The following is a 60,840-nucleotide window of genomic DNA, read 5'->3' on the forward strand; positions in this document are numbered from 1 at the left end:
TTGGACTACCAAAATTAAAGCTCTAAAACGTATCCATAAAAATATTTATAATTTATTATTCTTAATTATAACCCATGTAATAGTTCATATTTATTGTGATTTTTGAACATTAGAGTATCAATGAGTTATTGATTTAGAAAAAAAAAGAAAAAATAGAAAGGGGAGATTTCACATGATTTGCCACATATAATTAAATTATTTTGTTAGTTAATATTAATTTTATTATAGAAATGACCACGTTATATTTTCTTTTATAAATAATTAAATTTAAAAATGTGGATTTATTAATTATTAAGTTATATCAGTATCATTCACGTGGTAAGAACTAAGAATCAAGGCCGTCCAAAGACATGTAGGCTCCACAACAAGATTGGTCAAGAGTCAAAACCTTTATTTTCCTTTTTATTATTTTTTTAATTTTTAATTTTTTGTTTCTTTTTGGGATGAGAATGTGATATATCTTAAGCAATTTGATTGATTCTTTAATTTCATTCGTATTGACCAAAAAAAATAAAAAGATAAAATTCAACCAAAAGAGGAATATGATCAATTGTCCACACAACTTCTTGAATCATTTTCTCTCTAATTCTAATTCTCCATATATATATATATTATATAATATAATTTATAATAATATATATGTATAATATTAATACATATGTACATGGTCCTCCTCATCCAACACATTTTATTCTCTATAATCAATCAAGGGATATATATAAAGTTATTCTTTAATTATTTATCCATTCAAAAACTAATTAACAAGATTATAATATTTCATTTCTTCTACATTTAAAGACTAAGATTTATATCTTGAAACATACCTACATATATTTATTTCTTAAATTAAACTCTAATTTTGAAACTTTTGTTTTGTGGATTTGAATGTGCTTAGTTTGTGTGATTATTTTGAAATAAATTAAAAAATGGTTTATTGCCACATAATTAAAGATGAGGGAATTTGAGAGAATGAGAAGAGAATGATGTGTCTACTGAAAAATGATAAAGGTTGAGAAGAGAGAAGAGAGAAAAAATTTGTTATTTTTTCAACGAATTAGATAAGACTCAATCCCTCTCTTAAATTCTCTTTCTCAATCCTTTCTCTATAATTAAAATACTATTAATATTTTAATATGCATTTTAAAATATTATAAAAAATAAGTAAGGATATTTTAGTTATTTATTTATAACACAATAATTTTTAATAAATTAAATATATATAAACTTGAGAAGACAAGAAGTTATATGTTATTACTAAATAATTGAGCTTATTCTAAAATGTTTATATATAAATATGATAGGGCAAAAATGTCTAAGGATCACATGATGTTGCATTTGGAGGAAAATTTATTTTACGTGAAGAAGTTTCGTAGTAATTTACTTTGATTAGTTTTTGAGACGACGTATTGTCAAAAGTCTAATTACGACGTATCTTGAGTTTACGCTATACGTAGAAATGTCATAGTTAATGACATGTTTGATCTTCAATCTAGTGATTTCTCTAACCAAATTAGATATAAGAAGATTAACATTTTAGAGAGTTCGTCTCACAATAAAATTTTACTTTTGGTAGAACGCAAACAAGTGTCCCCGTCTGAACAAAAAGTTATGCGTTGACAAGACATGTATAATTTGCCTGTGAGGCATTGCTATAAGTTGTTCGATAAGATGAGTTTATATAATTTTTATTGAGAAAAATTTTAGGAGTTAAGGATTTCATCAAATATCTCGTTCTTTGGATAAAGCGCTATTCACGGTAGAATTCTTACAGATGATATATGCATGAAAAAATGTCGTATTATGGTTAGTCATTGTCGTATGTGTCACAAATAGGTTGAATCGGTAATTCACTTATTTTTGCATTGTCGGTGGGTGACAAGTATCTGGAATTTTTTGTGGAGTATCACTGAGATTTATTAATGATGCCCGAGTCTTTAGATAATTGTTTGAGAAATTTGAATTAATGTGATTAATATTACAAACTTTCATAATTGAGTTACCATCCCAATTATTTTTTGATGGACTATCTGATTTGAGAGAAATCGTTTAACCTTCACTGATAATAGTCGTCTAATATTGCGTATCATTCATAATGTTATTATTATGATACTTTCTGAGTTACAATATGTGTCATTTTAAAATCCGGTACAGTATGTCGAAGAGTTAATCGTTCTTTTCAAAAATTTACGAGCTCGATAACCTATTGAATTATGTTTTTTATTTTTATTTATTTTCTCTTCATGTAATGTTTTTATCGTTGTTGTGTTCAAATGATTTTTTATATATATATATATATATGAACCTTTTAAAAATAATATAATAAATATATAAATATGAATATGAATTCACTAATTTGACATAGAAAAAATGATATTAGAAGTATAAATAACATTAATCGTCGTATAAATTTCGAATAAAAATCTTTAATTTTTATGATTTTAAAGTAAGTTAATAGTCAAATTTAAGTAATTCTTAATCTAGTTAGAGGATATGACATCATTTGCCACATTTGCATATGATGTTAAAATAGACATTGGCTTCAACTTTTACTTTTTACTTGTGCATCTGAACTGTCAAATTAATTCATCTAATCATATTTAATATGAAATTATCAAATTATATCTAAATAATTACTGTATATATGATTTGGGATATGGTTGATAATTCCTAAGGGACTTTTTTACTGTATTTCTTTTTTCCATTTTGTTTATTTAAAAATATCTTGGTTAAAAACTTTTAAAATAAAAGACATAATTATTTTCTTTTTAAAAATGATTCATGAAATATTAAAAAATTGAAAGAAGATAAAGAAAGGAAATAATTATATGAGTCCAACCTAACTTAGAACCTAATTAGACTTATTAAGAATAAATTAAACCAATAGAAACATGACACGTACGTACACTTAAACATTAATTATATATGTAGTTTCAACAGTAAAAATAAATAAATTAATATTTTGTTTAACAAAAGGGAAATTTCTTTGAACTTAAAATATTATTATACAAGTTATTGAAATTATATTTGTTTATAGATATAATAAGAGTCTAGAGAGTTGTCTTTTATAAGAAAGTAATTATCATAAACATTCTCATCACATGGTTTCTTTGATAATAGATTGATTATTGAATGATATTTCATTTTAGATGTAACGTTTTAGAATAGACTCAATAAATGCTATACATTATTTCATTTTTGTTCTCATGTACCTATGAGATAATTTTGTCTATCTATTAATTTTAATCATTCTCGTGTATTTATAAAACGTGACACCTATATATATATATGCATATGTTTCCATCGAGATAACGAATCCAATGCATTGCATTTTTTTTATATATCTTCTCTATTAATTGATCATACGTGTCAAATACAATAATCGATAAGATACATCATACATAATTATTAAATATTTAATTAAAAAATAATTAGAATATTTGTCAAGGACATACAAATATAATAAGATGCAAATAGTTTATTAATCACCACTTTCATCGTATGTTTAAAATGATTTATTTCGATAATTATTGATACAAACATAGTACATTATTTTCTTTTCTAGTTTTTCCAATCTTTTCCTATACGCGTTTTGATTCGTTTGTCACGACTTATTTGTGTAGCATTTAACATGATAATTACATTTTAAGAAAATAAATTCGAGGTGGCCCATTCGTTACGACTTTTCATAACGTCGAATAAGACAGTAATATTGCGCTTAATTAGTCACTCAACTATTGGAATCCGAAGAATTTGTTGTACTTTGAGGAAAATATTTGCACATAGAAATATACACTTACATTTACATTGAGACCAATTATAGCAATCTGGTTGCCAATATAATATATATAATACTTTTTTTTCCATTTTTGTATGAGATATTTCATCAATATCTGTTTTTTTAACTTTTGGAAAGCGAATGATATCTGATGTGGATTTTCTTTTATGGGAAAATTTAACATGAAATATTTGTTTAGGCCCACAAGGAAGATAGTGGGTCCAATTATTGTGTTATATAAATATATGCATTTATTTATTTATTAATTATCTATTTAATTAATTAAGGATCTTACTTAATCATGAATATTCATAGTAATATTTATGTTAATTAATATGATGTATATTATTATTTATAATGTTATTAAAGTTTTTAATACATTCATATTCATTTGAGAGATCGGTCGAGGTCGAGAATATTAGAGAGTTAATCTATTTTTTAGTTAATTTACGAACTCGATAACTTGTTATATTTAACGATTGTTAATATTTTTTCTTATTTTTATTTTTTTATAATTTTCTCTCTTATCATATTTGTATAGTTTTGTGTTTAAAGAATTTTATAAAAAAATATTATATTTATGATTTAAAACCTAATGACTTATTAGAAAATTGTCACAATATGAGGTCTTTTATATATAGAAAAATATTGTTCAACTTTTTGACAGTAATACAATTACTACAAACCATTTCAATCCATTCACATGACTACTATATATAATCCATTTGGATGTTTATTTATTTTTAATTTTCTTTTATGTCGGTCTATTAAAAACAAAATATTGAAGATTACATAAATTCATTCAAAAATACATTAAAGTACAAAAATAAAGTAAAGTCCAAAAAATATTATGAAAGGTAAGATCACCCAAATAAACAATAGTTTGAATCCTTTATCTCCCGTTGCTATCAGAAAATAAAGTTATCATAATATAATTTTTAGGAAGATTGAAGGACAATTTTTTTGCATTCATGTAGTTGATGATTGAGCAAACAGAAAACGAAAAAAAGGAGATAATTCAAGAATGACCATTTTGAGGATAAGATGATTTTTGTTTTCGGGTTTTTAGTATTTTTATTGATGTAATTATCGTTTTTATTTAATTTATGACAACTAAGGTCTTGTTCGGTATAAGTTTTTAAAAAAATTCATACAAAATCAAACATCATTTCACTCCCATTTTATCCATCACATCACTTAAATCATTAACCAAAATATTAAAATATCCTCTATTTTTAAATTATTATTTTTTATTTTATTTATATATATCAATATCTTTTAAGTCTTTTTTACCAAAAATAATCATCACCTCCTCAAAATCATCACCAATAATTATTTTTTTCTCCCTCTAAGTTTTTATAAAACCGCAATCCGAACCAACTCTAAGAATAGAATTTGTAAAAAAAAAAATTCCTAGATTTTTCACTTATCTTATATGACCTCCACTAAAATAAAATATAGATGAATAAAGAATGAAAGGACAAAAATGACCTACTAGTTCATGTATTAATGCTTTCTTTAATGACAATTAAATTCGCAATTTTTAATCATTTTGGCAAGATTTTTTTTCACTTGAAGTGAATTAATACATTATTCATTAATATATAAATGTTAAATACAAAATCACATTCATCCTAAAATCATAATAGTACATACAAGATGATGTAAATCATTTGTCATATAAAAGTTATCAAAATAAATAAAATAAAACAATCTCAAAGAATACTGCACCATATCAAATTCTCAAATGAAATTTAGTGAGCTCAATTGACTAATTCCATACTATATGACAATGGAGCTTGGACATGTAATATATAAATGCATGTCAAATGTATGTATTTGTTTTTCTTATGCTAATTAGGTCTTCAAATCAATCAATTCATGATTATTTGTAAATGTGTTTTGATCTTCTTATTTGATTGGTCATGTTTATTTGATTAATTTCCTTATTGTCAATCCATAGTATTTATAATTTACAGAGTAATAATCTATAAATAAATAAATAAAAAGTTTCAATTTTATCAAATAAAGCATTACTTAAAAAAAATTGATTCATTTGAAAAACACCAAAGTCATTTTTGATTTTTTTTTATATATAATCCATGCCATATGAAAAAGTACAACCAAACTAAGTATGACATCAACAAAATAAAAATGCTAAGAAACCAATTATTTTTAAAAAGTTGAAAGTATATATATATATAGTTTTAAAATGAATATAATATACATATATATTGTTAACTACGTCCCGAAAAAAAAAAGTTGAATATGTGTACCAAAATGGTTACGATTATGGATGACAATGAGGCAAATCGGGGCAGGAATGCGTAAATCATTCTCGCCCATTTTACTTCGGAGATGTTTTTTATCACTTCGTTCTGTTTCAGAGAATCTAGAGGGGACTTTATCTCTAAAAAAGAAAATGATAAAATTATTTAAATAATTATTTAAATATTATATATATTTTAACATATTAAAATTTTATATTCCTATAAAAAAAAGTAAACTTAATTAGTGTAAATAAATAGATAAGTAAAATTATATATTTAATTGTGTTTATTAGTGATCACAGATATATCGGGACATATGTCACAAATATCATCAACGTCCATACTCGGTCAACTAACGATCAAACCGAGAAAAAAATTGTCCTAATTGAAAATCCAAATCGAAAACCGCAGGACAATCTTACAACAATTACATTTGATATCACGATTATATGCTTAATGAAAAGTTATTAAGTTAATAAAATCTTATATTTTGATTCCACTAAAAACAATTAAAATTGAAGGAACTTTCTAGACTAAAAAAACTCTTATTTGAAAATTAATAAAATAATAATAATAATGTAGAATTATTGAAATTTATACAATCATACATAGAAATCGTATTGTACGCTCTACTATACCCTAAAAGTAAATACATTTTTATTTTATTATTAATAATAAGGTGTGTATGTGGTGGTGGTGGTCCATCAATTACAGTACTGCTCATTTGCCTTGCATATCAAGCAACCATAAAACTCTCTCTCTTTCTTTCTCTCTCTTCAAATGAAATGAAATGAAGTGATTCATGGCAGCAGCAGCAGCAGCAATGGCATCATGATCATAGCACTCCATCTCTAAACCCATGTGAGTTTCTAAATCCTGTCATCTTCTTTTTACCCCCTCTTTCATTTCTTAATTCTCTTTCTCTCTCCTCTCTCTCTCCCCCTCCCTATTTTCAACATCAAGATCATTATCTTCGACCCGACCCGACCCGTTTCTCTTCATGGCCTGCCTCCTCCTGTCATCTTCTTTTTACCTCCTCTTTCATTTCTTAATTCTCTTTCTCATTACTCTCTCTTCTCTCTCTATTGTCAACACCAAGATCATTATCTTCAACCCGACCCGACCCGACCCGGACCGTTGCTTACTTACGTATTTCATACTCAAAGAACATATTATTATATACTAGTGTAACGCCCGGCCAATTATTTTTTTATAACTTTAACAGAATATGGTAAATTAATACATTATATAATTACTTTTTTTTATATATATATTTTATAAATATGGGCCGGGTTTGGCTTTGGTAACAGCTGTGATGGTGAAGGCCTCTTGTTGTTGTTAGCTTTTACTTTACTAGTCAAGAGGGTCTCAAAAACAAGGGCGGTCATATTAAGCCTTTAGAAAGACAAAGAAAATAAAAGATAAAATTATAATTTATCTCTTTCTCTCTCCTCTCTCTTTGTTGGCCTATCTATCTAATCTATCTATAAACTATGATTCTCTCTCCTCCTCTATGGATCTTTCTCTTTCTCTCACTCTAAGAACTTCTCTAGACTTAGGTACATACATGGGATAGTTAAAGGAACAAGGAAGCTGTATAGAGAGAGAGAGGAGAGAGAGTATGAATGAATTGCTTTTTCCTTTATCTCTCTCACTGCCTTGAGTTAAAGTAGAACAATAAGGTATTCTCTTCTGCTGTTTTTCATGGTTAAATTAAAGCAATAGGTTTTATTATATCTTCTTTTATTTTCCCTCTCTTCTTCTCTTCTCTTCTCCTCTTTCTGGGTTTTGGGTTTTTTTCTTTGAAACAAGATCGATCCAAGCTGATTGTGAAAACCCAGAATTTAAATTTTCTTTCTTTTTTAAGTTGATCTTGGTTTAATTAAAAGGGGGATCGATATTTTAAAAATTATAGAATTGATTTGAATTAGAAGTTATTTACATTATATTTTGATCAGAAATAAATGGCGGCGATGAATAAAAGCAGCTCTGATCTCATAGATGCAAAGCTTGAAGAGCATCAACTTTGTGGATCCAAACACTGCCCAAGTTGTGGACACAAACTTGAAGGAAAGCCGGTACGATTTTATCCAATAATAACAACAAATATAATAATAATAATATTCGATTATTGGTTTCATTTGTTTTGATCATGAATGGAATTTACTGCAGGATTGGGTAGGTTTACCAGCTGGAGTGAAATTTGATCCAACTGATCAAGAATTGATAGAACATCTTGAAGCAAAAGTACAAGAGGGTAAAGACTCAAAATCTCACCCATTAATTGATGAGTTTATACCCACCATTGAAGGAGAAGATGGAATTTGTTATACCCATCCCGAGAAACTTCCAGGTTATATATAATCATCATTTTTATTTTATTTTGTCTTAAAACAATAATACAATGTGACAAATAAACCATATAATAAGTAGGCAACCAATTTCTTTAATTTTCTTCAATATGGGTGAGATTTATTACTACAATTCCAACCTAACTTTGATTTTGTAATATAGGAGTCACGAGAGATGGATTAAGCAGACATTTCTTCCATAGACCATCAAAGGCATACACAACCGGTACAAGAAAGAGAAGAAAAATTCAAACGGAAAGTGACCTACAAGGAGGAGAAACGCGGTGGCATAAGACCGGCAAGACTAGACCGGTGATGGTTAACGGTAAACAAAAAGGGTGCAAGAAAATCTTGGTTTTGTATACAAATTTCGGCAAGAATCGAAAACCGGAAAAAACAAACTGGGTAATGCATCAATATCATCTTGGATTACATGAAGAAGAGAAAGAAGGTGAACTTGTTGTTTCCAAGATTTTCTATCAAACACAACCTAGACAATGCAATTACACAGATAGGACTAGCGGCGGCGGTGGCGGCGGCAGCGGTAGTATTGTCGGTGAAGGAAATATCAGTATCAGTAGTAGTGATGTTAACATTAGTTGTACATCGAAAGAAGTACTGAACCAGAATCAAAGGGATGATTTGTCGGCGATTGGGATTGGGGCGGCGGTCTCCGGTTATAGTCCCGTTGATATTCAGCAACTAAAAACCGATCAGTTTGGATTCAACCCATTCAGAAAACCCTTTGATGAGGTATTTATTATATATCCTATTTGATTTTATGTTTTGGGTAGTTCATAAAAATTTGATCTTTCAAACTTATAATCTCGATCCTCGTATTCTAGCTAGTACCCTTTAAAAAAACAATGACATTGTATATGATAATAAAGAGAATGATATATATATATATATATATATATATACACACAATAAAGTTAAAGGTTTGCTTTTCTTGTACTTCTTGTTTCTTACTATGAAAACTCTCTGCAACTCACCTGATAATAACTGTCATCTAACCCTCTAGTCAAAAATAAATAAATAGTACCCATCTAGAATGGTAAATATGAAAATGGACTAGCCAGCTACAAAATTATTAATGTGAAAAACCCTAAAATCACAATTTGAATGCAGATTGGTGTGGGAGAGACTTCGGTGGTAAGAGAAGCACCACAAGCATCAGGCACGTGCGAAGAGCATGACATGCACGGGCATCACGTGACCCATGAACACCATCACCACCAGCAACAGCAGCAGCAGTTGCACCATCACCACCATCAGATGGCCACGACAGCCTTCCACGTCAGCAGACCTTCACATCCAATATCCACCATTGTATCTCCTCCAACCTTCCATCACACCTCCATTAATATTCTTGATGATGACTCATTCAATGTCCAAAGGATCATGCTCCCAAATGATAACTTTCAGGTATATACATTATTTTGATTTGATGTTGGAGATTATTTGAAAACTATACAATTTTTTGTTTTTCTTAAAAAGAAATTAACAAAATAAGTTAGACAATAGTAGTGTTACAAGACCATGCTAAAGTTTCATTATGGGCATCATCATGCATGCAAAAAGATTAATGATGTCAATACTAATAAGTGTGAGAGGTTATTAGGAAACAAGTAATTATAAGACAACTTTTCATTTTTTTCAGTCTTAAAGACACTAGTGAGTGCATAATGATTATGTCTTGAAATGGTCCAAGATTAACTTAACTTTTTTTTACCTTTGATTCAGCAACAACAACAACAACATCAACAGCAGCAGCAACAACAACAACATCAACATCATCATAAGCTTGTTGGAAGGTCTGCTTCTGGACTGGAAGAACTCATCATGGGCTGCACTTCATCTGATATTAAAGAGGTAATCTTTATTCACTCAAACTTATTTGTTTATTTATTTCTCTAAAGTAATATTGGGGAGAGAGATAATACAATACAGCTAGCTATATTAGGAGAAACAAAGAAATCTATTTCTTGATTAATATAATTTCAAAGTAAAGATGGGAACTGAAACCACCTTTCTTTTTTCTCTTTATCTTTCTCTTAATTTGCTTTTTTCTCCTTTTTCATCTCCATGGCTACCATATTCTTATTTCCCTCAATCTATTCTCAGACCCATAAAATCAGTGTTTTTTCTTGTTTGATCAGCAAACTGCTCAGAATGTATTTTTCAAAATCATGTCGGCTCCACGTCTTTATTAATAAAGAGATAAAAAGTACGGATGTTACATCTCTTGTCTCAAATGTCTAATGTTCGATTTTCACTCAAAGTCATTGTTAAAACTCTATAATCGTGTAAATTTACACACAATAATTGTTTCATCCTTACTTTGATATTGATGAATTGTCCTACAAATTAAGACATTGTTTGAAATTAATCTATGGGTAATAAATTAGGTATGGTTTGTAAAGAAATAAAGCCTCTTTTAGGTTTCACTGAAGAACCAAAAGTAGAATACTCTTAAGTCTCTTTCTCATTGGAAATTGTTGAAACTAAGAATAGGATCCCAAGCTGGAAAAGACTTTTATTTACTTTTTGACTGATAACATGTGATAACATTTCAAATAACTTCTTCTAATTAAGCATTTATTTCGAGGAAGAAAATTAAAGGCAGATAGATTGTGACTCAATAACTTTTTCAAATATCATCATTATTAATTTAGTCCTTTAATTGATCTCTTTAGTGAACAATTCCATAAGCTTGAATAATTTGATTAGTCATGAGTGTTAGTGATTTAATTACTACGTACATTCACTAGTGTAATTAGGTTTCCTTTTATATGCACTGATGACTTATAATTTGAGTTTGCTGATTTTCAATATAGTACATCATATTTTTTCAACAAAATTACATGGCTCACTTTTTTATACAAATAATTCTGAAATAATTTGATTTTTAACAAAACAAAGAGTTTAAAGTTTATGGTTTGATTTTTCCAAAAATATGAATTAGGGTTTGGCATGCCAAATAAGTAACTCTTGCCTTGTTCCTTTTGGTTAACTTACCTTCAATCAAAATATATTTTTTTTATTCAATTAACTCACTTTTTAATAGCTCAAATTTGAAGAAGGTGAAACACTAATTACTTATCCAAATGAATGAAGCTTAGAGTTCATCTTCTTCCTAGTTAGACAGAAACCCTAACCCTAATTTTTTCTTGATTGGGTTTCTATTTCAGGAGTCATCCATCAGCAACCCCCAAGAATCAGATTGGTTGAAGTATTCTAACTTCTGGCCAGACCCTGACAACCCGGATCATCATGGGTAGGACCCAAATCAGAAAAAGGAGAGAAAGAGCAAGAAAGAGAGAAATAAGTAAAAATAGAATAAAAAAGAATGCAGTTATAGACAAGCATCATTATCATCATCATTAGTACTTGAAGAAGCCTTCTGGAGTTCTTTTTCAACAACAAGATGCCATGGAAACTATCAACAATCCTTCTCTTTTTAAGGCTCAAACCGAACTAACTGTTCAAACATCCCATGTTGGAAAGGGTGAGAAAGAAAAGAAAGAAGAGAGGAGAAAAGATGGAGGAATAAAGAAAGGAAAGGAAAAAGAAAAGAAGAAAAAGGCTGCAACTACCTCCTGACAAGTAGAAGGGGAACCAATGAAGGAAAGCAGTATCCTTCCTTCTTAAGCAAATATATATATATATATATATAGAAATCATCACCATTATGATATTACAGTTTATATATACTATATATACATATATGATATATTTTATTTCTTTATTTTTGGTTTGTTTGTATATCTTCTTGTATTGTTTATACAAGGCAGACATGGTAGATTGAGTCTGTTCAGATTACATATTACAGATTTCATGTATGTGTAATTTTATAAATTCAACATAGGACATGGCCGGTACGTACTCTATCGAGTAAATATGTTGAGATTGCGATGGAATACGAATGAATGAATTCCCATTATAGAAGCAAATATGTATACAATGACTTTCTCATGCATATGTTATCATATTAATCTTCAATGGTTTCTTTGGACACAAATTGTTTGCTAGATATATATGTGTGATTCAATCTATTTGCACTTAATATAATATGTCATGCAGTTAGATTCATCATCTAGCTAGACATGAAATATTGTCTTTAGAAATCAAAGATTATAGATGTATGAGCATACATAAGAAATAAGGTATGATATAAATATGTCAATTATCAATTTTAAGTTTTCAAGTTGACTCGAGATGCATTAGTTGTTGTTTGATAGCGCTTCGCTCTAGTCAACTGAAGTGAGGGCTTGACACTAGAGGACGAGGGAATTCACAAAAGATACTTTTAGAAAACTTTGATTCAATTCTCATTGGTATATCTTTTTCGAGAGATCTTATGTCCAATTCACAAAATGACTAGGGTGTAAGTGTGAAATTAATTGATAGAAAGTTGTTACAACAATTCATGCATTATTTTGTTCATTATCTGGCTCTTAAATCGTTAAGGAGTCGCAAATTAAGACCAAATAAGAACACGAACAAAGCCTTGATAACTCCAAAGTCAACTAAGAGTTCCTCACCCGCTTATCAGGACTTCAGACTGATTGGTTTGTAGGGTGAGGAAGGCCACAACCATGTTAGGGAAGTATACAACCCAAACATTGTGTGGGGAGGAACAATTTGATCGACTTTGTGTTGTTGAAAATGAAATACAAGAATGTTGCCTACGTACTCATACTTTCAGATTTTTTTATGTCTCCTACCACATTGACGAGGAGGATTCGACCTAGCTAATTAATGACAGTGATGTTGAGATCTCGGGATTTAGGGTTTAGGGATACAAGAATGGTTCATATCATCCATCCTCTTTCCAATAATTGAGACTTATGCTCCAAATTAAGTTGGAGAAGAGGGTGATAGCTGAGTGATGGTGAATTTTCTTAACAATGGATCTAGGGAAAAAATTACTAACTAGATCAAAGACCCTCAAATACAAAGCTAGAGAAGTGAAGATTTCACAAGACTTTAATATATAATAAAAGAACAAAATAAACAAAGATTCAACATGAGCATGTCACAATATTCATGAACAATTAATTTCATATTCTCCAAGTTAACATTAGATATTTCAGAACTTTTAGTTAAAAAAAAATAGTTACCATTTTCATTTTGATATTTATCACTTTCCTCATGATGTTAACCTATGTTGTGACTTCTAATTATGCATTTTTTTTTTTGATAAATTACTTCAAAATAATTGTTAATTTACTATATATTTCTACAAAACTTCTATGTCTGAATATTGGTTAGAACAACATAATTATAGTTTTGTTTACTATTAGCTAAATATATTCTTTGGTATATAATCTGTTTGAGTTATTAAAAAATATCCTAATTAGAAATTAAAGAGCAAGTGATTAATTATCCATGATTGAAAGAAAAATGAACTTTTACAACTATTAAAATAACTATATTAACAATAATTTATATATAACATCAAATGGGAAAGTGGGAGTATCAGGTTCTTTAATTACGTACATTAATAATTAAGCAGATTAATTATATATCAAGTTAGGATATATAATTGATCAAATTATTTAATTAAATTTATTAAGCATCGATCATGCCGCCATGGAATTGATTCAACCTAATAATTCCCATATCATGTTAATTTGCTGTACTAACAACATTAAACATGTGTCTTTTTTTTTTCTTTCTTTTTTCTGTACACATTTATAATAAAAGAAAGTATATGCTTCACTCTTCATCATGGATATTATTATGTAACAGTTCCTAATTAATTAATTAATTAATTATGATACGGAATTTTGATACAATTAATATCCTGCAATGCTTTTGTCCCTCTCATCTATTATTAAAGAAACAAAAATGCTGGTACCCGTATAATTATCTGATCAGAAATGGCCCTAATTATTTTTTGTCAATTATATTACAGTATTTAATTTGTATTTAGCATTAATTATATATAATAATCAGGTCGACTATATAGGCTGCGCCCCTCTATCTTGAAAAGGATTCGGATTTAATTATTATTTATAAATTGGAAAGAGAATAACGATCATAATAGTTATAATTTTGGGGATTTGTTGGAAAAAAAAATCTTGTTAAAAATTAATTAATGTAATATATCATAATAAAATAAAATAAAATTTTAAAATAAAAATATTTTATATTTTTATTAATGAATTGAGTGATGTTAACTTGAAATTAGGGTTGATAACAGAAATGATTGAAGTCATTCCCAACTCCATTATATTTTGGAGAGTTTTTTTACTCACCCTTTTTGTTTGATTTCAGAGAATATCATATACTTTAAAATATATAAATAAAATTAGTTGATAAATAAATTTTTTAATATTATATATATTATAATATATTGAAAATTGATACTATAATAAAAAAATAACTTAAAATTCTTATAAAGCATGATGAATAAACAAATATTTATGTGATGTTTATTAGTGTAATAGTGTTCGTGTTCAAAACAAAATTAGGGTGAAATCAGGACTGAGACACAAATATCATATATGTCCTATTCTGGTCAACTACCGAACAAACTAAAAAAAAATCTTCCCATAACGAAATAATTTGGATAGAAAATTACGGAACGGATTATAATTGTCACTCTTAAATGAGATAATGTTGGATTAATTTAGGTAATATAAATCAAGGAAGATGACTGTAATCGTTTTGTGTTGAAACGGAGAGTCATTAGATTAGTGTGAATGTAACGTTAATTTTTCTTAATTAAAAAATAAAATATAAAATAAGAGAGAAGGGCACGTTTGATATATATTAACATTAATATATAATTTGTTTTTGAAGTGCATCCACCACCCTGCTTTAATGCTTTGATGCTTTATTCTATTCCAAACAAGCCCTTTGCTGCTGTACAGTCAGTCAGGTAGATATAAATGTAAATATGGATCTTTATTAAGGTACGATGCATGCATGAGAGAGAAGAGAAGAGAAGGCAATTTCATCGTAGCTTCTCAAGGAAAGGAAAGAATAAAGAGACACCATGACAAAGATTTTTAGTAGACAAGAATAAGCTTTAAAAAAAATTAAATACCTTGAAAAGACCACACAATATTTTTATTTTTATTTTCTTGCCTTTACCCAATATTCCACTTTACCATTTTCAATTTAATTATTATCTAGAATAACATATATATATACATATATTCTTTCAAATTCAAATTCGATCTACCCAAAGGCGGATCCATGTATTAAGTTATATGGGCAGTAGCGGGTGTGACCCAACTTCTTCAAATAGTTTCAAATAAAAAATTAACCCGAATAGATTTTAAATTTTAGCTCAATCTTTAAAGGTACGAAATTATAAATTACAAATTTACCTGCAAAGAGAGGAGGTTGAATTATAAATTAATTAAGAAATACAATAATGGAATCTTTTCTTATTCTATATATATATATATGTCCCTTTCCACATGCAATTCAACAAAAGAGATATGTCTTGTAATTCACCTTCTAAAGGTAATACTCATATTTCTTTCACTTTTTTCATGGATTCGGTCTAGTGTCTGGTCCCATAAAGAAGTTGCAAGAATATATACATACATATATGTTAGTGCATCTAGGAATATATTATAATTTATTGAATATCATCTGTCCCTACCTTTAATAGGGGATTATTTCATCTGCTAAAGATTAATTAAACAAAAAAAATATTAATTAACCTTAAACATCATAACATAATATATATATATAATAGTATATACAAACACAAACACACACTCGCAAAACTCGATCTCGATCGTACTTACAGTTGAGCTAAAGTCAACTAAGACTTTTAATCGAGTCAGGCGATCGTTTCGTTGATTACACAAATATGATATTCTCATTGTTTATTATAAGTGGAAATTAACATGAAAAAAAAAAAACTAATATACTTCCCACTTTGGCAAATTCAGCAGGCCCGAGCTTCTGTTGTCAGTTGCTGCCTAGCAACCGACGAACCGTATCCTCCAGAAACTTTCAACGAAGCAAACAGACAAGTCAGCATTGCTATCATCGGCTGCCTATGAATCACCACCACAGAATTCTTCTTCTTCTCCATCTCGGTATCGTCACAAGTGCTGCTGTTATAACCTTCAAGATCTTCTTTAGTAATCAAAACAGCATCCCCTCCTGAAGGTGGTGTACATGATGCTAACCGTCTCTGCTTAAATTCTTGCACTGCCTGTGTTTGTTCAAGTGAAATGATCTTAATACATTACAGAAACATGGTCTGGTTTCATACCATTTTGAAACAATGTTACTATATATATACCTCCCATTGCGAAGGAGCTAAAAGCACTCTAGGTCTTCTACATCGAACATAATCAAGGGCTGCAGATGGAGTCATGTTCTTATATTCCACCTGCATAATTCAAATCAAACCATTGTTCTTTACTTACAAGGGATAGATAGATAAATTAAATGACCATTGTTAATTCAGGTCATCAATAATCAAAAATACCAGATAGCAAAGCACAACAGTCGTGCTCCTCCCTCTTCCTGCTTTACAATGAACATATGTAGTTTTGTTGCAAGATGCATTTTCTATTATTCATAAAGAACAGAATTAGAACAACATGCTAAAATCTCGAGGGTAATAATCATGATCGATTTTTACTCACTGTGAATGAAATCAACAGCCCGACTGATATCCACAAATGAAGGAGCAAATAGGTAGTCTCTTGTTGGAATAACCAGATGATCTATCTCATGGGTCTGATAATAAAACAAAAATTGAACAATATCATAGCTTGTCTGTGAATGAAATCGTAATTTTTATTTGTATTTTTTGACATTCTCAACAAAACCACTGACATGGTATAGCGATGATGGAACCAATGTTTCATAAGGTTCATTGAGAGTGATGACACCACCAACACCTAGCTGTTTCAGGCGTGGAACATCCTTAGGGAATGGAACTGCGCCTAAAAGAATATACTGACAGGGAAAAGAAGAAAAAAAGACAGAGTTAGAATGAAATTAATATATATAACCAATCATCAAAAGTTTCAATTACATGAATTTTTATTTTATTTTGAACTAAAGAGATCTAGCATGACTGACACCCCGCAACCATGGTCTCGCGCTTAAACTCATAGCGCTTCCAAATGGAATCCAACCCGTGACCTTTTGGTTTTTAAGTCGACTGCCTTAGTGGGTTTCAATTACATGATTATCAATCACCCAATTATCAATTGATCAAACTGTCAAGCAGACCTGTTTTTTCTTTCACAAGTAAGAACTTTCATTCATCTCTAACTTCATTAAACACAACATAAGTCTATACACTAGCACAAACAAATACAAGCATTCGACAAGAACCCTTAATAGAAAAGCAGGAAATAAATGAACATTCCTAAAGCGAACAAAAGATGATCAATTTGAAAAGATTCATGGCAAAAGAGGACTATAAATGAGCAATCATTGAAAAAACAAAACCTGGTCAACTTCATCCCACCACCGAAATTCAGTCTGAATCTTGTTCCTAAAAACATTATAGAGAAGAGTCGGATAAAACAGGATCCGAGCACCGGCTCCGACCAAAGCCCTCTTAGCATCATTCTTAACGATCTGTCTTCCACCAACGTCACCACCGAGATCTTCAGTGTAAGTCCCTCGACAATCAGACTCAGAACAATCGTCAATCTCCTCAATCTTCATGTCACAGATCGAAGCCAAATTTCAAATAGAACCAAAACCCTGATGCCAATTATGACAGAAACCACCGAACAACTCAATCAAACGCTTTTGGAATCGGATTTGATGAAGAATATATAACCCTTAATGTGTTGGAATGCAAATTGATGTGAAATTAAAGGATCTTTGCATCGATTGAAGAATAGAAAGAGTTTGGATTTGAGTTTAATGAAATGGAGAAGTCATGATTTAGGAAGAGGATGATGATCTCTGTCTACTGTTCTTTCAATCTATCTAATCTATCTTTCTATGATCAGAGAAACGAAAAGAGTGCTTGAAGGGTAGTTGGTCAAACGCGCGGAACACTTGTCTGTTTTGCCCATTAAAGAAACCTTTAATTACGATAAGACCTCTCGAGTTATCGAAGCGTGCGGCCGTAAATGGGTTGGGCCTGGGGCGTGCTTGGGACTGTTCAAATCTTCATTATTGATTAACTTTAAAATAATAATAGTCCGATTCTTATTACTAATCATTTTATTATATAATAAACGAATTTTGAATTGGGTTATATATTATCGAACTATTAAAATTTTAGACATTTTAGACTTATTTCAAATAGACAAAATCGTCAATCATATTATTTTAACAATTATATTATTTTAACGTATTATTTTTATTTTTTAATAAATTTGTCACGTTTATAAATAAAATAATATTTAAAAAAAATTTAGACTTTTTTCCTTTAAAATATAGTATTATTTTTGGGTTTGCACATTTTAATTTGTCGAAATTGATTTTAGTGTCTAACAAAATTTGAATAAAGATATATTTTTTATTTATTTTATAAAAAAATTTATACAGTATAATTTTGTGTATGATTTACAAATTTGAACGTATTTATATTTTAAATTGAATATTTTTCGAGAAATACGTGTTCAAAATTGTAATTAACGATTTGAATACTTTAAAAATGTGCATGTAGAATTGGTTAGAAAAATCAAAATAAATATAAAATTGTTATTTTGTTTTTACAAATGTGGTAAATTAATTTTAAAAATAAAATAAAATGTTAAAGTAAGTAGACAAGACATTCATTCTTTGAAAAAAATCTTAAATGATTAAAATGGTTATAGTTGAAGTTTATAAGGTAAAATTCAAAATTCGATAAGATCAAAGTTCAAATATTCAAATAAAAAATAAAAAAATAATAATAAACATAGTCAATACAATTATAAGAATTTCAATTTTATTTTAGTTTATTACATAAAACATCTAAATTTATATAAAAAAATATATAACAAAAGGGTTGCATTATTTTATTTAGTATCAAGTCAACAATCATATTTATTGTGGCTGTGATTTGTTGTTTTATTAAAATTTAATATTTATAATAATATATATCACTTTGACAATAATAATATTTTTAATTATATATATATATATATATATATATATATCACTTTGACAATAATAATATTTAATGACTAAATAAATGTCATTTAATCATATTGTTCTGAATAGTCACTTTCTCGAAGTTGGATTCCAACTACCTCAAGTCGAGTCTAATCAAATCTAGTGTCGATATCTATTGGACTTTATAAAGAGAGAAATAAAAAAAATATATATATTGGGCCTTTAACAGGTATTGGCCCAAACTACTATGGCTTGGTTAGTTGGGTGGCATTTCTGTAGTTTCCTGGAAAAAAAGTACGTATAAAAACTGAAACGTTCTAATGGCGGCAGTTACATCAATTCAATCAAGCGAAACGAGCGGCAACCGGCAAGAGAACGGCACCAATTCTCCTCTCGCACACACTACTTCTTGACGCCGGAGAGAACGGCACCGGTGGAGTAGCTTGTACTACTACTACCAGTGCAGATAACTAAAGCAAAACTCGGATCCGTGAATCAGATAAAGGAGATCGGGAGAGGAAGAATGTAGTGTGTAGACTAGCATTTGATGTGCGATATCGAAGACCAGAAGCTATCATTGTCCATGGTGGTAGCGTCTGTGCACAGATTTCTTCATTTCCTCAGGTATCTCTATCAACTCTATAATTGTCGACTTATTATCATGTCGCAATTGTTATCGCGTTGACGTATATTGAATTATGTGTTCTTTTACCTGAGTTTTCCGTATGCATGCTTGACAACTTCGGTGATCCTGTGCTCAAACCTGCAATTATTGTGTTGCTCGATTCAATGGAGTATTCGATTTGACAATACAATTTAAAGCGCCTATTCTAGAATGCGAAATCGCTCTAATTAAGAAGACTAGCGAGATTGATAATTGTTTATCTGTATATGCGTCTCCTTTTACGTTTTTTCATCTTTTGCTAATAAAGGAACCTGTCATTCATTAATCAATAATAATAGTAGCAGACAAGTTCGTACCAAAACGTAGCACTGGCCAAACATTAGAAGAAGGATATGCATCTACTAAAACAATACCAGTGACATTAGCTAGTCTTTTCTCATTAGGTGTAAACGAGCGCTAAATGGTTGAGGTCCAAAGGCATTCTGAATATTCTTCCACTGAGGCATGTGTATTCAATCATATTCTGTCAGCTTCTTCATTGATTCTGTTTGTTACGATTTCATAACGTTATCATTAGTTTATGATCCGTTATGAGATAGGCAAGTCATGATAATAAATGAAAGAGATGATTGAACCGTAACCAAAAATAGTGATGATGAGAAATCCATCAAAATGTATATGTAGTTACTATTTCTCTTTAAATTTATACATGATCTATAACAACTGTAAGGTCTTAACTCCATTTTTATATTATCATGATGTCCTATTCTTAGAAGAGGGATAGATGCAAATTGTGACTTGTTGCCACAGTTTGGACTTGTCGCCACAGTTTGACTTTTCATACTGTTTCAGCATCAAAGCTACACTGAATTATAAGTTATTAGCTACTAATCTACTATTAAAATGTATGGCTATGATGCTGCCCTATGTTTGGTTACTTCATACCTATCCAAGTAGAAGCAATTGGATTATAATTTATAATTTCCTAATCTAAAATCTTTGACAGGTCATAATTTATAATTTCCTAATCTAAAATCCTTGACATGTGGCTGGCTGACCAACTATCCAATTTAGATACTTAAGGAAATTATATTCAAGGGGCAGTTCCTGAAATGCATCATTTTTCTTCACTAAATTATATTCAAGGGGCAGCAGCCGATAATTTTTCTTCACTACATTATTTTTTGGCTGCTTCCACCAATCGGGATAACCGATTATCTTGAAGCAACCATCCTTCAAGTGGTCTTTACCTTCACAATGAGTGCAACTTGTTCTTGTTGGAATTAAAGTACTTGTTATTATCTTCTTTTATAGGCAATGTCTTTTCTGTTTGACTTTTTTCTTGCAATAGGATCTTGTACTTAACATATTCATACTTGTTATCAAGCCTTATCAAGAACTAAATTAATTTAAATTATTCATCTTCTTAAAGCATTTTGCTTTAGAGAATATACATCACAGTTAAGCCGAACTACTTTTGCATCTACACCTTTGTAGAGGTCCCATTATTTCATTCCACAGAAACTGATGTCCGGTTGAATCTCCTTGGACCATTGTTTCCTTTTTACTTAGACTTGATTTCAAGTTATACGCCACAGCTTGTCTCTTTTGATTGAAACCTTCTTCCATTGTATTCATGATCCACGCCCTAACAAGTGTATTCTAAGTTTCCCATTTGTTTGCATCTTCTCTATCCTTCGATTCTGGATATGATCAATCCAATCTTTATCTTCGCTTAAAGTTCATTCACAGGTGTTGAGGCTTCATAGGTTTTCTTCCAGTGAGAATAACGGTTGTGATGTTGAAGCTTGAATGTGATCCGCTATTTATTCATTCAGGCATCTACATTACAACATTTATTCTCACTGGAAGAGAAATATACTTCGGAGTCTCACATCCTTCTTGCACTTCAAACGAAGATAAAGATTGGATTCATTGATGGATCATATTTAAAACCGAAGGATAGAGAATATGCATTGGGGAATTATGAATGCACTTGTTATGACGTGGATCATGAACACGAGTGAAGTTAGAATTGAAAAAATGTTCCAATCAGATAAGACAAGTCGTGACTAATGGCTTGAAATCAAGTCTAGGAAAGAAGGAAACAATGGTTCAAGGAGATACTACAACCATAAAAAAGACATTAATTTATTTGGAATGAAATGATGGGACTCAAACTTTGAAGGAGGATGGGCAGATGCAAAGGAGTTCGGTTTAATTGGGATGTTTGTTTTCTTAAAGCATTAATGTTTTAAGATTATGAAGAATTAAAGTTACTTCAGTTCTTTATGGGACATTATTACAAGTATAAATATGTGAAGGATCAAATCCTCTATTACAAGTCTTTCACAATGCTCAAATAGAAAAGATTTTGTCATTAATATGCAATGTCCGGAGATAATAGAGTCTTTTAATTACAACAAAAATGCAATTTTCACTCATTGTAGAGGTAAAGACCACTTAAATCATGGCAGCTTTAAGATAATCTGTTATCCTGATTGGTGGAAACAACAAAGAAAAATGTAGCTAAGAAGAAATCATCGGCTACATATGCTCATGTTGTTGCACATGAAAGAGTATAAAATGTACAAGCAGTTCTTGAAGAATATGCGTGATATCAAGAAGACATTCATCTTCTACATATAAGTATTCTGACTATGCTTTAAATTAACTTGAATGTGATTTTAGCATGAATGAAAAACTAGGTGCATATAGGTGGCTTATTGATTTAAGAGCATCTTGTCTCATTTGTAATAACAAAAAATCCTTTTCTACAATTAAATTAACCTAGCACTATGTTTTTAGCTGATGGATCAAGCAATAACATAACTTAAATAGGAACTGTTAAAATGATTGGTGGTTTTAAAGCTTAAGAATGTTTTGTATGCACCTTTAAATACTGTCTAAAAGTTTCAAAAGTTAGAAGTAAAAACAAAACGAATTGCATCTTTTTAGAGTTAGAATGTTGTTTGCAAGACCTTGAGATAAGGGTTCAAGATAACTCTAGAAAAAAGAATCAGAAACTTGATATTTCAATGAAGGAAGTCTCATTCTAAATGAGTTGCAAAAACCTGCAGGTCATTGTTTTAAAAATGTTGCTTTTGATTAATTTCTTTTACATAAACGATTAGGTTACCCAGATACTGTCTAAAGACTGGATTTCTTGGAATAATCAATAAAAAAATTACATTGTTCATCTTGTCCTATTGCCCTTATTTATTTTGATATAACTAATCAATAAAAAATGCAAACTTTTGTTCAAAATGTTTTTAAAACTATAAAAAAAATTGCGCTTATTGATTTTGATATTTTAGGTTCATTTCGAGAAGAATCAATTCTAAACACACTTTATATGTTTACTTACTATTGTTGATGATTATTTTAGGTATGCTTGTATTTTTTTTATATCAAGCAAAGTTATTGTATTTGAGAAACTCCAAAATTTCTTTATGTTGGTTAAAAATCAATATAATATCACGGTTAAAACAATTAGATTAGACAATTAGACATATTTTTTAAATGAATGATGTTCTGAAATATTTAATCTTTTAGGCATCATTCATTAAACAATTTTGCTTACTCTCTTCAACTGGTGTTGTTAAGAGAAAACATGAACATTTAATTCAAGTTACAAGGATTCCAATTTAGATTCTAAAATGACTTTATTCATTACTATGACTGCAACTCCCCATCTAATCAAACAACTATTCTCGGCGGTTGACAAACAAACTTAGCCATGAGTATCTTTTTGGTCGAAAAACATGCCATGGCTATCTTTTTGGGTCGAAAAACATGCAATGGCTAACATTATCGGTCGACCGAGAAAGTTAGCTATGGCTAAGTTTGCTTGTCAATCAAACGAGAAAGTTAGTCATGACATGTTTTTCGACCCAAAAAGATAACCATGACATGTTTTTCGACCCAAAAATATAGCCATGGCTAAGTTTGCCAAAAAATGTGCCATGAGGCCCATGACTATCTTGTTGGGTAAAAAAACTTGTGATGGATAACTTTCTCGGTCGAAAATCAAGGCATGACAACTATAGAATTTCCAAAAAAGTTTTGAATGGATAAACTCCAATTGAAATGTTGTTTCAGAAGAAATCAGATTATAGTTACTTTAAAGTATTTGGTTATTTATGTTATTCTGCAAATGTGTTTCCAAATAAATCAAAGTTTTCAAAGAGAGCTGATAGGTGTGTTATTGGATATCCTTTATAACTTTATGTTATATTGAAACTGAAAATGTAAGTATTTCGAGAGATGTTATATTTTATTAAGAAATATTTTCTTTTTCAAAAACATATGATCACACTAGAGAGATTCATCAAGAAAATAAATCATCTACTATGTCTTATTTTTTTATGAATGAATTAGAATAATACAGATTGTGATTATTTAAAAAAAAAAATGTTGAATCAACAATTCCAGAACATCATAATTTGGAACCTATTACTCAACTTCGAAACTCATGAAAATTTTCAAAATAAACATGAAACTATACCTTCTTTTGTTCAATAAGAGATTAAAAATGTATTTAAAAAAAAGTTCTAAATGCACGAAAGCAACCTGTTTGGATGAAGGATTATATTGCAAATAAGTTGACACAAATATAAGTAACCAACAATGTTACTTACCACCCTCTTTTTCTTATGTCTCAGTTTACAATACCAAAATTACATCTTGATCAATTCAGTCAACCAATTTCTTACAGACATGCAATTTTACATCCAGATTGGATAAAAGCTATGGATGATGTGCTAACTGCTCTTCATCAAAACAATTTCTTGCATTATCGGGTGTTAAGAAATGACATTTACATCAAATTGTTGTTAATAATGCCTTCTTGCATGACCTTATTAAAAAAAATCTTTATATGAAAATTCCAGAAGAAACCTTACCAAAATAAGTATGCAAATTCAATAATAACATATGTGATTTAAACAATCTTCTAGGCAATAGCATTTTCAAATATCAAATTTCTCAACTGATATTAGCTTCATTAAATCAGAAAATGATCATTGTTATTCATCAAGAATGATGGAATAAATATTGTTCGTTTGTTTATGTTGTGATATTCTTTTAGCAGGAAATTCGATAAAACAAATTGATGGGATCAAAGGTATGTTTCATGATAAGTTTCCAATTAAAGATTTGGGAAAAGCCAAATGTTTTTTAGGACTTGAAATCATACAAACTGATGAGGGTTTGTTTGTGAATAAAATAAAATAAATACTTGACATTGTTTCTGATATGGATTTAACTGATGCTAAACCTTCACTTACTCCTATGACAAGAGACATCAAACTTTTTACAGAACCTTTAAATAATGTTCGTTGTGATCCTGAATAGTATAGGAGGCTATCTGGTAGACTATTGTATTTAAATTTCACTCGACCTGATATTACTTATGCTATACAACAATTAAGTCAATACATTAATAAAGCTAATAAATCTCATTTTGAAGCTGTAGTGAAGGAACATCATCCTTAGGTATTTATTATTCATCTACAAATGATCTTATTGTTACTGCTTATTCTGATAGTAATTCGGCTTATTGTTTTGATACTAGAAAGTCAGTCACTGATTATTGTGTGTATATTAGAAATGCACTTGTAGTATGGAAAACAAAAACAAAACTATATTTAGATTTTCAGTTGAAGCTGAATATTTTATATGGCAGTTATAATTTGTGATTTACAATGGTTAACGATTGATTTTCAGATTAAAGTCGATCTATCTATTGGTTTTCATTGTGACAATAAGGCAGAATTCGGTGTTTCATGATAGAATGAAATACATTAAAATTGGTTGTCATTTGGTAAGAAATAAAGAAGGATTTTGTTAAATGGTTAATTAACTATATTTTGAATAGCTTTTAGCATTAGTTTTTGTAAGTTAAATGTTGAATTTAGAGTTTCTTTGAAAGATTTGTATCAAAGTTAACTTTGCACTGTTCAAAACTTTAATCGTTCATACTATTGTCTGTATCAACTTATGATTTTATTAGGAAAAGCAAATTGGCTCGATCTTTTATTGTATCTATAATTTGACAATTTGTCCATTTTTTGCAGTTCAAAGGGGATATGAGATCAATAGTAATTCAAAGTGGAGCTGTCATACGTGGAAAGAAGGTGATATACACGTTCCCTTCTCAGTTCTCACTACTTTTATTTGATACAATTACAAAATCCCCCATGATTCTTAATAGGGCATTTATTTTGGTTCATTTCATTAATTCCATGTGCCCAGAGGGCCAGAAGTCAAAAGATATGGTCTTTTTAGAATGAATTATTTTGAAAATATTGACACAAAAGTTAATAATATACCATTATTGATGAGTTTTGATGTAAATTAAAAATACCCAGATATTCATCTTTTATATCAAATAACTTTATGTGTTTTTCAAAATAAATTTATGACTTTTTTTCTAGCTAAAAATGTTATGGTTAATTCCAAGTAATTGATGGTTCCTCCTTAATTGATTAGTGTTATAATACCTTCTTATGTAATATATTTTTACTAATCTTCATATACAACATTTTTCCCTTGTCATGAATATTGGCATAACCATTCAGAAAATGGGTCAAGCCTTAGTATTGTAAATATGTAGTTTCTTTATTGATTTTTTTGAATTTATAAAATATCACAACTTGAACAAAAATGAGTGAGAATTGAACTCAAAACTTGTCATTTGAGTTCAATTTTACTTATTATGAAAATTTAATTTTATCAATCATTATCTTTTACAGTTGTTGGTGTGATGATGCTATCTTTATCTTATTTTTTAAGTAAATTTTTAATGGGTTATATTCACTGAATGGATACATAAAAGATTATTTTGTGGTTGCAAGTTGATGACATGTGGATTATTATTATTATTATTAGATAATATACTAATAAAATTGGAATATCCAGCAAAAAAGATCTCAACCACAAAGGGAAAGAAGACATATTATTATAAACACAACCCCATTAACAAAAGTAGTTGATCTCAAATCTTGAGTATGAAAAAAGAGGATTAAAGTCTGATTATGAGATGTACCTAAAAGAGAAAGATAACATGATTTAAGAAAAAAGAGAATTTGATCTGTGCTGGCACATGTTATTATTGTTTCCATGGTTGCCATCTCTAGAATTTACTAAACCATGTCTCTACCCATGATGTCAATAATTCATAAATGTTGCTATCATCATCCATCTAACAATTTTTTATTATTATTATTTTGTCAAATACCACATCTAGATGATATCAGCACAAGTAAAATATCAAATATAAATACGAATTTAGAAATATTCATTTTTAATTAATTAGATAATCAATTAATGAAATAAATTTAAATAAAAAATAAAAAATTATGTATCTTATCACAAAAATGTAAATTTATATTCGATTTATCACTAAAAATGTATTAAATTATAACTTTATATTCATATTATTATATATATCTATTTTAAACTCAAATTAAGATCTATATAGAGTTTTTTTAATTATATTTATAATTTGTACGTTAATATATTTGTTTGTTTTTAATAGAGAACCAAAGTCAATAATTCTATTTGCATCTATAACGTCTTCTGTTAAAATAATAATAATAATAATAATAATTACTTATTGGTTTGTTATTTGTGTGTAACTCATTAATATTAAAATGTTTTTGTAAAGAAAAATTAATTTATCAAGAATTAATAAAAAGATTATATATTGTTTTGAAAAGAAAAAAAAAAAGCATAAGGGCATATTAGTAATTAAGGCGTTAAACAAGAACCAGACGACGCGCATTCCAAGACAAGTCTATATGAATGATTAGTATTTCGTCTCTTCAACGCCATCTCTTCTCCTCCGTTTCTCTCTCTCTCTTTCATTTCAAGCTCAAATCGCTGATCTTCTTCTTCTTCCAATCAAACAAAGAAAGAAAGATGTCGTGGCAGACGTACGTAGATGAGCATCTTATGTGCGAAATCGATGGTGCCTATCTCACTTCCGCCGCCATCATCGGCCAAGACGGCAGTATCTGGGCCCAGAGCGCCACCTTCCCTCAGGTTTATAATATATTCAACTCCAATCGATTCTCGTTTTTCTTAATCCTTCCTTTACTCACTACAATTACTACATCATAAGCTCTCTCGATAAATCGCTCTATAATTTTGAATCTAATCCTGACAATAAGAGAAGAATATGATTTCATAGTTTGGAATTCATTTCTGTTTGATAAGAATAGAGGATTGACTATATATCTGGATCGTAGCTTAATTAGAACCGATTGTATATATTTCGATCTGAAGGAGATAACCGCTCTTTAGACTGATTGATTCAGCTTTATAACTATTCTTCAATTAATTCATTTTCATTGCCGTTTTATGAAATTTACATTGATCGGATCCACATAGAGCTAGGTTTAGTTTACTACAATTGATTTGATTGGATTGGATTGGATTTAAACGATGTATGTTTATTTTGGGGTTACAGCTGAAGCCTGAAGAAGTAAAAGGTTTATATCAAGTGTTTGTATCCTAATTATTCTTCAATTAATTCATTTTCATTGCCGGAAATGAAATTTGCATTGATCGGATCCACATAGAGCCTGAAGTAGGTTTAGTTGACTACAATTGATTGGATTGGATTTAAACTATGTATGTTTATTTTGGGGTTACAGCTGAAGCCTGCAGAAGTAACAGGCATAGTGAATGATTTTAACGAACCTGGATCTCTAGCTCCGACTGGATTATACCTTGGTGGAAGCAAGTACATGGTTATTCAAGGAGAACCTGGAGCTGTCATTCGTGGGAAGAAGGTATGTTTGATTGATTAGTAAAAAACTAGAATTAGAAGAAATGTCTGACTGGTTTGTATGGGTGTTTGTTGTTTCAGGGACCGGGTGGTGCTACGATTAAAAAGACAGGTCAGGCTTTGGTTTTTGGGATATATGAAGAACCAATGACAGGAGGGCAGTGCAATATGATAGTTGAAAGGCTTGGAGATTATCTCATTGAACAGGGTCTTTAATAATCAAAACTCACTCTTCTGCCTTTGCTTTGATTTGATTTGATTTGCTGATGCAGGTAATCAATCTATATGTGTTTCTTATTTAACCTTACCCCTTTTCTATTGCAAGTAATAATAATATCCAACTGTTCAAATGTTTTGCAGTTATAATTTAAAAAAATTGTGGTTATGAATGATGATGATGAAACAAGGATTTGGAGTTTGGGATGTTGTGATATTTTTGGTATTGATGAGACTCTGTAATATCCCCCTATCATCCTTCTACTTTTATATACATATATATATATATATGTTTGTACTTGTTGGGAAACATAGCCCTCCTCATCCTTCTTGTTCATCTTCTTCTTCTTCATGTAATGTACCTTTGTTTTTATGGATTGAATTGAATTGAATTGGTTTGGTTTTATTTTGTTTTTGGGTAATTTCATGTTTTTTGACAAACAGACATGCACCACCCATTTGTGTTGGGTTAGTTCTTAACTGCAAATGGCTGCGTGGCTAGATTACCCTATCGAACAGTTGAGTTGTGGCCTATAACTTATAGGAGTGGTATAGATTACCCAAAAAATTGCACTCTTGCCCATCCAAGATGCTGTTTGACAGTATATAATTTGCTATAGATCATCCCCAACCATGAGGCTATGATGATTTAGGGCTCATGTGTGGAAGTGGGTACTTGGTTTTTCTTTTTTTCTTCTCGTTCTCCATCTCTTTCCTTCTTCTCGTTATGCATCTCTTCCAGGTAAGGCTTTAGGACTTTCGCGATTCTTGCGAGGCTTCAGGATCTATATGTTTTTATATATTTGATTCAACAGTGTTGTCTATGTTTTTTCTTCCTATGTTTTTCATGTTCATTGTGTCTTTAATGTTATGTTATAAGCTATTTATCTTATTTGAATAACGAGACTGGGCTTTAGCTCTTGTGATATTATTAACAGCCAGTGTTAAATAATTATTAACATAATTTATTTAAATGGGATATACAAATTTTCTTATATATCAATTTCAAAATTTATATGTCATTTTTTTATTAATTTGTTTGGATAGCTTAAGTTGGAAGAATAAGAACATTTTTAATTGAAGTGGATTGATTATATGAGATTATGACTTGGTTTATGTGATAGGCAAACAAAGATAGATATAATTTATCTTACTAGTCACTATACAAAAATATTATAATTTAAAAAAGATGAAAATATATAAAGTTTGTAGATAATATTTTTACATTTTGTTAGTTGGACTTACTTAAATATATATGTACCTTTTCAGTCCAAATCAAAATCTTAAATCTTTCAAAATTATTATTATTATTTTTTATGTAAAAAGTTAATATAATATTTTACCGTTATGATTCTCCATTTTAAATTGTAGGCATTATTTTTTAGTTTTTTTTTTTTTTAGTTTTTAGTTTTTTTTTAGTGAAAATCAAATCTCTAATTGTTCTGGCTCCTTCTGGTGAGTTGTTACAAATGATTTGTCCTCTAATTGATTAAGGAACAACAAATTTCATTATTATTTATTTTTTTAAAAGATCACTTAAAGATTAGATTGTGTGAAAAAACATAAATAATAAATTAGAACATTAAATAAAAAATAATAATTTTAAAAAATATTTTAATATTTTAATTAATAAATTGAATAATTTTATGAATAAAAGAATAAATTAAATTATGTTTTTTTTATTATTATTTAAATAACTCAAAATCAAACTATAACTAAATTTAAAAAAGTAAAATTAAAATATCAATTTCAATCACGTTTAAGATCAAAAGGAGACCTCAATGACCCATCTAATTTGAGAGATAAAAAATCTCGATTTTACATCATCTTCCTTGTAAGACCCTCTTCCAATCCTTCTTTAGGAATACTTAATGTCTATACAAATTTCATCATATTCTCGTTTCATAGTAAAGTCTAGTTCGGTTTATGTTATTTAAATGATTCACTCAAACATCATTTCATTCTTTTTTTATTAATCATTTCATTCAATTCATTACCCAAAATAATAAAATATTTTATATTCTAAAAATATTCTTACCTACTCAAAATCATTATTTATTTTCTTACTCTAAATTATTATAATAACCCAATCCAAACCATGTCTAATTTTTATAACTCTATCCAATTTCTCAATTGTCCTTATACTTCTTAGAAGTGTTCAAATTATAAGACATGACACATCCATGAATAGACTTCCTCCTTCAAGTCCAAGAGACTCAAAGTTAAGTCCAAGAGACTCAAAGTTCATCGTCATTTCCTATTTCCTGATTCTAATTTTTTTAATTTGGATAAGAATTATTAATTAAAATACTAAAATATTATATATCATTCTTTATTTTTTAATATATATTAAGATCTTTTAAATTTGTTTACCAAACAAATACCTACTCAAATCACACAATCAATCAATGTTTTTTAAATAATTCATATTATTGATATAACCCTTGACCGAACAAGTCCACGTAGCTAAAATAAAAATTGTTAATTCAAATTGGTTTACCTAAAATATTATTATGAAGTATGATTTTATAAGATATATATATATATATATGAAATGAAACAAATCAATATGAATTATTAGTATTTCGTAGCTCTTCCGTTTCTCTCTATTTCATTTCAAGCTGAAATCACAGCTATCGAACAAACAAGATGTCGTGGCAGACGTATGTAGATGAGAATCTTATGTGCGAAATCAATGGTTCCCATCTCACTTCCGCCGCCATCGTCGGCACTGACGGCAGTATCTGGGCCCAGAGCCCCAACTTCCCTCAGGTATCACTCATTACATTGTCCATAATTTTAAAGAGATAACGATTATTTTTGGTAAAAAGATTTAAATAGTATTAATATATATATAAATAAAATAAAAAAATAAAGAATTTAAGTTATAAAATATTTTAGTATTTTGATTAATGATTTGAATTATGTGATGGATGAGAATAGAGTGGAATGATGTTTAATTTTATTTAGGTTTAACTCTCTCTCTCGATAAATAAGAGATGAATGATTTCATTAATTGACTATATAATCTGGAAACGATGGTATGTATTTCGATCTCAATGAGATACTTGAGATCTATCCAAATTTAAAATTTAGGTCCCTAAAATAGTAAAAAAATATAAAAAAAAATTAATGATATAAATTGAGATATAAATGATTAATATATTATAATAGGAAATAAGAGATTAAAAATGAAATAAAAAGTTATATATATATATAGAGGAGTGATGGAGAGAGGGAATTTAGTGAGGGAATGACGTGACATGGAAAATGTAAAAGTGGGAGGAAAGAGAAAAAATAGAGAAATTATTTGATTTTTTCTGCGAATAAGATTATGCCATGTCATTCCCTCACCAAATTCTCTCACCTAATCATTTCTCATATATATATATATATATATATTGTATAATGTATATTTAATATTAAAAAAAATAAAATTAATAATATAATACTATTAAATATTAAAAAATGAAACTAATACACGTAGAGCCAAATATTAAGATTGATACAAAAGGATAAACATATTATGAATGGAAAAAATAAAAAATATTAATAAGTTATTCAGATTTAATAACTATTCTTCAATTAATTAATTAATTTTATTGCATTGATAGGATCCACGTAGAGCCTGTAGTAAGTTTAGTTGATTACACGTGTATGTTTGGTAATCTATGTATTGATTTATATTCATATCTACAATATTATTATTTAAATATAATTTATATCTTAAAAATGTATAATAGAAAAAAAAATTATTCCATTTTTATCCTTTAATTTTATTAAAGTATTGAAATTTTAATTTCTTTAATATATTTTATTTAATTATTTATTTTAATTTAATTTTTTAATTTATATATATATATATATATATATATATATATATATTATCTCTATAAACAAAAATTATAGCATTTAAGTATAAATTTTTTTTATTATGATAATTTAATAAATAATTAAATATAATAATTATTTTAAAAAATTAATAATGTTAGTTAAAAATAAATTTGTATTTCATTATTAATAAACAATATTTATATAAATTAGTGATATTATTATTATTATTAATTAAGACAATTTATATATATAATTTATTTCAGAAACTAATTTATATATAATAATACTATCCTAAGTTAAAATATGATTTTATTAAAATTATTATTATTAATATTTATTTTATATAAATAATTAATATTATTTTAATAAAAAAATTATAATGATACATAAATTTAATTAATATATAAATAAATTTTATTTATATAAATATATAAGTTTTATATATAAAAGTATGTAATTCATATAATATAATAGGATTATTTATTTAAAAAATAATAATTAAATATATATTTTTTTATTAAACATATAAAGATAAGTTATTATTTGATAAAAATATCTTTTATACTTCTTATACCATCAATTAAACACAAAATAATAAAACTTATATAATTTATACATATTTTATATTCTCAATTTATGTCATTTAATTTGATTATATTTAAAATGTATTATTTTGGGGTTACAGCTGAATCCTGAAGAAGTAACTGTCATAGAGAATGGTTTTAACGAACTTAGATCTCTAGTTCCAACTGGATTTTACTTTGGTGGAATCAAGTACATGGTTATTCAAGAAGAACCTGGAACTATGATCTGCGGGGAAAATGTATGTTTGATAAGTAAAGAATTCGAATTAGAATTTTAAACAAATTGATATATTGGTTATATAATAACACTAGTGACTGAGTGTTTTGTTTCAGGGACTGGGTGGTGCTACGATTAGAAAGACAAATTTGACTTTGATTATTGGGATATATGAAGAACCAATTACAGGAGGGCAGTGCAACATGATAGTTAAAAGGCTTGGAGATTATCTCATTGAACAGGGTCTTTAATTAATTAATTATCAAAACTCACTCTCTGCCTTTGCTTTGATTTGCTGATGCAGGTAATCAATCTATATGTGTTTCTTATTTAACCTTACCTTACCCCCTTTCTATTGCAAGTAATAATAATATCCAACTGTTCAAATGTTTTGCAGTTATAATTTAAAAAATGTGTGCTATGGATGATGATGATGATGAAACAAGGATTTGGAGTTTGTGATGTTGTGATATTTTTTTATGTTTATGAGACTTCTACTTTTACTTTTATATACATATATATGTTTGTACTTGTTGGGAAACATAGCCCTCCTCATCCTTCTTGTTCATCTTCTTCTTCATGTAATTATGTACTTTGTTTTTATGGATTGGATTGAATTGGGTTTGTTTTGTTTAGTTTTTGGGTAATTTCAAGTTTATTGACAAACAGACATGCACCACCCTTTTGTGTTGGGTGTTAGTTCTTATCTGCAAATGGCTGTGTGGCCTATAACTAATTGGAGTGGCATATATTAATCACTTTTGCTAGAAGGTTGACTTTTAATTTTTGAACGTTACCCAAAAAAATTGCACTCCTGCCCATCCAAGAAGTTGTTCTGAGCTGTTTGACAGTAGAGATTAGCTATAGATTTTTTCATCCCCAACCATAGGCTATGATGATTTACTCTTAGGGCTAGTTTGAGGAAGTGTGTATTTGGAGTTTTTCTCAAAAACTCATGTTTGGTCAAATAAAAAAAACTCGCTAATCTTGTAAGGCTCCAGAACCGCCGCAAATCTATCTGTGTTAATATATTTGATCCAACAATCAACCGTATAGGTTTGCTCAACATTGTTGTCTATGTTTTTTCTTCCTATGTTTTTCATGTTCTTTGTGTCTTTAATATTTTGTTGATTAATATATCTTATTAGACTTATTTGAATGAAGTGCAGAAAGTATATGAGTGGGTGCTTTAGCTCTTGTGACATTATCAGACAGTGTTAAATAATTTATATTATTTACAGAATTTGTTTAGATTGGACATACAACTTTTCTTATATATCAATTTCAAATTTTATATCCTTTTTTTACTAATCTATTTGGATAGCTTAAGTTTGAAGAATAAGAAAATTTTAAATTGAGGTGGGTTTATGAGATTATGACTAATTTATGTGATAGATAAACAATGATTTTATCTTAATTTATAGTCACTAATACAAAATTATTATAATTTTAAAAAGATTAAAATATATAAAAATTATTTATCTTTTTAACTTACTTGTAAATCTTTGTAACAAAACAAAAAAAAACAACTAAAACACTTTAACTAACTAGGCTAATAAAATTTTATATTTTAAATTCAACACTAAATTCGATAAACACGTTATATTTTAACTATATAAATTCAACTTTTTAATAACTTTTATATATATATATATGCTTAATTTTTAAAGTGATCGGATTGACGGGTTAAGAGTGTGGTTAATTTGGATATATAAATGTTATTGTAAATGAATATTTAAAACGATTAAAAATAAAATTTAAAATGTTATTACATTTTTACCGTAATTTTTTGTCAAAGTTGTTTATATCATTGTTTGAGTAAATACACGAGCTACATGCTAGTGAATTTAAAAGTTGAAGTTGAAGATTTATGTAAAGAAATAATTTGTTTGAGAATATAAATTTTTTTAAATTAGAGTATAGTATATTTATGATGATGTTTGGAGTGAAGTATGAATAAAATCAAATTAAATGATGTATTTGTAATGATATTTGCAATGATGAATCATTTGAAAACTCACACATTAAACTTAAAAAAAATACTTTTAATACTAATATAGTTGGGTATCGGGTTTGAGTTTCGCACAAAACTATTATTGGATTAAGTTTATTGTTATAGTTTAATTTAATATATATTTAATTTATTTAAGAAATGTAATTAGTATTATTAATTATTTCTTTAAAAAAAACACACAAAACTTGTTTGGAATCTTTGGATAATGAAATAACCTTGAATAATCATAAATTTTTTAATAACCAAATTACTAATTTATCTAGTCATGTCACACAATTCATAAATAATTGAGAGGGTCATTTAAGTAAATTAGTAAACTAAGTCGCTATTGTTCCATGTGATATGGACGGTCAATTGAAATCGATCTTCTCACCAAACATATCTGATAGCTGCTGCGTGTATTCAGTTATATAAATTATTTTATACAAATATTTAAAAATATAAAAAATAAAAGTAAAGGTGAAATGTGTGGGAAGATCATCGTACAAGGAAGGGGGCAGAAATTGTGGGCTAAATTTGAAACCCTAAATTAAATTATTTATTTATTTATTTATTATTTGTGGGTACTAAGCTCTCAAGAGCCACACATATAATATGACAACTATTCATAAAATTTTATTTTATTTTCTTACCTTAATTGGTTTCTGCAAATGTATGAATATGAGCTGTAAACCAGTCAACTCTCTTATCCCCTCATTTCATGTCTCCTGAACAAACCCCCTCCCCCTACATGCCTAAAAGTCTAAAATAACCTTCTTGTTTTTTTAAAAAAAAAATTATATATATTAAAATTAAAAAGAATCATTTTTTTAATAATCTAATTAATAAAAAAACATAAAACTAATAAAATAATACAAACAAGTTACTTAATTATCCAAGTCATTTATCCTTAAGAAAAAAAAACTAATAATTCCCAACATATTGTAACAGTTTTTCAAAATGAATATAAAAAAGTGTCTTAATAATAATAATAATATAAATGATATAAAAATAAATACAATAATTGAAAATGGTCAATTTTTCTCGAATTAGATAATTAATTTTTATCCAAAAATATATATATATATATATATATATATATATATATATATATATATAATGGATCTAGGTAGGGCTAGAAATCTAGATAGGGCTAAATCAACCTGATTTTTTTTTTACGGTAAATGTGACATTATTCCTAATTTTTTAATTTAATACACTATATTTTTATCTAATTTAAAAAAAAGACAAATCTTACCTTTATTAACTCTTCCATAATTTTAGCCTTATTTTTTTAAACTCACTCTAAATTTTGTTGTAATTCCCAACTAGAATTTGTATTTGAAAATAATTTTTTTGGTTTTTTTTCAAAAAAAACATTGTTTGATTATAAGTAAAAAAAATGTTTTTATTTATATTTTATTAAATTATCTTTTATCTTTAAATTTTTATGTAATAATTAATTTATATTAAAAAAAGTAAGAAATCATTTTAGTATTTTAAGAAAAAAATAAATTAATTAGATTGACGATGTAATAGTTGAATTTTAGAATAAAATTTTAAATTTATTCCAATGACCCTAATAATTCTTATTTTACCTTAATTAATCTACTTTGGACGTATTTATTAGGTTGGAGGGCAAAAATGGAAAAGTAAGTGATATACATGTATATGTTTCCGTTGATGATGAAAAGGTGATGAGTCAGATTTGGATGTGATCAAAATATGGGCCTTATCTTCTTTTCTTGTACAACGGGAAAAAGAAAAAAGAAAAAACTATAAAGAGAGAGAAATTAAAATAATAATAGCCGCTAATCCAATAAATAAATAAATAAATTAATACAAATCCTAGTCATCACCCTCTTTTGACCTTATATTTCTTACACATCTTTAATAAGTATATATTTCTCTTTCATCTTTATACTTTCTTCCCCCATTATAATAACAATTTCTCAAATCCTTTTCTCTCTCTATATCTCTATATCTATATATATATATATATGCTCCCTTAAAGTTAGACTTGCCGGAACTCATTCATATTATCATTTCACCTGAACCCAGAATTTCCTCAAAAAAATCAAGAACATCATGGGAGCAGAAAAACAAGATTTTCAAGAAACAGTTTTGATGAGATGGGAATCATCATCATCAATGGAATCATCATCATTTTCTTGTTCTAATTCATCATCAGATATCTCAGACGACGAAGCATCTTCATCATCTTCATCATCATCATCATCATCTGCTAATTCTAATGATAATGGTCCTCTATATAAACTCTCCGATCTCATGACCCAACTCCCAATCAAGTAAGTATACAATTGTTACACGGTTTGATTTCTACCTTTCTACTTAATTAAGAGTTTAAGACTAATCAATCTTCAAAATAATTGCAGGAGAGGATTATCAAAGTTCTATGATGGAAAGTCTCAAACTTTCGCATCGCTAGATAGCGTTATGAGTGTTGAAGATCTATCTAAGGCGACTACACTCAATCAAACCAGAAGAAGAAGAAAAAATAAAAAGATGATTAAGTCTTGCAAGAGCTATGCAGGAGGATTGGAGTTAGATTCTTCTAACTCTTGTCATAAATCATCAGTAGTTTACAGTCCCAAGGCTATCATTTCAAAGAAGCCTTATAATTCAACTTCAAGATCTTCATGTACCAAAAGAAGTGGTCTTTATCCACACTTCTTTTAGACCCTCTTCCTCTGTTAATCTACTTTTGGAGAATATCTAATCAACGGCCATTAGGGTTTATTTCTAATCAAGATCAATCATATCACCAAAAGTTTTTCCAAATATATGGATGGCTTGTAAAGTTGGTCACTGAGTGTGATGTATATTACTAGTTGGTTTTAATATTTATACATATAATTTGATTGATTTGGTTGGCCAATATATGCAAGTTCTTGCTCAGTTCATTCTTCAGCTTTACCTGATTATTAAGAATTACTTTATTGTTAATGAAATGCAAACAATGTTCAAATCTTGTAAAGAAGATCAGAACACCATTGATTACAGAAGGTTGTAGCAGAAACATCAAATTAGTCACCTCATGAAGCCCTCTATTTGAAACCAGGGTTACCATTCAAATCTTTTCTTAGATTCTTTATACAAGACCTATAAAGCAGCAGGGAAATCATTATGTTTGTGTTTGCAAAATGAATTCTGAAAAAAAAATGTGGTTGTTTAGGCTTGTCAATCTCCAATCATGGAACATATTTTTTAAGTGAATATGTCCATTAATGGATGGCCATTAACAACAAGTGTTTAATGTAGATAACATGAATATCCAAATTACAAATGCAAATAAAATGTATTATGTCTTTTTGTAGGTGCAGATTATGTCTCTGGCTATCTAGTAGTTGAAGTTGTAAGATTCTTGACTAATAGGTCATTAAATGATTGATTCTACCATTTCCCATGGAGATCGGTCATCATGTATATAGAATGAAATAATTTTTTCCAGAATTCGGTTAATGCTACCAATACATGCACTACCTATATCCCACTTATGAAGTGACACCTATACACAAAAGTGAAGCATCACCTACTTTATTTGTTGACTTTTTAAATTTTTTTATGAACTACATGTTACTGGTAACATCGAACTAACCCCCAGAATTCAGGAGATCACAGCAAACTTGTTCAAACTGAAGTGCATCATAAAACACATAAAAATCAGTACCATTCATTGCAAGGGGCTATGAACCTTTAAATGTTGAGCCTTGTCTTTTATTCTTGTTCATGGCAGTATTGCTAGCACCTGTATAAGGATGTATCTTACCATTGGTAATCACGAAAATCTTGCTAGTCACAAACTAAGATCCACACTTAGCCACTGATTTAATTAAATACAGATTGTGCCTGGATCACAGGTAATGATCTTCTACAATTTTTCTCTAGAAAATCTGTCTAATTTCAGATGCCAAATAAAAAATTATTGAAACTCAACTGAAAGCATCAAACTAACATTATGGTAAATAGTAAAGACATGAACATAAATAACAACAGACAAACAATCTGAAATATAGATCCTTACAGCATTGAGATACAAAAGCAACAATTCAGAGTCAGAATTTAAACAAGTGTGCAAACACTTTATAATCCAAACTATTAACATGACTTCTAACATATCATGCATAACTTTTATTAAAAAGAATGCATCTTCATCTTGTATTCAAACGTTACAAAAGAAAGAAAAAAACAAAACAGTATATAAAAAAAACAACATAAAAAGAACTTTTAACATATCAGGCATGGGATCGAATGAATAAACATGTTTATGAAAGCTTAGTATATTTTGTTAACCGTCAAGGTAGCACTTGTGGTGAACAACTTCCTTCAATCAAGAACATTTTCAACCAAAAATCCAACAAAATAACGCAGCAAACAACAAAAAAGTAAACCGATTATCTTTTAGTAAACCTCTAAGTTGGTTACCAATATATTATTATTTTTTAAATAGTTAACTTTCTTGTATTTGGAGTGTGTGCTAACATTTTTTTTTTGTCATTAAATCTAAATTATTTTCAATAATTCTAAAAGAAAATGCTAGAAAACAATTCTTACTTCACATATTAAATTTAAACAAATATACCAAAATCTTTTATTTTATCAATTTAAAATAAAAAAGGAATTTGTCAATGCAATCCTTTAATTTAGCCATTGATCTAGGATTTTATTGGACCTTTATCTAATTAAGAATATAATTATTTGATACCTCACTAATTTAAAAATAGAGTGGCGTGTGCCCATAACCCACCAATATAGGGAAATTGGACTAAATGACCCTAAAGATAGGGTCATTTGCGTCCGTGGTCACCCATAATAAAATTTGATCTGGTGACCACTTTATTTTTTTTTGACAAAATTACCCTTTTCGCGTAACGCGAAGGGACTTCGCGAAACGCGAAGTGAAACAGTGTGAATATATATATTCAATTTTTTTCATTTTCTTCATTTCGTTTCTCTCTCTTCTCTCTCTTCTCTCTCTGTTCTTGTTCGTCGGCGGCGAAACGGCGGCGGCGGCAAAACTTCGGCGACAACGACTTCGTCTATGCCTTGAATCTACAAAGATAAGAAACCTCATCCCTGAATCTATGTTTATATAACAGATTTATGTTCTTATTTGTATTTCTTAATTCGAAACCCTAACCCTAACCCAAATGGTTTTATTTTCATGTTTCCAGTATCTTTATCTAAAAACCCTAAATGAATTTATGTTCTTATTGTCTATTATCTTCATTTCAAACGATTTATGTTCTTTTTAATGAAACCCTAATCCTAAATTAATTAAATTTGTTAATATTGGTTCATATTTGTTCATATTGGTTCATACTGGTTCATATTGGTTCATTTTTTGTTCATCTTATTGTTCTTATGTCGATGATGATATTTGCAGATCATATGGGTTCCGTTTCACGAAGGGCTTCTCGTTACGCGAAGGGCTTCTCGTTACGTGAAGGGCTTCTCGTTATGCGAAAGGCTTCTCGTTACGCGAAGGGCTTCTCGTTACGCGAAGGGCTTCTCGTTACGCGAAGGGCTTCTCGTTTCGCGAAGGGTTTCCCTTTATGCATTCATAGAGTATGTGCACACAAGAGGCATAAAATGTCTGTCTGTAATTTGTATAGATCGATGTTATATTTTATATGTGTGTGTGTTTATTTCTTTTCCTGATTCCTAGCCCTACATGTGTTTCCTATAGCTGCATATAAACAAGCTAATGGAATAAAGATTGATAATAGAAGAGTGTTTGTCGATGTTGAACGAGGTAGAACAGTTCCAAACTGGAAACCTCGTCGACTTGGTAGGGGTCTAGGAACAACCAGGATTGGAGGTGAAGATGTAAATAAAAAACAATTGGGGAGGTAATTGATTAGGATGCCTTTTACTTTCACAAGTCTCTTTAGAAACTCTAAGTGGATTTTTTCTTTATATGTTACCTTCTCAATGTATTTGCTGAACAACTTGAGTTAAATTTTGAAGAGGAAAGAATGCAATGATGGTTGTATATCTAATAGAGCTTGCATCCACTACCTATAACAAGTAGACAATATGAGATATTTTAATCTGCATAATTTTTATAATTTTCTTCACTTTCATTTCCCATCATGTGTAGGGAAAAATTCCGTGAAAAGTGAAGAGATAGAGAGGGTGATAGGGAGAAATCTCGTGAGCGATCTTATGAGAAGCCAACGGATCGTGATGTACCGGAGGATGAAGTGGAGGGATTGTATGAACATGAATGTCGTCAACGACACCATTTCCTCCATTTTTTGTTTTTTTATAGCTATATATATGATAACTCTCTAGTATAGTTTGAAACTTCTTGGTGAGTATGAATGATAAAAACATTCCATTTTGGTGAGTTTTATCTTAAATTTCTATCCCAAATTGTAAATAACAAAAATATGTTTATCATTTAATTTCTTTAGGTGACAGGATGAAAGTACAATATTACATTAATAATTAGAAAAGTTTCATATATATATCTGATTATAAAAATAAAACAGACAAAAGAAATGAAGCTTTCTTTTAATTAGAGTATCTAAGGAAATGAAGCTTATTTTAATTTACATTAGGATTAGGTTTAATAATGCAAATTGGATTAAAGTCCCTTAATATGAAGGGAAGTTTATCCAAGTCCAATCTCAATTTCTCTATGTCTCCCCCTATCAAAATGCAATTTTACAAACAAACCCTTTAACATATAATTATAGAACACCTAAATGAAAACAACTCAATTGTATTGACTATTGAGAAAACCCTTCATCCATAACGTCGGTACTTAGCCGGTTTTCGTCTTGCTGTAAGTACTTCTTCAATGAATTCCGACCCATTTCTTTCAATATCTTCGCCCAAGATTAGATTCGTGAAGCCCTTCGCGAAACAAGAAGTCCTTCGCGTAACGAGAAACCCTTCGCGTAACGAGAAGCCCTTCGCGTAACGAGAAGCCCTTCGCGTAACGAGAAGCCCTTCGCGTAACGAGAAGCCCTTCGTGAAACGGAACCCATATGATCTGCAAATATCATCATCGACATAAGAATAATAAGATTAACAAAAAAATGAACCAATATGAACCAATATGAACTAGTATGAACCAATATTAACAAATTTAATTAATTTAGGGTTAGGGTTTCATTAAAAAGAACATAAATCATTTGAAATGAAGATAATAGACAATAAGAACATAAATTCATTTAGGGTTTTTAGATAAAGATACTGGAAACATGAAAATAAAACCATTTGGGTTAGGGTTAGGGTTTCGAATTAAGAAATACAAATAAGAACATAAATCTGTTATATAAACATAGATTCAGGGATGAGGTTTCTTATCTTTGTAGATTCAAGGCATAGCCGAAGTCGTTGTCGCCGAAGTTTCGCCGCCGCCGCCGTTTCGCCGTCGCCGACGAACAAAAACAGAGAGAGAAGAGAGAGAAGAGAGAGAAACGAAATGAAGAAAATGAAAAAATTTGAGTATATATATTCACACTGTTTCACTTCGCGTTTCGCGAAGTCCCTTCGCGTTACGCGAAAAGGGTAATTTCGTCTAAAAAAAATAAAGTGGTCATCAGATCAATTTTATTATTGGGTGACCACGGATGCAAATAACCCCATTTTTAGGGTCATTTCGTCCAATTTCCCCCAATATATGGACCATTTAAAAAAAAGAGTAAACTAATTTGAAGCCCAAGATGGTTGGTAAGTTGAAGATAAATGAAAAAATAATTTAAGAACTTATTCAATTTAGTTATTTAAATAATTTTATTAAATATTAATTATAAAAAAATATTAAGTGAAAATAGAGTTATTAATATATAATAACAAGAATATAAATCATTTTAGTATTTTATTTGATAAATTATTTAAAGATGAAAAAAAAAGCCTAAATTAAATTGAAAGGATATTTTAGTAAATAAATTTATATAGTTGACCAATTAATCAAAAGTGGGCCGAAATAGGTAGACTAGTGTTATCCCTCCAGGACCATCGAAAAATAAATATTTGAAAATTTTAAATAAATTAACCAACTAAACTATGCTAGTTACCCTAAAGTCTTGTTTGAATTAATTTTTTTTATATTACATCACTTTCATTTTAACCATCAAAATATTTATTTCATCAATTAAAATACCCTTATTCATTTCAGAGTTTTTTTTTTTTTAATTATTTAAATAGCACAAACTAATCTTATTCCATTTAACTCTCAAGTCATATCATATAATCAATTCATTAATTAAAATATTAAAATATCTTATATTTTAAATTATTATTTTTTTATTTTATCATTATATATCTCACAACATAATCATCCCTAATCAAATATCATTTAATACATTTTTAAAAAAATTTAACAAAAAAATTATATATCTCTCAACATAATCATCCATAATTAGCATTCTTTCTATTACCATGCATATTTAAAAAATCTCTATTCAAGCAAGTTCATGTATTATTTAAATAATTTCAATATAATTAAATATCATTTATTTTCTATAATTAATCACATCACTTAATATATTAACTAAAATACTATTATATATTTTAAATTATTAATTTTTATTTTATAATAACATATTAAGTTTTTTTTAAGTCACTCTTTAAAGTTTTTTAAATAACTATACCGAAAAAGACAATTATTTATTTTTATTAAATTTTAAATATAAAAATAAATAAATTAGTAATTAAACCAACTTAAAAATTCAATAAATTGTTTTTATCTATGATTCAAACAAACTAATTTGTTTGGACCAGTAATAAATGAATTTGTTTGGACTAGTAATAAACAAGAATTTTGGAAGAGGACATTTGTAAGGGGATGACACTCACACTATAACATGATAACACGTCATTCTCTCGTTTTCTATTTTTATTTTTTATTTTTACTAAGATCTATACCATTAGAAATACTATATAATACTTTTTCTTAAAGAATCTGACGAACCACATGATAAGAAATATGATAAAAGTTTGCACGGAATTCATGATTTTTGGTTAACTAAAGAAGAATAAATATTTATTTGATAGAAAACAAAAGAGAATAATAAACAAACCAACAACCACAAGCCATTTGGTAGTTTATCAAAAACAAACAAACAAACATTAAAAAGTGCATCTTTGTGGACCAGATTTTCCCCTCAACATGTTTCTCACTCGCCCGTGAACCTCTTAATCACCTAACACCTTGTTTGATTCCAAATCTAATCAACCCAAAAGGTTCTTCATCATTGATTTAAACTTATACCCATTCTTCAACATTATTCAAAACTAACAAATGCAGAAACTTGAGCACATTTCATACATAATCACTTTCATATTTCTCCTCTTCTCCCATTCAAAGGGATCAAACCCATCTTCAGAGCAACAATTCATGAAATGGGTCGAGTTTATAGGTAGACTAAACCACTCTGTTTTCAAACCAGCCAAAATCAAACTATTTCAATCTTACACACTCACCGTCGACAAGAATCCAGATGCCGGAGACTTCACTTCAATCCAAGACGCCATTGATTCACTCCCCATCGTTAATCTTCTCCCTGTGATCATCAGAATCAACGCTGGCGTTTATCAGTAAGCAAATGAGACCTTTTCTGATCAAACTTGTAATTTTTTCATAACCAAACTTGTAAAAATTTGACAGGGAGAAGGTTAATATTCCTTCAATGAAAGAATTCATAACCATACAAGGAGAAGGAGCAGATCAAACAATCATTGAATGGGGAGACACAGCTCAAACACTTGGACCAAAAGGACAACCTTTATCAACTTATGGGTCTGCAACATTTGCTGTTAATTCTCCATATTTCATAGCCAAAAACATCACATTCAAGGTGAAATTTGATCAAAATCTTTTTTTGTTTTCTTTCCATAATAATAATCATCGATTCATCTATTCATCATTGTCTCAAACATGTAGAACACAACACCAGTTCCAGAATCAGGTGCGATAGGAAAACAAGCAGTGGCATTTAGAATATCAGCAGATAATGCAGCATTTTGGGGATGTAAATTCTTGGGTGCACAAGATACCCTTTATGATCAAATTGGAAGACATTACTACAAGAATTGTTACATAGAAGGATCAGTGGATTTCATATTTGGAAATGGTCTGTCTTTATTTGAAGATTGTCATGTTCATGCAATAGCAGGATTAACAGGAGCTGTTACAGCACAAGGAAGAAACAACATGTTGGAAGATACAGGGTTTTCATTTGTGAATTGTAAGGTTACTGGTTCAGGTGCAATTTATCTTGGTAGAGCTTGGGGTCTGTTTTCAAGAGTTGTGTTTGCATATACTTATATGGATGATATTATTATACCTAAAGGATGGTATAACTGGGGTGATCCTACAAGAGAAATGTAATTATTATTATTTCTAATTCAAACTCACCCTAGATTTAAAATCTGTGTTTTAATGGTAATTGAATGTTGTTGTTATTGCAGGACTGTGTTTTATGGACAGTATAAATGTACAGGTGCAGGGGCTAACTTTGCAGGGAGGGTTTCATGGTCGAAAGAACTTACTGATGAAGAAGCTAAACCTTTTCTGTCTCTTGGATTTATTGATGGGTCTGAATGGATCAATATTTGATTTTCATTGTTTTTTATTAACATGAAAATCTAACATTAGTTATTGATGGATTAGAGATTTAAAAAAGGATTCAAAAATTTGTAAGTGAAATTTGAAGTAAATTAAACATCACTCAATAATTGAGTCATTATTGATTATTTGAAAATGATGATTGATTAATTGATATGAAATGAATGAAAGAATGGTTTAGTTTCATATATGAAATGTTGTTGTAGTCTTAAACCTCAAATGAAAAAAAAAACATATACTTATATTTGATTTTTATTAGAATATATTAAGAAAGAAATTGAAGCAAATGCATAAACAACTCCCTAATTTCTTAATTTTCTTTTTGAAGACTAAAAAAACTTCTTTTAACATCTTAATGTGCTTCATTTTTTTAAAACACTCATGTTTGAGTTTATTTGTATTTTGTTTGAGTCAGAATCAGATCTTTTGTCCTAAATAATACTGTTGAACTTTTGTGGGTTATTTGTTGTTAATATCGGTCAATTGTTAATACAATAATTTTGCAAGTCTCCTTATGTCTCTTTTTTGTACATAGTAATAATAGGAAGTTGTAAAATTTGAAATTGTTTCTCTTTTATTCAATAAAGAATTATTAAAACTTAACTCACTAAGATAGTTCAAATGACAATAACGGTTTTTAAAATATTAAATGTCACGAGTTTTATTCTTATTTAGAACGATTTAACTTTGAGGTGGAGGTAATGACTTTGTGAGGTCATATTAACTTCCAACCTAAAAAAAATAATATTTAAATTCATTTTTCATTTTGTACAAATATTCTCCATTGATTTGTATAAATTTCTTATTATTTGGACCATACATTAACTTAGATACATTTCAAATTTGTTGGATCTTCTCCATTATAATTATAATTCTTACACATCAATGTGAATTAACTTTTATAAAAATAAATAATAATAATAATAATATAATAAAATGAGTCAAATAAAACTTTGGTTTAAAAGATCTATAGTTCCATTTTAATGTTACTTTCATTTTATGTTGTACATAATTTATACATAGATTATTTAACCCAAAAAATAAAGTTTCAAAGTAGATTTGACAATTTGAACCGGGCTTGTTGGGCCTTAGCAGTGTATTTTATGATTCTGAATATAAAGTGCTTAGAATTAAAGAGCCCATTAAGCCCATAAGAATGAGATCAATTTGACTTATTTTATGTTCGTTAACTCAAACCCATCAATGTGATCATTATTTTTCTTTGAAAAAAAAAACATTATTATTATTATATATAAAAATAAAAATAAAAATAGGAAATATTCTTATTCTTATTTTAATATATAATAATAAAGTATATTTTTATTATAAAAATATCATATCGAGTAATCTTCATCGAGGGGCCCACAGCTACCCAGCCTAGGTAGAATGAACATGCTAGCTAGAGTGAGGAATATGGGTGCCACGTGTCAAAGGATTATGCTAGTTCCTCTTCAAGGGGACATGACATGCCGTTTTGAGCAAATAATGGAATATTAAAATAAAATTAAAGAATTATCTAGACTTTATTTTTTTATTTTTTTTTATAGGTAGTGAGAATTTTAATTCACCTAAGGTGACCTACTAAGATGAAAGCATGTTTGATATATAGGGTACTTTTCGTTTTTTATTTTGTGAGTTTTTTATCTAAAGAAATATTTTTTTTATCACATTAATAATATGGTAAATAATAATCAAATCACTAACTTATGCTTGGTTAGGTAGTGACTTATTTAAATATTTTAGATTTATTTAAAAAATTATGATTTAGGGTTATTTTAAGAAAATGAATTTTTTAAATAAAAAAAACTTAAAATGTATGAATATATAATAATAAAAAATTAATAATTTAAAATATTAATTATTTTGGTTAATAAATTAACTGATGTGATGGATTACACGAAATTAAATGATTTTAAATTTCTTATTAGGTTAAGATTATTTAATCTAACTTTAATTTATCAATTAAAATATCAAAAAAAAAAAATTTACATTGATTAAATTTAAATATAAAATAAAATAAGATTTTATCTTAAATAAATTTTAAATTTATTTTTCTATCAAACAAGATTTTATAAAAAAAAATAACTCATAAAAAAAACAAGATCAAATGGAAGCTTATTTGATGTAAACTTTTTTAGAAACAAAACAAATAAGTGTTTTGATGAAAAATAAATTATTTTAAGTTATTTGAATTAACTAACATTTTTCTAAATACTCAATGTAGGATTAAAAAATAAATTCATAGTAATTTAATATATTAGTTGATAATTTTATTTCATACAAGTTAAAAAAAAAATAGGGTTATAATGATTTTGTGGTTAAAATTAAATACAACAACTTTAATATTAATTACATATCACAATAAACTTAAGTTTGTGTCTAACCATTTAAATTTGAATGAAATGGCTAGCTAGCTAGCTACATATGTTAGCCTTTAGATACTCGAAGAATTAAGAATAGGCACATGCATGGTAGATGGAAAAAAAACATTTAATTAAATATTTTATTGTGGTTGTAAGGGTCCCAATTCACTGATGATCAATGTATTATATAAATTTAGTTTTAGAATTCCATTTACCAATGAGATATAATATGGCAACAATTGTTTATTTATGGGAAATTGAAATTACAATTTTTTTTATAAGACTTTTGTGCCATAACTCATAAGTCATTACACTTCACTCTATTCTATTATTTATTTAATATCACACGATTTCAGAATATACAAATGAGAATAAAATAAAATGATTAAGGATGTTTGTTTATATAGCTGTTAATATGTGCTAAAACATTTTAAATAGTTAAATGATTTGAATTAAGCAGGTCTTCAAATTTGTTCATGATATATTATCTAATCGATTAAATATTTCAAGTTTGATTTCTATTTAAAAATTCTAAATGATCTATTGAATATTGTTAACTTTCAAAATACAAATTATATATATAATTATATATATAAATCACACCACTTAATAGTCTATCTGAATTACTAAAATATTTATTATTATTATTAACTAATTTATAATGAATAAAAATAATAAATTAATTTATATTATTTTTTATAAATACAGTAAAATATTTTTCAAAATTTAGCTAAAATAATAAAAAAATTATCAAAAAAATAAATAAATTTATAATCCGAATTTTTCTAATTTAATAACTCCATATATCAAACAATTAGATGTACTATCGTACATATTACTTTTCTTCACATGATTTAAATGATTTCACCATCTCAAAATGGTAAAAAATATATAGTAAAGACAAGTTTTACTATAAACATATTTTTCACACTATCAATGATATATTTCTCCACTTCAAATGAAAAAATAAAATTAAAAAACAAAAACCATAAAATCAAAGAATCTTTTAAATTCATAATTCAATATCATTCTAAATTATAACCCGAAATCAAATTAGCTTTGAGTTTGATTGAAATGTTTTCAGCATTTGAAAATAAAATAAAAATCCTAGCTAAAGGGATAACTTATCTATATAGGATTATAGCTAGGTTGGTAGTGATGGAATAAAGTATATACTTTATTATTAGAGTAGTAGGTTAGTAGATTAGGTCTCTATGGCTGGAATATTCATTAATGAATGTATCATAAAATTCATCAATAATAATAATAATAATAATAATTTAATACAGTTAAGCTAGCTAGCTAGATATATAGATAGGGATCGAGAACTACTTAGGCTCATTCAAAAGGCTGGCCATGTGTGAGAATTATGGTGCTTTAGAATGACAACAATTTATCTTATTATTTTTTATGTCCATTATTTTTAAGGCCATAACACATTTTTTTTTTATTAATTTAAGAAACATATATTTATTAAAAAATAAAATTAATTAAACCCAACATTAAGGACGAAAATAGAATTTGAAATCTACAAAGCTAAAAACTTTTCAAAAAATATACTACAATCATAATAATATCAAACAACCAAGGACTTGTCTGGTCTTTTGGTTATTTAGGGTTTTCCTTGTTTTTGTTCTAAAAAAATATGTTTGATTAAATATCTAAACAACCGGTTTTTTTATGATTAAAAGTTAAAAAAAAAAAAATTTAAGATAAATTAATTTTTATATAATTAGATAAAGGACATTTTTGGTATTTAAATAGATTAAAAAAAAGTGAATAGAGGGTTAAAATAACGGTTGAGTTTGGGATAAAAATCAAGAAAAAACTAAAAAAAAAACTACTTAAAGCTCGTTTGATGAAAGGGTTTTTAGGATAAAATTCATTTTTTATCCAAAACCCAAACATTTTATTAATCATCAAATCAAGTAATTTTATCATTTAAATACTAAAACTACCCTCTAATTTTTCATCTCTCTAAACCATTGTTCTCTCACCTATATCATATCATCTAAAGTCAAAAGGTAAATTAGTCTTCAAATTTTAAAAACCATTTTTTTTTTAATTTTTATTAAACAAATATATTTTATGATAAAACCCATGAAAAACCAAAAAAACCATTTCCTCAAAAACAATCAATTGAGCCCTAAGTTAAATATACACCAGGACAATCCAAGATCTAAAGTTGAGGTGAGTGTATTTTTTTTTTTTTGGAAATTTATGAATGAGAAGGGTATATTATTGTAATTGTTTACATAATTTTTAGAATTGCAAAATAAATAATGAATTACATTAAAAATAATAAAAATTATGGAATTATGTCACAGTTTTAACGTAAAATAAAAATAATCGGGACTAGTTTGAGCTCACCTCATTCCAAACGTAGATTCAACTCTATATATATACAAAATATTTTGGGTCATCCCGCCCGGACTAAAACTCAGGTAACCTTACGAGTAGATCTACTTAATATGATACATAACCCTTTCTTTTTTAATAGAGATGATATTTATATTTAAAATAAAACCATTTGAATGGCTTGTAAAAATGTATTATTGTGATGAAAAAGAAAAATTAAAGGTGAAATGTGACATGAGAATTAATTATAAGATTTGTCAGCATAAAAGAAGCCAAAAGCTTTTAAGAAAAGATGATAAGAAAAAATTGCACATAAGGGGGTTGTCTTTTTGGCTAAGGAGGTCATTGTCAATTAGTAAGACCGATGTTGAAAAATTGACAAAAATTAATTTGAAGAGTGACCCGACAATCACATCTTCCCTACTCCAAGACAATGCAAAACTTTGCCTCATTTCTTCAATTATTTTCAACTTGATACCTTAGGTAGGAACACACATTGCCCCTTTATATCCTTTCCAAAGTCATTTCTCCATTTCCCTCTTTCTTTCTCAATCTCGTACGTATTATGTACACAGACTTTTCAACCACCGACTTAAATACATGCTCTGCTGTAACGCTCATACCGATGATTTTTTTGTCATTCTATCATTATATCAAGACGTGTTGAATAGATTTTTTTTACTTAATATTCATGTCATGCAATATGATGTCGATGTTTTGTTTGATAAATCCCCACCACAAGTGTGTTGTAAATGTTTGTATAGAGAAAATTGAAATATTGGAAAAGGGGGGAAAGGATAAGTAAATTGAAAAATTAATTATGTTATTGTGGTACAATAATAATGATAATAATGTAGGGAAATCTGTCCCATGGTTGAGCCAATGGAAAATAGGTTAAAGGCAGCAAGATTTGGCTCAAGATTAATATGTTTTGATTAAAAGATAGAAAACTGATGGATTTGATGGTCCTGGTCTGGTCTGGTCCCATAATTCACTAACTTTGTAGAAATTTTACCCCAATCAAATAAATATGTAAAAAAAATTCACAATTTTAACCCTTTTTTAAAAATCTTTTTGTTTTACATATATACAATTAACATGGTCTTATATTAATTTATTTAAATTTAAAAAGTGTGGCTTAAAATTGACAGGAAGAAATTAAGGTGCAGCCAGACAGATGATGGCTATAGCCAGCTTAGACTTGATTTGACTCTCTTTCACAAATTGCTTAGCCACAAATTATTATTTTTCATTTCCCAAAGGATAAATCAAGTTATCTTCTTATTTTTAATTTAAAAAAAATAATAATTATCTTCAATGTAGGAATGAAAAGAAATATCAAAATTTTAATTTAATTTATTACTTGGTTTGAAAATGGTACATATATATTAAAAATGATTTAAACACAACGACAAAACAGTACATTGAAAAAAAAAATGTTACTAAATAGGTTATCGAGCTCGTAGATACTCGAAAATAACGATTAACTCTCTGACCGTCTCTACCGTCTTCCGAAACGAGTATGATACAACATCATAATAATAATAATTTTTTGAATTAAGGAGACTAACATGACACCCACAATCATTAAGTAGAACTAACATGACACCCACAATCATGCTTCGCTTCCATTCAAAACTTTTTCAAATTGAATCAAACTCGTAACTTCTTGATCTATTAAACTGATTCTGGATCATAATAATATAAATGATATGAATCAACCAACTACTACCATTTGATAATTTGTTATTATATAATTTAATCATCATTATTCTTGATATCAAACAGAACAGAAGCAAATCCAACAAGTACAGTGGGAAGTCAGTCATACAATACAAGGACAACAACTCAAGTTTATAAAAGGTTGACCACATCTCCCGCACATTTAGGTATCTGCTGTCAATCAAATATCTTTTTACATAATTAAAATATAAAAATATAAAAAATAATATATATATATATATATTTATTGTAAATTTATTGAAATATAAACATTTGTTCACTTGCAATTCACCATTTTTATTTTTTTAACACTACAGATAGATTGTTAAGCAATAAATTAATCAAACTAGTCACACATTTGTTTCTCACCACCAATACATATAAGAAAAAACATTTATCCATGTTTATAAATTTATTAAAATAATGGGTTGTGGGGGAATAAAATCGACTTATTCCAACAATTATTTGTTTGTTGATATGTATAAATAGTAGAAATAATAATTACAATGATTAATCATAAGTGTTATAATCTAAGAATTTATCAATGATCAATGTGATCTTTTGCTATCACTTCAAGGAAATAAGAAAAGAAATAAAAGTTCAGTTTGTCATTATCAAATGTAATTTAATGGCTAAATTTCAATAGATTATTTTCTTAGAAAAATATACTATAAATAGCTTATTTGAAAGTAACACATTTAATAATGGTTCTATAACAAATTTATTCTAATAAGTCAATAATAAAACTTTGAAAACTACATATTTTTTAAATTGGTATATAAAAATCATTATATATTAATATCATTCAGATTTTTTAACCAAAAAAAAATCTCAAACACCTTAAAACCATCACCAATTATTAATTTTAAAATAACCTAATTTATTCAAATCACCTAAACAAGTCCCTATACTTATTTTGATTCAATATTTTCTTTAGTTAATTTTTTTATTTTGTAATAACTCTTACTATTGGGTTTAAAATTTTATGATATTATTGTGATTGATAAATTCGTTGCATCCTTTTAAATTAAAAAAATTGTGATTATATTTTTTTTTCTTCCAATATTACCTATCATAAGATTGATGTTGATAACTCTATATATTCAATCAACTAATCAGAATATAATTATGTGATATTCAATTATATTAAAACAAGCTAATATATATCTTTATTACTCAAATTTGTCAACATAATTATATTTATGATTATGTTATTTTATTAATTATATGTGCTAAACAAATTAGACAGATATGATTAAAACGCAAACAAAACTCTCAACATTTACCACTTTGAAATATTAATAAATTTAAGAAGTTAGTTTTTTTTACAAACATAGGAATATAAAATATATATAGTTTTTTTTCTTAGATAATATTTATAGTATATAACATTAAAAGTAATTCAAAATTATTTGTATAGCTAGTTCACAATTATTCTATAATTATTATTATCATTTTGAAAATTTTGCTTGTACCGTCTCTAATAACTAATTTGAAATGATTTAGAGAGAATTTAAGAGAAATATTAATTAGTTAAAAAATTAATAAATTTTTCTTTCTCTTCTCTTTCTTCACATTTTATTTTTTTCCTGATATAGTGACACATCATTCATCCTCATTCTCTCTCTTAAATTTCCTCTCCCCTCTTTTAAAATATAATGAAATTCTTTAAAAAATTAAAAAAAATTCTAAATACTAATAATTTTTATTTTTATTTTTTTACTTTTAAGAGAATATATAAGCTCTAATACTGTCTTTAATTGAGTCAAACTATCATAATTTTCCTATTAATTGTATTTCTCAAAACTGGTTTTCTATTAGAAACTAATTTAAGTAGACATACCTGGTTGTCCTTAATATATTTGGCATGTCCCATACTTTTTTAATTAATAAACTAGAATGGTTTAAAATGAGTTGGATTGTTTTCTACTATATATCAAGTGAGAAATTAAAAATAAAATAAAACCAGGAATGGAATGACAACATTAATTATCAAAAGGCTTAGATTACAATAATAATATTTAGGTGCCTCCTTGAGTCTATTTTAAGAGTTAATAATTTAAATTTCAAAATAGAATCAATAAAAAAAAAAAGCTGGTTTCTGATAAGCTAAACAAAGGTATAAATATTATTATTATTATTATTAAATATTAATTAATTTATTTATGACGATGAAACCACAGTAATGCAGATCAACGGTTCATTTTGAATAATGATATCATCTTTCTCATTCGTCCGTCCATTATTACATGTCAATTTCTGAGCTCTCTCCGCTTCATATTTCCAATCCGTAGAACCGACCACATACAACATTAACCCGGCACAAGTTATTTGGGCCGAAAAAAGTCCAACCCAAAGCCCACAAAACCCAACTCCAAACCTAAACCCGAGAATAACCGCTACTGGCATACCCACCAAATAAAACGCACCCAGGTTCACATTAGCCGCTGTACTGGGTCGGGCGGTTCCTCTCACCACACCGCATCCAACGGTCTGCGGGCAATTACCCAATTCACAAAGTCCTAATATCGGCAAAGCAGCCGATGTCAACCGTACGATCTCAAAATCATTAGTAAACATCTTAGCCCAACTAAATCTCATCGTCCATGCAAAACTCATCGCCATTACACCCATAACCGCCGCGATTAAAATGGAAACCACCGCAGCTAATCTAGCTTTATTGGGTCGATTCGCCCCGAGTTCATTACCCACCCGTGTAGAAACAGCAAACCCAAGTGAAGATGGAAAAACGTAAACAAACGACGTCGTTTGTATAAGAACACCCATTGACGCCACACTAGCTTTAGGATCCACCAAAAGCCCACATAATAATATCATGATCTCATACCACCACCACTCAAGACAAACCGATACGCAACTCGGGGCGGCTAATCGGACCAACGGTTCCCACCCGGTTAAACATTCTATAGACGGTTTAGTCCAAGTCGGCACGTGTAAACCGGAAATCCAAACGTAGAGAACCAGCGCCACCAGCACGGCTAGGTTTGAGGCGGCGGATGCGGCTGCAACTCCGGTGACACCCAATCGGAGGCGGGTTACGAATAGGAAATTAACCGGTAGGTGGATTATAGTTCCGGCGAGGGATGCTAACGTGAGTGGTAGTGTGATTCCTTGTGCACGAAGGTAAATGCGTATTGGGTGGACGAGGGAATTTGTGAATAAATCAGGGAGAGTGAAAACGAGATAGGTATGAGCTAAACGGGTTATATTCGGATCTTGATGTAAATAAAGTAATATTCTTGAAACATTAACCCACATGATTGAAATAGGGATGGCTGATATTAGTAAAAAGATGACCGATCGATGAAGGGTTAAAGATAAAAGTTTGGGTCTTTGTGCACCGAATGCTTGAGAACAGAGTGGTTCCATTCCTAGAGCTAGACCGGATAGAACAGAGTAACCTGTTATGTTTGCAAACGCAATCGCTAGTGAACCGGCGGCTAGTTCATTATCGCCGAGATGACCGAGGAATAACATGGAAATGACAGAACGGGAGTAGAAAATTAGAGCTGTTAGGATTATGGGTAGTGCTAGATTGAAGAGATGTTTGGTTTCGTGGGTAATATCTTGGATTGATGGTGTTTGATAAATTGATGATTTTGGATCAAGATCGGATTTTGGGTTATTTGAAAAGAGATGGAAACGGAGATTGGTTTTGGTTGTGATTGTGGTGGCGATTGCGGTGGGGGGTTTGGTTGGATTACACATAGCTTCAAAGTAGTACTGTCATGGAATCAAATCAATGGTGGAAGAAAGGAAGAAGAAGAAGATGAAAAAAAAAAGTGTTTTTTTTCTCTCTCTCTATTCGACTTTCGAGTGTTGATGGTTTCTTCTCTGAATTAATAGGAGAGAGAGGGATGGAGAAACTAGTGGGGGGAGGAAAGGGGAAAGCGTTTTAGCATTTATTTCAATTTTTTTTTTAATTAAAAAAAAATATATTTATTGAGATGATGTTTGGGAATTAAGGGACGTTACATGTTGTTGTTACAAGAATTGGGCAATTTTTCTTTACGTAATTAATAATCAATATTATAATTGACTACTCTTTATTTCTATTTTGAGAAATAAAATATTAATTTATTAGTAATTCATCATGTAAGGAGGAGGGGAGGGGAGGGGAGGAGGGAGGTGTACTGTAGTGTACTGTGGTGCACTCTGAGTCTGGTGTTGACTGCATGGAGCGTTTTGTTAGTGTAGCCAGGCTGGGGTGGTTAAGAAAATAAAATAAAATAAAATTAGCAGAAAAAAGGACCCCACTAACATGTCACCAAAATCAGAACAAGAACATGAAAGAGTGCTCAAATGCTCCCCCCTACACTCTCACTTCGTCACCCCTAAAGCCTTGTTTGATTTCCCAATACTTAAGTTTACTCGTTTTTATAAATGGTTCGAGTTATAGTGTTCTATTGCTATTGCTAAGATAAAACTTGAATACGTCCAACTCACTAGGGTAAGCCCAACAAGTCCTTGGCTAGTGCAACCCATTTACTGTAAAACTAAGATATTTAGTTAAAATTATAAAAATATTTTTTTAAACTAAACATATGTCAACAAAAAAAAATCAAGATTTTTCATCGTGGGGCCGAGGCAGGCCATAACTCGGACGGGCTCTAGTATTCCAACTAGAGATAGTATATTATTGAGAATATCATAAATGAATTACATCATAATAAACTAAGGTTATGACACGAATTTATAAAACACTCGGTCTTTTCCGAAATCTTCACAAATATTGAACTGTGACCGCAAACGATACTTTTAAGACAAAGACTTTCAACTTTATAAAGTGATCGATTGCACATTTACATAAACCTCAAATATGTCGATACTAATATTTTGTTTAGAAGATTCCAAAATATTGTCACAATTTTTTATAGTTGTATAATTATAACAAAACGATCGAATTTTATTTTATATTAATCTTATTTCTTTATATCAAAATTATACATTAAAAGATATAATTTCTTTTATTCATTATTATTTTTTTAAAGTTAATCTCTTTATATTTTAATATAATAAACTAAAATGTTCCTCCTAAAGCTATAGAGACTTCAATCAAGGTTATTTGAAATGTGAATCAAATTCATTAATTTTAGTAACATAACTCTTACACTATCTCATTTTTTCTTTTTTACTGTGATAATTTTTTATTTGTGGTGTTTGTAGCCAAGTGGGGGACATGATAAAGGACAAAGGTTCTCTATACTTGTGATATGTTTTCGTTCCTTCCTTCCTTCCATTGATAAAAGTAAAGTAGCTAGTAGTATTAGTACACTTCATTGCTTTGGTCCCTTCTATTTATGAATACGTACTTACTTGGAATTGAAATTTAAAGCTCTATCGATCCGTCCAATATTCAATGGATCCAACTAATTACAACAACAACATGCAATAAGACAAACTAACTAGCTGGATCGAATTCCTTCTTCTTCTTTCTTCTATTCCAACAATTAATTACAAAAATTTCAATATAACAACATCAATCAAGTTATCTTACCTATGACCTCAAAACCCATAACTTACTTCAACTTAAAACGTTCTAATTAAGAACGAAAACCCGTGAACTTTGATCTCTTCCGATGAGGGAGTGAGAGAGAGTGTCTGCATGCGGTTGCTGGAGGGTTCGAAAGGGTTGATCAGTTAAACCACAGAGACAAGAGATTTGCAGTCATATAGGGTTGGGCTAAGACAGCCCCACCTGACACACATTCTTGTCCCTTTCTTTTCTCTTCTTTCTTTCTGTCTGTCTGTCTGTCTCTGTTACATTGGTCCTGTCCTGCATTATCATTAAAGACATCACCTTCATCAGCTACCTTTGGAATCTCCAACTTTCAGTGAGCCCAGGATTCTCAATTCTCATCCGCTCAACCCTCTTTTTCTACAGATAATACATCGAACCAACCTATTTCTAGGGTTTATCCATGAAAAACAGTACCCTTCTTCTTTTTCAATCCATAAATACACTCATCCCTTCTAATTCTTAATTACCAACTATAAATACACATACCCTAGCTACCTTGATCAAGTTTATCTAATTATCCTTAAATTATCAACAAATATAATAAATTAAGGGCAAAATCGTCATTTTCTTCTCAAATATTATTATCTAAAACAAATTATGTTTAAAAAACTAATAATAGGCAGAATGTCCATTTCATTAGATAAGTGGCAGTGGGGCTAACTTAGAACCTGATCAACATGGCTTTGTGTGAGTTGTAAGGACCCCATACCTAACTAGTCAACTAATTGTAATGTCAATAGACTCTCGTAGGGGACAAATTTTGTAACCTAGATTAGACACCCCTTAATTTAAATTTATTTTCATTTAAGAATAATATATCTTTAATGGGTATATTTAGCTTACATTAACTAATAATTAGTAATTACTCAACTCCACCATTCATCAAATCTTTACCATTTTCAGAAAGTGGTAAAATAATGATTATAAAAATATTGGTTATAAATAGAAAGTTGACTTGTACATGATAAGAGTGTAGATAATAGATCGATAAAAAAAAAGTTGTAATCTTTATAGTTTCCAAGTTAACTAGAATAATCACTCTCATGATACAAATGTGCTTTGTGGACCATATATACAAACTATAATTGTATTATTTTATTTATTTAAGCATCACATTCATGTCTTTATTGATTAATTAAGTTTGATAATATATGTCTCATGATCACTCTTATCAAATACTAGTGTTTTTTTTTGCTTTAAAATTTTATAATATAGTCCTTTCTAGCTAATTATATTAATTATATATACAAAATAAATTAGGTTATTGGTCTGTGTATGTAGATTAGAAACATATACAATTATATTAATCATGATATTGAGAGAAATAAATAAAATGATCATATATATATATATATATATATATGGAATGTGATGAACTTGAATTATGCAAACATTGACAGTTCTCTTAAGAAATGATTAAACAAGCAAACAATAACAATTTAGAGCATGGACGGAGCTAACGTTAGGATTGAGGTGGACTCAAGTCGATCAATCTCGAAGATTTTTTTACGTTAAAAATGATACAACCCTTATTTTTAAATTTTTTTAGTTACTTTATTATTTATTTCTCTAATTGTATATAAATTATATATATAATATGTACGGTGAACTTGAATTAGGCAAACATTCACGGTCCTCTCAAGAATGGATTAAATAGGCAGACAACATGGATGAGGACAAATCTACATTATGGTTGAGGTATGCTGAAGTCTATTTCGAAGATTTTTTTACGTTAAAGTTGCCGTGCAACCCTTCAATTTTTTTTTAGCTTTTTTTACTATTTATTTCTCTAACTCTAAAAAATTGATCATTTTTTTTTAATAAGTTCAAGTCCTCAATCCCTCCACTTCAATTCTTAACTTCTTATTAGTTTAAGAATCCCACAAAAATATATTTGCCCATATTGCTCTATGAAAAAAAATTATTTTTTTTTGGAAAGCTTCAACCTAAAAAGGGTGGGCATGTGAGTATATATGGAAATAGTTTTTAATTTTTAAATTTTTTCCTCTTCAGAAATGGTATACTTTCTAGTTACAGCTATATTTCTCTCACACACACATAGAGGAACACAAAACTCATCCTATATATAGATTATAAGGTTTAAAATAAAGATAGATAGATATTTTAATAAAATAAAATAAAATAAAATAAAAAAAGAGTATGGGAGTTAAAAGCAAGCCATGACATGTTGCTAAATAAATATTAAATTTGTAGGTGTTAAGGAAAAAAGAAAGACCCGCACGTATGTCTCATCTCTACAACATTATCATGTTCTCTTAATTCCCATATTTATTTAATTAATTAATTAAAATTATTTTTAAGTCAAAAATATTCCAACTTAAAACAGCAACCTTTCATTTTCATATCAAAACAAACTTTATTGCCACTTAAGGAAATAAATGTGTATGTCAACATGGGCACCACTAGCCAGTAGCCACTCACTTGTCTATCTGATCAATTTATTAATTAATTACTCTTAATATATTTTAATTATTAGCCCATTCACTATATACCCCTTTATTCATGATACAT

The 60,840-nt window shown here is 28.6% G+C and overlaps 6 protein-coding genes across 9 annotated transcripts; 4 read left to right on the forward strand and 2 right to left on the reverse strand.

The window, feature by feature from the left end:
* Positions 1 to 6,885: 6,885 nt before the first annotated feature.
* On the forward strand, positions 6,886 to 12,402 carry LOC124912593 (NAC domain-containing protein 75-like). 3 transcript variants are annotated; one of them, XM_047453235.1, is made up of 7 exons: positions 6,886 to 6,906; positions 8,004 to 8,123; positions 8,218 to 8,398; positions 8,560 to 9,149; positions 9,528 to 9,824; positions 10,140 to 10,271; positions 11,591 to 12,402. In XM_047453235.1, the coding sequence occupies exons 2-7, from the start codon at positions 8,010 to 8,012 to the stop codon at positions 11,678 to 11,680; spliced, it is 1,404 nt and encodes a 467-aa protein (XP_047309191.1). In that variant the 5' UTR covers positions 6,886 to 6,906; positions 8,004 to 8,009; the 3' UTR covers positions 11,681 to 12,402. The 3 variants fall into 3 exon arrangements, with proteins under 3 accessions (XP_047309191.1, XP_047309190.1, XP_047309193.1); XM_047453234.1 differs by lacking the exon at positions 6,886 to 6,906 and adding an exon at positions 7,573 to 7,727; XM_047453237.1 differs by lacking the exon at positions 6,886 to 6,906 and adding an exon at positions 7,573 to 7,727 and having other exon boundaries at positions 10,143 to 10,271.
* Positions 12,403 to 16,079: 3,677 nt separating this feature from the next.
* Positions 16,080 to 18,358, reverse strand: LOC124912528 (phosphatidylglycerophosphate phosphatase PTPMT2-like). The gene is made up of 5 exons (XM_047453163.1): positions 17,844 to 18,358; positions 17,220 to 17,342; positions 17,027 to 17,120; positions 16,867 to 16,949; positions 16,080 to 16,767 (listed from the first exon to the last, which is right to left on the reverse strand). Exons 1-5 carry the CDS (start codon positions 18,063 to 18,065, stop codon positions 16,666 to 16,668), a joined length of 624 nt encoding a protein of 207 aa, XP_047309119.1. The 5' UTR covers positions 18,066 to 18,358; the 3' UTR covers positions 16,080 to 16,665.
* A 9,557-nt stretch (positions 18,359 to 27,915) lies between these two features.
* On the forward strand, positions 27,916 to 29,493 carry LOC124912137 (profilin-1). 2 transcript variants are annotated; one of them, XR_007096636.1, is made up of 4 exons: positions 27,917 to 28,125; positions 28,740 to 28,877; positions 28,955 to 29,145; positions 29,234 to 29,493. XR_007096636.1 is itself a non-coding variant. In XM_047452699.1 (3 exons), the coding sequence occupies exons 1-3, from the start codon at positions 28,003 to 28,005 to the stop codon at positions 29,087 to 29,089; spliced, it is 396 nt and encodes a 131-aa protein (XP_047308655.1). In that variant the 5' UTR covers positions 27,916 to 28,002; the 3' UTR covers positions 29,090 to 29,148. The 2 variants fall into 2 exon arrangements, 1 of the variants encoding a protein (XP_047308655.1); XM_047452699.1 differs by lacking the exon at positions 29,234 to 29,493 and having other exon boundaries at positions 27,916 to 28,125; positions 28,955 to 29,148.
* A 2,235-nt stretch (positions 29,494 to 31,728) lies between these two features.
* LOC124911986 (profilin-1-like) lies at positions 31,729 to 33,976 on the forward strand. Its single transcript, XM_047452535.1, has 3 exons — positions 31,729 to 31,861; positions 33,609 to 33,746; positions 33,841 to 33,976. The coding sequence occupies exons 1-3, from the start codon at positions 31,739 to 31,741 to the stop codon at positions 33,973 to 33,975; spliced, it is 396 nt and encodes a 131-aa protein (XP_047308491.1). The 5' UTR covers positions 31,729 to 31,738; the 3' UTR covers position 33,976.
* A 10,998-nt stretch (positions 33,977 to 44,974) lies between these two features.
* LOC124912095 (probable pectinesterase 53) lies at positions 44,975 to 46,430 on the forward strand. The gene is made up of 4 exons (XM_047452654.1): positions 44,975 to 45,293; positions 45,364 to 45,553; positions 45,640 to 46,082; positions 46,167 to 46,430. The coding sequence occupies exons 1-4, from the start codon at positions 44,998 to 45,000 to the stop codon at positions 46,312 to 46,314; spliced, it is 1,077 nt and encodes a 358-aa protein (XP_047308610.1). The 5' UTR covers positions 44,975 to 44,997; the 3' UTR covers positions 46,315 to 46,430.
* Positions 46,431 to 54,866: 8,436 nt separating this feature from the next.
* LOC124912080 (protein DETOXIFICATION 51-like) lies at positions 54,867 to 56,599 on the reverse strand. Its single transcript, XM_047452639.1, has one exon. The coding sequence runs from the start codon at positions 56,493 to 56,495 to the stop codon at positions 54,930 to 54,932; it is 1,566 nt and encodes a 521-aa protein (XP_047308595.1). The 5' UTR covers positions 56,496 to 56,599; the 3' UTR covers positions 54,867 to 54,929.
* Between the last annotated feature and the right edge of the window lie 4,241 nt (positions 56,600 to 60,840).

The sequence above is a fragment of the Impatiens glandulifera genome, chromosome 8 (assembly GCF_907164915.1).
Source record: "Impatiens glandulifera chromosome 8, dImpGla2.1, whole genome shotgun sequence".
Classification (NCBI taxonomy): Eukaryota; Viridiplantae; Streptophyta; class Magnoliopsida; order Ericales; family Balsaminaceae; genus Impatiens; species Impatiens glandulifera.

Coding starts and splice junctions, on each gene's coding strand:
- LOC124912593 (XM_047453235.1), top strand. CDS start 8,010: ATGGCGGCGATGAATAAAAGCAGCTCTGATCTCATAGATGCAAAGCTT. Junction 8,124..8,217: donor ACAAACTTGAAGGAAAGCCG/GTACGATTTTAT, acceptor AATTTACTGCAG/GATTGGGTAGGTTTACCAGC. Junction 8,399..8,559: donor CCATCCCGAGAAACTTCCAG/GTTATATATAAT, acceptor TTTGTAATATAG/GAGTCACGAGAGATGGATTA.
- LOC124912528 (XM_047453163.1), bottom strand. CDS start 18,065: ATGAAGATTGAGGAGATTGACGATTGTTCTGAGTCTGATTGTCGAGGG. Junction 17,343..17,843: donor GGTGGGATGAAGTTGACCAG/GTTTTGTTTTTT, acceptor TTTCCCTGTCAG/TATATTCTTTTAGGCGCAGT. Junction 16,950..17,026: donor GGCTGTTGATTTCATTCACA/GTGAGTAAAAAT, acceptor TATGAATAATAG/AAAATGCATCTTGCAACAAA.
- LOC124912137 (XM_047452699.1), top strand. CDS start 28,003: ATGTCGTGGCAGACGTACGTAGATGAGCATCTTATGTGCGAAATCGAT. Junction 28,126..28,739: donor AGAGCGCCACCTTCCCTCAG/GTTTATAATATA, acceptor TTGGGGTTACAG/CTGAAGCCTGCAGAAGTAAC. Junction 28,878..28,954: donor CTGTCATTCGTGGGAAGAAG/GTATGTTTGATT, acceptor TTGTTGTTTCAG/GGACCGGGTGGTGCTACGAT.
- LOC124911986 (XM_047452535.1), top strand. CDS start 31,739: ATGTCGTGGCAGACGTATGTAGATGAGAATCTTATGTGCGAAATCAAT. Junction 31,862..33,608: donor AGAGCCCCAACTTCCCTCAG/GTATCACTCATT, acceptor TTGGGGTTACAG/CTGAATCCTGAAGAAGTAAC. Junction 33,747..33,840: donor CTATGATCTGCGGGGAAAAT/GTATGTTTGATA, acceptor GTTTTGTTTCAG/GGACTGGGTGGTGCTACGAT.
- LOC124912095 (XM_047452654.1), top strand. CDS start 44,998: ATGCAGAAACTTGAGCACATTTCATACATAATCACTTTCATATTTCTC. Junction 45,554..45,639: donor CCAAAAACATCACATTCAAG/GTGAAATTTGAT, acceptor TCAAACATGTAG/AACACAACACCAGTTCCAGA. Junction 46,083..46,166: donor GGTGATCCTACAAGAGAAAT/GTAATTATTATT, acceptor TTGTTATTGCAG/GACTGTGTTTTATGGACAGT.
- LOC124912080 (XM_047452639.1), bottom strand. CDS start 56,495: ATGTGTAATCCAACCAAACCCCCCACCGCAATCGCCACCACAATCACA.